Source organism: Dipodomys merriami, unplaced genomic scaffold, assembly GCF_024711535.1.
Source record: "Dipodomys merriami isolate MVZ:Mamm:240054 unplaced genomic scaffold, mDipMer1.0.p SCAF_16, whole genome shotgun sequence".
NCBI classification, from domain to species: domain Eukaryota; kingdom Metazoa; phylum Chordata; class Mammalia; order Rodentia; family Heteromyidae; genus Dipodomys; species Dipodomys merriami.
In genome coordinates this window covers 5810885-5882973 of record NW_027202937.1, presented here as the reverse complement: position 1 = coordinate 5882973, position 72089 = coordinate 5810885, and the positions used below count along the sequence as shown (strand labels likewise).

At 43.9% G+C, this 72089-nt stretch overlaps 1 protein-coding gene and 7 pseudogenes across 1 annotated transcript; all 8 read left to right on the top strand.

Moving 5' to 3' along the window:
• The first annotated feature begins 21138 nt into the window (after nt 1-21138).
• LOC138827752 (ubiquitin-like protein 5) lies at nt 21139-21360 on the top strand. Its single transcript, XM_070023361.1, has one exon. The coding sequence runs from the start codon at nt 21139-21141 to the stop codon at nt 21358-21360; it is 222 nt and encodes a 73-aa protein (XP_069879462.1).
• A 769-nt stretch (nt 21361-22129) lies between these two features.
• LOC138827915 (pre-mRNA-processing factor 17 pseudogene) lies at nt 22130-23773 on the top strand (annotated as a pseudogene).
• Nucleotides 23774-23857: 84 nt separating this feature from the next.
• LOC138827914 (zinc finger matrin-type protein 2 pseudogene) lies at nt 23858-26480 on the top strand (annotated as a pseudogene).
• A 13345-nt stretch (nt 26481-39825) lies between these two features.
• LOC138828092 (pre-mRNA-splicing factor SLU7 pseudogene) lies at nt 39826-41659 on the top strand (annotated as a pseudogene).
• LOC138827913 (WD40 repeat-containing protein SMU1 pseudogene) lies at nt 41595-42898 on the top strand (annotated as a pseudogene).
• Nucleotides 42899-43347: 449 nt separating this feature from the next.
• On the top strand, nt 43348-46200 carry LOC138827912 (zinc finger matrin-type protein 2 pseudogene; annotated as a pseudogene).
• Nucleotides 46201-47431: 1231 nt separating this feature from the next.
• Nucleotides 47432-49077, top strand: LOC138827751 (protein Red pseudogene; annotated as a pseudogene).
• Nucleotides 49078-52985: 3908 nt separating this feature from the next.
• Nucleotides 52986-54057, top strand: LOC138827911 (transcription initiation factor TFIID subunit 7-like; annotated as a pseudogene).
• Nucleotides 54058-72089: the final 18032 nt, after the last annotated feature.

Here is a 72089-nt window from a genome sequence, read left to right as displayed (position 1 = left end):
TCTGTCAAATGGGAGCTTTAGCTACATGGTATGAAGTGACTCCACACCTGGAATTTTCCACTACCTGCCAGAAGGTCAGTTAGACCCACGAGATCAAATTGGACCAAACCCAGACTCTATCATTCAGAGGTAAAAATAGTGAAATCAGAACTGAACCCAAGCAATACCAGAGGGCCCAAGATGCAGACCCATGGCTTTCCATTTCACCTACATTGCTTCTCTCAGGGTCCTTCCTTGAGATTTTATGGACTACTAGGGGTCCATTATAACCAGCTGGAAGAAAAAAATGCAAGTTGTATTGCCAGATGGAGTAGGCCATGTGAGCTGATCTGAGTGGAAACTCTTAAATACATTGAGGAGGGCTTTTAAATAGAGCGACATGGGAATTTTTTCCCAATGGAAGGCTCTTCATCCATATACCATGAAAGGAAGTAACCTGTAAGGGGCGGGGGGAGAGACTCCTGGGCAGCTCCAAGTGCCTGGCTGACTTGTCAGGTATTGGAAAGGCGAGAACTTAATTATAGGCAAACAAGTCCTGATAGATGCCTGACAGGGGACATACGGCTTGTGGATCTTCTCTGGCCCACCAAATCATTTGGTACACGATGGGACAGATATGTGTGCTTCTCATCAGCAGGTGATGGGCATCTGCCTAACTGGTCATTTTATATGTCCCCCTAATACTCAGATTGTCCTTGGCATAAAATGGTTCCTCATCTGATATAGTATTTGATATAATATTGTGCAATGTACAAAGACTTGTTAATGCCTCCTGGAATACATACAGATAAAGTAACTTGACCTTTTGGCATTGGCTTCATTACTAATCGTCCAAGAACTACTATGATAGTTAAACCCGGGTTTAACTGTCACAGCAGTAGAGACAATGGCTATGCAAAGCTACAGAAGCCTGGTCTCCATGTACAGGGAAATGGAGAAACTAATAAACTGGTGTTATATTGGCTGTTCACTGTCAGTTACTGATATGACCAGTTATTGGGCAGTTAACTCTACTAGACCCCTTCTTTCCTGTGGGGAACAACAATGAGTTCTTACAGAAAGATAACCACAGAACCTCAGCCAGTCCTGTCTCTAAGGGTCCAGAGAGACTGCCTTTTCTATAGCAATAGCACGGTCATACAGCCTGAGAAACTGATTAAGAGTACTGGGGTGACATTTAATAAGTCAGATTAGAGACTCTGGCCTGCAATTATGCAGAGCTTTACCTCTAAAAATTACACTGCACACATAAAATTAGACATCTCTAGCTTTGTGCATGAGGAAGAAGATCTCACAGGTCTGGGGCCTAAAAGTGGTCCCATATAACACCATTCCCACTAACTCATTATTTGTTAAGTTATCTCTGGAACCTGAACATTGGCCTAGTCATCTATTGCCGGAGCCTGCAGGCAATGAAAGGGAATCCTGAATTAGGGGGTGAGGACGAGAAAAATAAGACAAAGGATGGGGTCGGGAGGTCTGCAGCTCAAGACTGCAGCACCGTTTATTTTTAACTTTCCCTAATATATACTATTAGAAGTCAAGAGGTAACATAAGGTTACAATACTCCAGAAAAACAAGGAAAATTTCAGTAAAAACAGAGTGCAGTAAAAACAAGACAAGGTCAACTGGTAGAAAGTAAAACAAACTCTGCAGACATAGCAAAGCAATGCCGGGCACCTGGTGTTTAAGCAAGCCAGTTCCTTGTACGTGCCTTCAAGTGAGCACTGGGGTCAAGATGACCTTTAAACTTTATTGTCGGCTCCCAATAATCTATCATGTGAATGACAATGGAAAAAAAGTATTTTATCTTTATGATATTTGATACCTCTACCACACTAAGAACTCAGTAAAGACCAAGATATTCTTTACAGGATTTAAGTCTAGCAAGAGAGCCTCTTTCTAGGCAGAGAAGAACAAGATCAACAGCTATGTAGACAGCAGGTCTTTAAAATCTTATTTTTGCCAGTTACACTGCAGAGTAACTCCAGATGAACTCCAGAACCAATTTCCACCTCTTATTTGAACATAGAGATGATCCAACAATTGGCTGGTCAGCATTTACTGCTGACACCCCACCCACAGTCGACATCAACTTTGCTCCCTTTGGGGGCAGCAGGTTCCCGCCAACTTGAAATTCATCAGTAGTATATCCTACTTAGAATAAACTTAACTTCCATGGTTACTATGCCATAATCATCCTTAATGATCAAGTATGACAAGCCTGTAGAGGAGGGAATAACTCATGTGTGCATGCATTCTCATACAGAACGATATAGGGATGTTGTATACATCCAGAGACACAGACCATATTCCAGAAAACCCAACCAGTGGCTATATCTTCAGATCCTGGTACCAGAACCTGCGGGGAGCCAGGGCGAACGCAATTACAAGACGTCGCCCACTTCCTTGGAGCTTTGAGGTAAACAACTTCATATTAGGCAGTGCTTGGCGGGACGGTGGGTCCTGGGCTTTGCGCATGCGCGAGCCACATAGAGTCCCCAGCCAATCCCGTGGCACCTGGTGACGGTGAAAGGCAGACGACCAATGATAGAACGACCCGTGTTCCTATTTCCCTATATAAGCGGCCATGTTTTTGTGCACAGGGTCTCTCGCTCAAGCTCTCCTATCAACAAGAAGGCTCTCCAATAAAGTGTGATCTGAGAAGACTCCTGGTGTAGTGGTCGTTCTTCCTCACTGGCCGAGAAGGCGCTCGCCGCAAGAACCTCTCATCCAAGAGCTTGGTAAATTCCTAAGGTTGTACGTGGTTCTCAGTCAGGCTGATGGTCTCTCGTGTAACTGCTCAACGATACATAACCAGGATGAGAGACCTAAGCCTGACAGGCATCTTTTGAGCTTTAAGTCCAATGGACTTGAATACCAGTCACACCTGAAGTTCACAAGTTCACGCTAAGTTCACACTAAGAAAGCTTCTGGTGCTATCACTCAGGAATCTTGAATACCAGTCATACCTGAAGACAAATGAAGTTCACAAGTACTAAGAAAGTTTCCGGTGAGATCACCCCAGAATCTTGAGTGCCATTATCCCATCTAATCAGTTCTATCTTGCAATCATTGTTGCCATCCAGTTCATCCCATCCACTTCTTGCCACCAACTAACCTGTCTACTTTTGGTGAAATATACCAAGAGGACCGCCAAAGTTCTAGCACAAGTACACATTACCATCCTCTCGGGACCACACACAAGTTTGCCCTTCTTATTGCTAAGGAGGGGAAACCAAAGATCTACCAAGCTGTAACCTATGACTGGAGTTGACCTTGTACAATACTGCATCTGAAGATACATAGGTCCTTTTTATTAGCACATTCTAGCTGAAAAAAAGTTCTCCTGCTCTAAGTCTATCCTGGAGATGAGAGCTTTCTTCCAGGACATGAAGTAGTACCCGCTGCCCACTGGCCCCCACCACAAGAGAAGTTCAGGATCTAAATAGACTCCGAACCTCTGAACAAAGTATCTTGAGCCTGACAAGGTGAAAACATTCTCAAGTTGCCTTCCAAAAGTTAGTTAAGTTTGACTGCAAATTCGTGGGACAATCTTGCTTAAGGGCAAGATTTTTAGATACTTTGTGCTTTGGTATCTTTTGTTATGGTTGGTGTCAACCGATGCCTGAAGATGGAGAAATGAGTCAAATCTTTGACTTCACCTTCCATCTATTCTGGGAGTCTACTTATCTTTCAAGGCAGGCCACTGGCCAAGATAATAACTCCTAGTAAAACAGAATTATGGGAGCCCTTGGAGAAGGATTAAGGTTATGCTGGGTTCAAGTCCAATAGTGGGGGGCAGAGCCAGTTCTAGAAGTAATATAGGATCATGCAGGAGGGAAGATAAGAAAACAGCTTTCCTCTGATACACTATAACCCTAGATAAAGAGCCACTCAAGAGGGTTAAGAACTGAATGTAGCATCTGCAGCTACATTCTCTCTCCAGCTGTGTCTCTTAATTGCACAGAGCTCAAGAACTTAGGAGTCACCATGAACCAGACCCATCACGTTGGCTGAAGACAGTGACCATCTATAGTTCACTCAGGAAGGGTAACACATTGAGTCTTTAGACCCAAGAACTTCATGTACTTTCTTCTCAGAGGAACAACAGCAGATGGTTGCTAATGTCAGGTCTGAGAGGAGGCACAGTTTGGGTTCCCCATCGATGCCAACTTTGCCTGAGGTGGGCTGCTCAGCACTAGTTCCTAGCATCCTAGAATCCCATCCTCATTTTGGCCATCCCTTTTCTTGCTGCATCAGCACAAACAAACAACTCTCAACACAGGAGCCAGACCAGCTTAGAACCCAGAAGACCAGGCGTTCATTCCTGAATGGTGGCAGCAATAAGTGCTAAAGGACCATGCGGCATTCATTCAGTGCTGCATCACTTCCAAAGAAACCTGCTCTAGTTCAGTGGGAGCAGGTAGCCTCAAGAATTACTATGCTGGGGGTAGGGGAAGTATAGTTGGGAAGGGTTAAAGTAATTCCATTTTTGAGGCAGTGACCATTTGTTGCATGTTTATCTCAGCTAGCAGAGCACCACGAAGTGGTAATCCAAACACCTGATTGTATGCCTTTATAAGCCCTGCAAATCTTTAGCTCGGGGCTCTCCTCCTAGGCTCCTCTGTGTCAGAGTGTAGGACGAGGCCTGAGCTGCAGCCCCTCTAAATAAAACCTTAAAACAGCTGTAAAGTCTGACTCTCGGTGGTCTTCTTGGTGGGGGTCCTTCAACGTGGGCACTACAGTTGTGAAGGTGGGAAGGAAGGAATGGTAGGGGAAAAGCAAAGGAGGAGGTAACAATGCTTGATAAGAAATGTACTCTACCTCTCATGTAATTGTAATCCCTTTGTATTTTCACAATAAACAAAAAAATAATTACTATGTTTTCATAGTCTATGTTGTCAAGTCTGAAGCTATGTCAGAGGTAAGCCCGGCTTAAGTATGAAGAGTCAACTGTGTTATCTATGGGAGTGCAGCAAAGGTTTGACTAGCTTAGCCTCAATGCTGCTGTGTATTAAAATGTGTCACTGGTCATCTGGGAGCCAAATTTCTTATGGCTATTGACTAACCATGCATGGCATAAACACCAATTCAAATATATTCCTCAGGGGTATGGGACTCCTTCGATGATCTCTATGGTATGAGAACTTCCTTAGAATAGGATCCTCCTGGCCATTCATTGATCAGCCCTTCTGTCTCCATTGTAGTTCGAGATGGATGTAATGAAGTGGACAGCTCTTTTGAGTCTCCTTGTCTTCCTCTTCTTTCCCCTAATACTTGCTTTGCATGCTTGGTTTTCACTTCTTGCAGGACCTGGCCTATCACAGGTCCTAAGTTAAAAGAATTCCTTATATACCAGATGCTTCAGTGATCTTTTGTAAGATTTCAGAAAAGTTTTCCAAATCCATTTTGATGATGAAAGGAATATAACACCATTAGCTACACCTATAAGCGTAACAGTGCTCCAAATGCCTCATCAACCTAGATGTTCCAAGAAATCCATCAGCTACCAGCAAATCAAACCCAGCAAGGACACAAAATACCAGCATGCCTGTGTAGAATTTATTCCTGGGAACACCTGACAGATTAGACATAACCACCATAGATGAAAGATCAGCAAGATTAGGTTTAATATTTATACAGAAATTCAGCCCAAAGTGGGAATCCAAAAAAAACCATTGGCTGGTAGAACACTGTCACTCTTAGCTTCAAAATATGAATAGTGACATCTTTTCCCCCCAACATGACAGTGAGGCAGCAATGGATCTCCCCATTTCTACCCCTCACAGCACAGTCAGAGCCAGTGCCTCAGGTCATCAACTCAGTAAAGTTCCTGTTTACACGCACCAATGTATATTTGCCCTATGGATGTGGGCAGGGAAAGGGGAGGCAGCAGGGTTGAGGTGGGTTCTGGCACCCATGCCTCGGCCCAGGAGAAGAAAGAACACCAAGGCCCCACACATGCTTTCCACCTTAGAGCCTAGGCCCAAGGGGAAGGCTCCACTGTAGCCTTCTGAGAAGATCATGGCATCTCCATCATTAAACGGCTTTCAGATTGTTTATAGTAGGACTATAAAGGGCTAACACTTTATTAACACAGGGTGGCTAGAAAACAGCTTGAGCATGATAGCTAAAAACCATCAATATCCCAGTATTCGTTCTAGAAATGCGAGCTTGCACTGTTATTAGGAATGCTCTGCTTCCCTCCAAGTCATGAAGAGCATCATTGCTTCAGAAAAGCATGGGCAGAGGCTCACTAGGGTGCTTTCTCTAGAGCAATTCTACCCTGAGATCTCTACAACCCTGTTAGTGGATGCGGTGAGCAAGGATCGGAACGGGAGGATGGAGCTTGGAGGAAGTCCAGGCGTCTCCCCTAATTCCCTCCCATCCTTCCTCACCTTGCTGTCTGACTTTCAGTACCTTACAGAGGGAGGGGGGTGGTGAAAAAGAACATCATACCTCTTGATCACTTTCCATTTTACTACTCTCCAAGAGCAGTTAGAAGGCGCTTTGGACCTCAGAATCTTGGCCATTTCTACACCTTTGTAAGTTATAAGGCCTCTTTCTACTGTAAGCTTATGAATCACCAAGCTTAGCCATGAAGAATAAAATTTGAAGTCCAGAGAAGTCTGACTTCCCTTAGATAATTGGTCCTTGATTATGTCCACATTAAATTTGCTCTTGCTTATATTTAACACCTTTATTCAGCTGAAATGCCCTTCTCTGGTTTTCTTTGCTGCTGCTCCTTTTGTTAGGATAAATTCCATATACCTGCTGTGGTTTGGGGACTCTATAAGCTGCATTCGGGACTTCTGTTCTTTGGGACAAGAGACCACCACCAGCAGTCAACCAATTCTCCAATAAAGACTCACAATTGTCTTCTTAGCAGTGGCTTCTCTTTCTCTTTGTGGAGTTTCCCCACAGCAAAACCAACCAACCTCTTCATAGCTCACAGGCCAATGGCAAAGAAGGTTTTCTATACAATGGCCCTCTAGTAAGTCATTTCCACTCTTGGTGCAGACAGGATCAATTCCTTAGCTTCTACTAATTGGAAAATAGAGAATTGCTTCAGTTAAAGGGAGGTCAGGAACACATTGAAGATACTCCTCCAATTCTTCTCTCTAGTAAGGCTGCCTTAGATCACAATTTCCATGGGGTCTCTTAGGACTCCCCATACACCGAAACTGAAGTCCAGCTGCAAATAGCTCTGTCGAAATAGTTACAGCATTCAAAGAGCAAATTTCACATCTTCTTTAAATGAAGAAAGGCTTCATGGTCAATGTTGCCATAAGAAAGTTATGAAACAACAAGGAGGAGAAGACTTGGGAGGTGGCCTCTCTTAAAACTGAGGGTTTTAGTAAATCAGGTAGAGCAGATGCTTCTGATGTCTGGTCATGTGATCCCTTCCCCTGTTCACATTCACCTATCATTTCCTGCAAACTCAGGAACTGACCAGAGAAAGCATGATCTCAGAAAAAAGCACAGAGGCTAGATAGAGTACTTGACTCAGTGGGAGGAGTTCTCTACAGTATTCTACCTTCTACCCTGTTAGAGGGTGAGCAAGGCTCAGAATGGGTAGCCCAACTTCCAAAAGTTTTATGGGTCCCAATATATTTAAAAGTGATATATACAAAAATTGAGATTAATTTCTCCCTTAAAGAAAAATATCCTAGCTCGGCTTCCACTACTGAAAGGTGAGAGTATTGGAGGCAGTGACCATTGGTTGCTTGTTTCAGAGCAGAGCAACATGTGGTGCTAAATCACCTGGTTGTGTGCCCTTATAAGACCTGCAAATCCTTAGTTGGAGGCGCTCCTCCGAGGCTCCACTGTGTATGAGTGTAGGAAGAGGCCCGAACTACAGCCCATTTAAATAAAACAGCCGCAGAGTCTGACTCTCGGTGGTCTTCTTGCGGGGTTCCTGCGACCTTGGCATAACACTAGAATATCCTGTCTAGAATAGCTGTCAGGCAAAACAGCAATAGTCTTTAACAATAGACTATGAAAGTTATTAGATCAGTGTCCCTGCTTCCTGAGTTTCCAACTGTTTCCAGCTGAGCCTCCAACAGTCTTCAAGAGGACTTCAGTGGAATCCAGCTCCCATTGTCCTGTAGTAGAACCATACAACACCATGCTTGGGCAACTGAACTCCCTTACTTCCATTGCCGGTAGTGGAACTGTATAATGCTATCCTTGGGCAACCGAACTCCCTTACCTCTTGCTCTGTGGAAATTAATCCCCAAACAGAACACTTTGTACTGTCGTGCCATTTTTAAGATTCTGCTTTCAAGGACAAAAAGCAATGGCAACTCTGGAGCTAGGGGGAGTAGTGGCAGAAGTCATCAGTCTCCTTCCAGATCATGACAGGAATATCTCATGATGACTCCCAGGGACTGGTTAAAGTGTTTGGTGCTCCCCAAGAAGAAATATAGGTTAGTACATCAAGGCCAACCAAAAGTACTGTTTCACAACTAGATGAGTTGTTAAGATTACTTAGAGGTAACCCTACCACGCCAATGGAACACTAGTAGATGAAAGAAAAAAAATTCTGCTTTCAAGCAAGCAAAGGTTACAATTCTGAACATTCAGAATTAGCTCTCTAGACCTAAGGCAGTTGTATGGCATCAAACATCTCAATGCTGGAGGTTAAAGAGTGGCAAAATGTGGTAGCACCACAAAGACCCACCTTGGCATCTTTGGACAAGACTTCCACTGAAGAGGAAACACTTGGGCAATGGGCTATACAATCTCTCATATAATACATGAACAGCCATGTCCACTGGTAATTCCAAGTTTGGTGGAGTGGGAGGAGACTTGCTAACTACTTTGGAAGTCAGCAATGACCACAGGTTCTGAGTGGCCAATGCTCAGTGGACTCAAGGCTTAACCCATTCACCAGGAAGGTCTCCAAACTAACCTTAAGCTAGTCTTAAAGCTAAAAGGTTTTAGGTTCTGGACTTCAGTTGTGTTGGAACTACAACAAAAGGCAAAATAGACAATGCTAGCAGGTCTCCATGACACAAGTCAGGGAGCCAATAAAGGATTGAAACTCAGACATAAAGTCAGGGTTAGTCTATGCAGATGAATCCAAGAACATTGACTGAGAATTCACTCAAAGCACCCAGAAATGGCAAAACCAAGCCCCTCCACCTTCTACAAATGGAGAGCCATTGATTATGATCTGAGGACTTGCTAAGCCCTCTCTAGGGATAGAAAATGCAGAAGACTTTTTGTCATCAAGATCTTTGCTCTTCTTACTGAGGTTAAAGGTCTAGGATCCATTTCCTGTGCAGCTTGAAGAGGGAAATATGACACCAGCTTCACAAAGAAAATAACTTACTCGTGGAAAAGTTCGCATGGCCTATCCTCACCTGGGAAGTAGACCTTGATTTTGTAAAGGGGTTGACTGTGTCCAAGACTGGATCCCATGGTTAAGGATTTCATATTCTGGAAAGGACTCATGGAAATGGCCTTCCTACAGCTCAGGACTCTTCTCTGAAGCATCACATTTAGCAAACATAAGGGAGGAAGGAACACTAGTGAAGAGCCAGTTACAAGCTCAGCATTGGCTGTCCTCTGTAGGTCAAGAGTGACACTAGGAGACGATGCTATGGAATCAGGCTTCATGGTGTCCGTAGCGATGAGAGATCAGAGCTGGCTGGCACAACCTCCAGAGACTAGGCCAATGTAATTATAGCAGGCGGCAAGTCATGTAGTCACCCGCATGTCTTGGCCTACCAAGGGTCTCTGATGGCTCCTACGCCCATTATCTTCCTAGGGATGAGAAAGGGCTGCTAGCTGGGTAGGTTGACTTCTCAACCAGGGCATGGATGAGGTAGTGGGAAGGATGGAGGCAGCCACATTGATGAGAGCTTATCACCTCTTATCTTACTTCTAGATTTATACCAGATTTCAAAACCTCCAAGAGCCCATTGCTTCACGGATCTAAATCTTCTTGAAAGACAAATTCTTCAGGAGTTTGTCTACAGGTATACAATGAGCATTATCCCTAACCTTCCTGAGACTTCAGTAGTCATTTACTGTAATTGTACACTGAGAAAAACCAAAGAGGCTATGGAAACACATACCAAGAGACCCTATCATAGTCCCCCAGGACAAGGGCCAGAGAGTCACAGTTCAAAGCAGCCAGTTTGGTGGATCAAAAAGGCACAGAGTTGTGATAACACCCAAGAATTATCTTCTCAGCCCTGAGTTTTCAAATAATTTACTGAAGATCATAGTGAAGATCATATCCCCTTCCAAGTAGCAGCTCTAAACGGTAGCTGCTTTGATAGCTATCTTTACTACCAAATGCCACAGATGTGCTCCAAGAGTCAACATACATTCTTTACCACCCTCCTTGATAAAATACAAAAGTAGTTCATACATCGCTGCGAGAAACAAAGGAAAACCTTCCTGTTCTGTCACTGCTTAGACTACAAATTGCTTTCACACTCCCCAGAACACCAATCTAATCCTTTCTTTCTGGTGCTTCCATGTAAATTGGATCTGGTTGTTTAGGAAAAGGGGAAGGAGATAGCAAGTTCTCTGGCTGTTCTAGTAAAGTATCTACCTGCCAAAATGTAACAGGGACACCTACATATTCTCACAATTGCCTTTGCCCAGTAACTCAGTTTTATGGACCAAGCGTTGCTTTCAGTCACACCAATTTGTTGAGAGAATTTTTGGTTTTCTCTCCATTATCCGATCATCCTTCTCCATATTTCCCCACCTGTGGGAACTCTTTTACATCTCTCTTTACATCTTTTACATGAAAGGTCAACACCTTCTTTCAACCATGGGAATAAAGGAACATTTCAGGACAACAAGAACACAGTTCTGGACATGAATGCCAGTACCATCAGAAAATGAGCCCCAAGTCATGCCTCAATACCTCCATCTAGAAGCTTCTACAGCTGGGCTTGTGTTTACAAGTCTGTCCCCTTTCCCACCCTCTACTGAAGGATGTACTTCAAGATAGCAGTGTGCATTATGCCCCTCATTTTACACAGCAGGATAAGCCTTTATATTTTTTTTCTGAAAATCTTACTCTTGTTATGCATAAATTGAGTTCAGGAGACCAAAGTACCCACTATGAAGATGACAAGGGAAAAACTAAGCCATGTTCACCGATGAGGATTTCTGGATTGTAGTCACTCATGGCATTGGGGACATCTCCAAGGCAGAATGCTGCTGCATCTGGCCTCCCTCCTCCCCTGCTATGGGAAAAGGAATACAAAACTGGTGACCTTTTCATCCATTGTAGAGAAGACACACCACACTTGGAAACATTGCTCCAGCACACCTTGATTATGCTGAAGACCATTTGTCTACAGAATCTCCAATAAAAAAGGCCATAGGATACTCAGCTGTTTTTATCAGTGTATCTCTACAATCCAAGAAAACCAGTGAGCCATCTTTGGTATAAAGGAGACATTAACAAGTGACGAGCAAGTCATGCTCTTTGCATCATTTCTGAGCCCAACATCTGAGACACTAGGGGCTTCGCGTTGGATGGCCTGTGGTTATGACTAGAGCTGGCCACATCAGGTGAGGGACAGACTCATGAAAAGAGAATGGGTGACCCCAACTGTATCCTACAAGATGGATGCAGTTAATCCAGGATGGAGACTGAGGTAGTCCTGAGAGCACATGAACATGAGCAGGGAAGGGCAGATATCTCCTGCCTTCTGCCACGATCACCACAGAGAAACATTTTTCCATGTTTAACCCACATGGGAAAACAGCACAAAATCTAGTTGTCAGCTGGAAGAAGACTCACTCTTAGCTTCAAAATATTAATAGTGACATCTTTTTCCCCAACATGACAGTGAGGCAGCAATGGATCTCCCCATTTCTACCATCACAGCAGAGTCAGAGCCAGTGCCTCAGGTCATCAACTCAGTAAAGTTCCTGTTTACACGCACCAATGTATATTTGCCCTATGGATGTGGGCAGGGAAAGGGGAGGCAGCAGGGTTGACATTGGTTCTGGCACCCATGCCTCGGCCCAGGGGAAGAAAGGGCACCAAGGCCCCACACATGCTTTCCACCTTAGAGCCTAGGCCCAAGGGGAAGGCTCCACTGTAGCCTTCCAAAAAGATCATGGCCTCTCCATCATTAAACGGCTTTCAGATTGTTTATAGTAGGACTATAAAGGGCTCACACTTTATTAACACAGGGTGGCTAGAAAACAGCTTGAGCATGATAGCTAAAAACCATCAATATCCCAGTATTCGTTCTAGAAATGCGAGCTTGCACTCTTACTAGGAATGGTCTGCTTACCTCTGAGTCATGAAGAGCATCATTGCTTCAGAAAAGCATGGGCAGAGGCTCACTAGGGTGCTTTCTCTAGAGCAATTCTACCCTGAGAGCTCAACTACCCTGTTAGTGGATGCGGTGAGCAAGGATCGGAACGGGAGGATGGAGCTTGGAGGAAGTCCAGGCGTCTCCCCTAATTCCCTCCCATCTTTCCTCACCTTGCTGTCTGACTTTCAGTACCTTACAGAGGGAGGGGGGTGGTGAAAAAGAACATAACTCTTGATCACTTTCCATTTTACTACTCTCCAAGAGCAGTTAGAAGGCGCTTTGGACCTCAGAATCTTGGCCATTTCTTCACCTTTGTAAGTTATAAGGCCTCGTTCTACTGTAAGCTTATGAATCACCAAGCATAGCCATGAAGAATAAAATTTGAAGTCCAGAGAAGTCTGACTTCTCTTAGATAATTGGTCCTTGATTATGTCCACATTTGATTTGCTCTTGCTTATATTTAACACCTTTATTCAGCTGAAATGTCCTTATCTGGTTTTCTTTGCTGCTGCTCCTTTTGTTAGGATAAATTCCATATAGCTGCTGTGGTTTGGGGGCTCTATAAGCTGCATCCAGGGCTTCTGTTCTTTGGGACAAAAGACCACCACCAGCAGTCCACCAATTCTCCAATAAAGACTCACAATTGTCTTCTTAGCAGTGGCTTCTCTTTCTCTTTGTGGAGTTTCCCCACAGCAAAACCAACCAACCTCTTCATAGCTCACAGGCCAGTGGCAAAGAAGGTTTTCTATACAATGGCCCTCTAGTAAGTCATTTCCACTCTTGGTGCAGGCAGGATCAATTCCTTAGCTTCTACTAATTGGAAAATAGAGAATTGCTTCAGTTAAAGGGAGGTCAGGAACACATTGAAGATACTCCTTCAATTCTTCTCTCTAGTAAGGCTGCCTTAGATCACAATTTCCATGGGGTCTCTTAGGACTCCCCATACACCAAAACTGAAGTCCAGCTGCAAATAGCTCTGTGGAAATAGTTACAGCATTCAGAGAGCAAATTTCACATCTACTTTAAATGAAGAAAGGCTTCATGGTCAATGTTGCCATAAGAAAGTTATGAAACAACAAGGAGGAGAAGACTTGGGAGGTGGCCTCTCTTAAAACTGAGGGTTTTAGTAAACCAGGTAGAGCAGATGCTTCTGATGTCTGGTCATGTGATCCCTTCCCCTGTTCACATTCACCTATCATTTCCTGCAAACTCAGGAACTGACCAGAGAAAGCATGATCTCAGAAAAAAGCACAGAGGCTAGATAGAGTACTTGACTCAGTGGGAGGAGTTCTCTACAGTATTCTACCTTCTACCCTGTTAGAGGGTGAGCAAGGCTCAGAATGGGTGAGCCCAACTTCCAAAAGTTTTATGGGTCCCAATATATTTAAAAGTGATATATACAAAAATTGAGATTAATTTCTCCCTTAAAGAAAAATATCCTAGCTCGGCTTCCACTACTGAAAGGTGAGAGTATTGGAGGCAGTGACCATTGGTTGCTTGTTTCAGAGCAGAGCAACATGTGGTGCTAAATCACCTGGTTGTGTGCCCTTATAAGACCTGCAAATCCTTAGTTCGGGGCGCTCCGAGGCTCCACTGTGTATGAGTGTAGGAAGAGGCCCGAACTACAGCCCATTTAAATAAAACAGCCGTAGAGTCTGACTCTCGGTGGTCTTCTTGCGGGGTTCCTGCGACCTTGGCATAACACTAGAATATCCTGTCTAGAATAGCTGTCAGGCAAAACAGCAATAGTCTTTAACAATAGACTATGAAAGTTATTAGATCAGTGTCCCTGCTTCCTGAGTTTCCAGCTGTTTCCAGCTGAGCCTCCAACACTCTTCAAGCTAATCTCAGTGGAATCCAGCTCCCATTGTCCTGTAGTAGAACCATACAACACCATGCTTGGGCAACTGAACTCCCTTACTTCCATTGCCTGTAGTGGAACTGTATAATGCTATCCTTGGGCAACCGAACTCCCTTACCTCTTGCTCTGTGGAAATTAATCCCCAAACAGAACACTTTGTACTGTCGTGCCATTTTTAAGATTCTGCTTTCAAGGACAAAAAGCAATGGCAACTCTGGAGCTAGGGGGAGTAGTGGCAGAAGTCATCAGTCTCCTTCCAGATCATGACAGGAATATCTCATGATGACTCCCAGGGACTGGTTAAAGTGTTTGGTGCTCCCCAAGAAGAAATATAGGTTAGTACATCAAGGCCAACCAAAAGTACTGTTTCACAACTAGATGAGTTGTTAAGATTACTTAGAGGTAACCCTACCACGCCAATGGAACACTAGTAGATGAAAGAAAAAAAATTCTGCTTTCAAGCAAGCAAAGGTTACAATTCTGAACATTCAGAATTAGCTCTGTAGACCTAAGGCAGTTGTATGGCATCAAGCATCTCAATGCTGGAGGTTAAAGAGTGGCAAAATGTGGTAGCACCACAAAGACCCACCTTGGCATCTTTGGACAAGACTTCCACTGAAGAGGAAACACTTGGGCAATGGGCTATACAATCTCTCATATAATACATGAACAGCCATGTCCACTGGTAATTCCAAGTTTGGTGGAGTGGGAGGAGACTTGCTAACTACTTTGGAAGTCAGCAATGACCACAGGTTCTGAGTGGCCAATGCTCAGTGGACTCAAGGCTTAACCCATTCACCAGGAAGGTCTCCAAACTAACCTTAAGCTAGTCTTAAAGCTAAAAGGTTTTAGGTTCTGGACTTCAGTTGTGTTGGAACTACAACAAAAGGCAAAATAGACAATGCTAGCAGGTCTCCATGACACAAGTCAGGGAGCCAATAAAGGATTGAAACTCAGACATAAAGTCAGGGTTAGTCTATGCAGATGAATCCAAGAACATTGACTGAGAATTCACTCAAAGCACCCAGAAATGGCAAAACCAAGCCCCTCCACCCTCTACAAATGGAGAGCCATTGATTATGATCTGAGGACTTGCTAAGCCCTCTCTAGGGATAGAAAATGCAGAAGACTTTTTGTCATCAAGATCTTTGCTCTTCTTACTGAGGTTAAAGGTCTAGGATCCATTTCCTGTGCAGCTTGAAGAGGGAAATATGACACCAGCTTCAAGAAGAAAATACAATAATAAGTTCGCATGGCCTATCCTCACCTGGGAAGTAGACCTTGATGTTCTAAAGGGGTTGACTGTGTCCAAGACTGGATCCCATGGTTAAGGATTTCATATTCTGGAAAGGACTCATGGAAATGGCCTTCCTACAGCTCAGGACTCTTCTCTGAAGCATCACATTTAGCAAATATAAGGGAGGAAGGAACACTAGTGAAGAGCCAGTTACAAGCTCAGCATTGGCTGTCCTCTGTAGGTCAAGAGTGACACTAAGAAATGATGCTATGGAACCAGGCTTCCTGGTGTCCGTAGCGATGAGAGATCAGAGCTGGCTGGCACAACCTCCAGAGACTAGGCCAATGTAATTATAGCAGGCGGCAAGTCATGTAGTCACCCGCATGTCTTGACCTACCAAGGGTCTCTGATGGCTCCTACGCCCATTATCTTCCTAGGGATGAGAAAGGGCTGCTAGCTGGGTAGGTTGACTTCTCAACCAGGGCATGGATGAGGTAGTGGGAAGGATGGAGGCAGCCACATTGATGAGAGCTTATTACCTCTTATCTTACTTCTAGATTTATACCAGATTTCAAAACCTCCAAGAGCCCATTGCTTCACGGATCTAAATCTTATTAAAAGACAAATTCTTCAGGAGTTTGTCTACAGGTATACAATTAGTATTATACATAACCTTCCAGAGACTTCAGCAGTCATTTACTGTAATTGTACACTGAGAAAAACCAAAGAGGCTATGGAAACACCAAGAGACCCTATCATAGTCCCCCAGGACAAGGGCCAGAGAGTCACAGTTCAAAGCAGCCATTTTGGTGGATCAAAAAGGCACAGAGTTGTGATAACACCCAAGTATTATCTTCTCAGCCCTGAGTTTTCAAATAATTTACTGAAGATCATAGTGAAGATCATATCCCCTTCCAAGTAGCAGCTCTAAAAGGTAGCTGCTTTGATAGCTATCTTTACTACCAAATGCCACAGATGTGCTCCAAGAGTCAACATACATTCTTTACCACCCTCCTTGATAAAATACAAAAGTAGTTCATACATCGCTGCGAGAAACAAAGGAAAACGTTCCTGTTCTGTCACTGCTTAGACTACAAATTGCTTTCACACACCCTAGAACACCAATCTAATCCTTTCTTTCTGGTGCTTCCATGTAAATTGGATCTGGTTGTTTAGGAAAAGGGGAAGGAGATAGCAAGTTCTCTGGCTGTTCTAGTAAAGTATCTACCTGCCAAAATGTAACAGGGACACCTACATATTCTCACAATTGCCTTTGCCAAGTAACTCAGTTTTATGGACCAAGCGTTGCTTTCAGTCACACCAATTTGTTGAGAGAATTTTTGGTTTTCTCTCCATTATCCGATCATCCTTCTCCATATTTCCCCACCTGTGGGAACTCTTTTACATCTCTCTTTACATCTTTTACATGAAAGGTCAACACCTTCTTTCAACCATGGGAGTAAAGGCACATTTCAGGACAACAAGAAAACAGTTCTGGACATGAATGCCAGTACCATCAGAGAATGAGCCCCAAGTCATGCCTCAATACATCCATCTAGAAGCTTCTACAGCTGGGCTTGTGTTTACAAGTCTGTCCCCTTTCCCACCCTCTACTGAAGGATGTACTTCAAGATAGCAGTGTGCATTATGCCCCTCATTTTACACAGCAGGATAAGCCTTTATATTTTTTTTCTGAAAATCTTACTCTTGTTATGCATAAATTGAGTTCAGGAGACCAAAGTACCCACTATAAAGATGACAAGGGAAATACTAAGCCATGTTCACCGATGAGGATTTCTGGATTTTAGTCTCTCATAGCATTGGGGACATCTCCAAGGCAGAATGCTGCTGCATCTGGCCTCCCTCCTCCCCTGCTATGGGAAAAGGAATACAAAACTGGTGACCTTTTCATCCATTGTAGAGAAGACACACCACACTTGGAAACATTGCTCCAGCACACCTTGATTATGCTGAAGACCATTTGTCTACAGAATCTCCAATAAAAAAGGCCATAGGATACTCAGCTGTATTTATTAGTGTATCTCTACAATCCAAGAAAACCAGTGAGCCATCTTTGGTATAAAGGAGACATTAACAAGTGACGAGCAAGTCATGCTCTTTGCATCATTTCTGAGCCCAACATCTGAGACACTAGGGGCTTCGCGTTGGATGGCTAGTGGTTATGACTAGAGCTGGCCACATCAGGTGAGGGACAGACTCATGAAAAGAGAATGGGTGACCCCAACTGTATCCTACAAGATGGATGCAGTTAATCCAGGATGGAGACTGAGGTAGTCCTGAGAGCACATGAACATGAGCACGTAAGGGCAGATATCACCTGCCTTTTGCCACGATCACCACAGAGAAACATTTTTCCATGTTTAACCCACATGGGAAAACAGCACAAAATCTAGTTGTCAGCTGGAAGAAGACTCACTCTTAGCTTCAAAATATTAATAGTGACATCTTTTTCCCCAACATGACAGTGAGGCAGCAATGGATCTCCCCATTTCTACCATCACAGCAGAGTCAGAGCCAGTGCCTCAGGTCACCAACCCAGGTAAAGTTCCTGTTTACACGCACCAATGTATATTTGCCCTATGGATGTGGGCAGGGAAAGGGGAGGCAGCAGGGTTGAGGTGGGTCCTGGCACCCATGCCTCGGCCCAGGAAAAGAAAGAACACCAAGGCCCCACACATGCTTTCCACCTTAGAGCGTAGGCCCAAGGGGAAGGCTCCACTGTAGCCATCCGAGAAGATCATGGCATCTCCATCATTAAACGGCTTTCAGATTGTTTATAGTAGGACTATAAAGGGCTAACACTTTATTAACACAGGGTGGCTAGAAAACAGCTTGAGCATGATAGCTAAAAACCATCAATATCCCAGTATTCGTTCTAGAAATGCGAGCTTGCACTCTTACTAGGAATGGTCTGCTTCCCTCCGAGTCATGAAGAGCATCATTGCTTCAGAAAAGCATGGGCAGAGGCTCACTAGGGTGCTTTCTCTAGAGCAATTCTACCCTGAGATCTCAACTACCCTGTTAGTGGATGCGGTGAGCCAAGGATGGGAATGGGAGGGTGAAGGTTGCAGAAAATCCAAGAGTCTCTCCTAATTCCCTTCCATCTTTCTCTTCTACCCAGTCAGTACCTCGGTGGGGGGTGGGGTAGCTAATTTGCAAATGTGATTCAACTAAGTGTCATGTTTGCAAAATCATGGTTGAGACATAGTCACACAGGGAGCAGCAACTCAATGCTGCTAATGAAGTTAGGAAGATCTCTGTCCTCGAGTAGAGTCTAATTGATTCTGGAGAGATGATTCAAAAGTCATCTGAAAATTTGTAGGCAAATAGCTTTTATCTCGGTAGATGCCAGGGAGGAAGGAGATTGATGGTTAGATGCAAAGAGATCTCTCAAGAGACATGTGGGTGGAGCTATTTAAGGAGTCACAAAAAGTGATCTGTGTGTGAGAACTCATCCAAGAACAACAGACTCTTGTCCATCTACAGTCCAAATTTTCAGATACATAATGCTTGAAATGGCCCATTCATGGTGACTCAAACGCAGGCCACACAGACCCAGCAGCATGAACTTTCTCAGACCTGTCCATCTACTTGGCCTTGAAAGCAGCAAGACTTGTATTTCAATAATGAACTTTATGATCATTCTTCAAGAGAATTGACAAGCTGCCTGGTGATTGAAGGGTTAAAGTCTTGAGGCAGTGACCACTTGTTGCTTAAGATCAGCAAATTCTGTCTAGCAGAGCAATGCATGGTGGTAATCCAAATACCTGGTTGGTTGTGTGCCTTTATAAGCCCTGCAAATCTTTAGCTCGGTACTCTCCTACAAGCCCTGCAAATCTTTAGGTCTGGGCTCTCCTAGGCTCTGCTGTGTCGGAGTGTAGGATGAGGCCCGAGCTGCAGCCCATCTAAATAAAACCTTAAAACAGCTATAAAGTCTGACTCTCGGTGGTCTTCTTGGTGGGGGTCCTGCGACATGAGAACAGGGATAAGTTGAATAGCAGATCCCTTTTTCACCCTGGAAGAACTATTTACAATTAGAAATTATTTGTGCCGAGTCTTGCCTTACTACTCTTGCTGATAACCCAGAAGATACTCTTTAGTTGAAATTAACTGTCTCAGACTAAGAAATCCATTTGATTTGTGACTCATCAAATGGTATGTGATCAAGGGAGCTACTGGTCCTACCAGATTACCAGAAATAGGTCAACAAGCTGGCTAGATGTTATAGTTCTCTTTAAAACAGTACCAAGAACCCAACCCTGGAAACAGTCCTGTGATATTGGCACAGTCCTTCAGAAAAAGACACGTGGCCCCCAATAGTCTAAGAAGTGCAGAGTAGCAATGACCCGAGGTTCTAGTTCCTTGAAGGAGAGGAATGTCTCTACCAGGATCTGAACTCACAGTGGGAATCAGAGGCAAAGGAAGAAGAGAGTACATTGGCAGAAATCTCTTTGCTATTCAGGTTGCCACTATATCATGGGAATAGGTCAGAAAACACACAGGAAGCACTTGGTGATGGGTTCCTCATTTTGGACAACTGGGTAGATGATCCTCATTATCTGCTCAGTCAACTTTAGCACAGTCAGGAGCTCAATCCTGTGGCATATGCTATTAGGTTATCCCCACAGGCACCTAACCCAGACAGAACTTCAGGCAGAAGATAAAGGGAAAGGTAGCATCGGTTGAAAATGAGTATCAATTATCACAAGATAAAATTTCAACAGCAGATGTGGTCCATTCATCATAGTCAACTCTGGCAAATTTTTCATTTCCCTATTTCCATGTTCTAGACTAAAGAATTTGACAGGTCATTCCAATCTCAAACCAGAGTGATCTGGTGATGTCAAATTTCAACTCCATGGATCTTCATGGCCACTTTTCAAAAAAAAAATTAAATGTTAGCTTCCTTGGTCTGTTAGGGTACAAATTGTAATATTGCAATATGTAAGAATGAATTTTTTAAAAGTGAAGCACAGTTTTTGACTTGATGCTTAATCAAGTTTATATTCGAAGTGGAGACATTGAGCCCACCATAATGCTTTAGCAATGGCATTCTGATTGCTTTAGATTTTGTTTTGCTGTGTATGCATGGGGTGCTGCTAAAGGCATGCTTTATATACAACACTACTGATATTCCACCTTTTCATGAAGAGTTTTATTCTGCTCTCATCAATACAAATTTAATTAGAGATAAAACCATCACTAATCAAGACTTGACTTTGCGGTGTTTCCTGAAGGAGCATGGAAGACTGTCATATTATAAACCTAGTAGATTCAATGAACCAAGGAGTAGTGAGTAGTCAGTAACATTCTTGCATCTTTGAATCCTTATCCATTTTAGATCATTTTTAGGCACTCTAAAGCTGGAGTTTCTTCAGATATCAACTTCTGCCAAAGGCAGTTATTTTCCTTAGTATGAGGTTCTATCTAGGAACTAGGAATAAATTTGAGACTGAAACACTTTAGCCGAGTTGAAGCGAATATTCCCTTCTCTTAAAAAGACTGAGTCACCCTCAACTTCCACTTCCACACCGGAACCTTAAAGAACTGGCCAGGTGCAGGCAACCCGGACGCAAAGGAGACCGGGACTTCCGGTGTGTCACTTCCGCTTCCGGTTTCACCAGTATTTCCTTTGGTCGAGACCAAAGTGTTTCCAGTGAGGAGTTTGTGGCGTCGGAAGAAGGTTCGACGGGCTTCGAGATCCCGCCAGGATGATCGAGGTTGTTTGCAACGACCGTCTGGGGAAGAAAGTCCGCGTTAAGTGCAACACCGATGACACCATCGGGGACCTTAAGAAGTTAATCGCTGCCCAAACTGGCACCCGTTGGAACAAAATTGTCCTTAAAAAATGGTACACGATTTTCAAGGACCACGTGTCTCTGGGGGATTATGAAATCCATGATGGAATGAACCTGGAACTTTACTACCAGTAGCAAAGTCCTCCTCCTGTCCTCTCCTCATCCTCCAACCTCACCTCTCCCATTGCTATGGATGTTTGTTTAAAAATTCTCATTAATAAAGACTTAGATGCTTAAAAAAAAAAAAAAAAAAAGACTGAGTCAGCATCAAATAGTGTGCCAGAAAGTTCTGGTGGCCACACCAATGTTTACTCTTCCAGAATCAGTTTATCCTAGGATGTCACAGAAACGAGGGTGAAGTACTTTTCCTGGCCTCTCTAGTAAGTTGATTCTGTAAGTGGGAAAAGGCCCCTCCCAGACCTAAGCTAGGTCTTTGATGAGTTTACCTCTGGGGCAGGTGGGGCAGATGGGGCCCCTCCCACTTCCTCCCCAGCACTGAATAAATACGAGTCTTCTGGAGGACTGGAGCCATTCTCCTTTTCCCTTCGTGGGAAGGTGGCCTTGTCAGCTCCGCTGGAAATAAACCTCCTTCCGGGGATGCGGTCCGAGTGGTCTTCTGGGGTAAGTTCCTTCCGGCCATCCACACGAGACTCGGCACTTTATAAGACCAAAATTTGAGACACAGCCTTAAGTTATATGCTTTGGTTTCTCTTGGATTTGTAGGTTCTAATGACCTGGTACTGGAAGAGGGTCTAGACTTCCTTCTGTTGCTTTTAATTCATGGCTACAAGTTAGACTGAAAATTGCTCATGCTTGGAGCATTAGAACCAAGGAAATAAGGTTCTCTGTTGAGCTACTGCTTGTTGCCTTTGTTTGAAGCATCATCTTGGACTTCTGTGTGAAGATGGCATCCAGCAGTGGGACAAAAAACTTGGACTTTCCAGCCAAGCCCTGGCTGGCATTGGCGGTGGTCTTAGCTCCCAAGGTGGCAGTCAAGGAAGATTTGGAGACTGGAGTTTACCTTGACCCTGCTGTGAAAGAAGTTCGGTACAATCCTACCTATGAGACTATGTTTGCTCCCGAATTTGGACCAGAGAATCCCTTTAGAACACAGCAAATGGCTGCCCCTAGAAATATGCTATCTGGATATGCTGAGCCAGCTCACATCAATCATTTCATGTTCGAACAGCAAAGAAGAACTTTTGCTACATATGGTTATGCATTAGACCCTTCACTGGCTAATCACCAAGTGTCTGCTAAGTATATTGGCTCTGTAGAGAAGGCTGAAAAAAATCAAGGTTTAACCGTCTTTGAAACTGGCCAGAAGAAAACAGCAAAGAGGAAAAGGTTCAAAGAAAATGATGCATCTAATATTGATGGTTTCTCGGGACCATGGGCAAAATACGTGGATGAAAAAGATGTAGCTAAACCTTCAGACGAACAGCAACAAGAATTGGATGAAATCACAGCAAAGAGGCAGAAAAAAGGCAAGCAGGAAGAGGAGAAACCTGGGGAAGAGAAAACAATCCTCCATGTTAAAAATATGTACGACTATCAAGGGAGGTCCTACCTTCACATACCTCAAGATGTTGGTGTTAATCTGAGGTCATCTGTACTGCCTGAAAAGTGTTACCTTCCCAAAAAACAAATTCATGTGTGGTCTGGACACACAAAGGGAGTCAGTGCAGTCAGATTGTTTCCTCTCTCTGGCCATTTATTGCTGTCTTGTTCCATGGACTGTAAAATTAAGCTCTGGGAAGTTTATGGAGACCGGCGTTGTCTGCGAACAGCTATTGGTCACAGCAAAGCTGTGAGAGACATCTGCTTCAACACTGCAGGAACACAGTTTCTTAGTGCAGCCTATGACAGATATCTTAAACTCTGGGACACGGAGACAGGACAATGTCTATCAAGGTTTACAAACCAGAAAGTGCCCTACTGTGTCAAATTCAATCCCGATGAAGATAAGCAAAATCTCTTCGTGGCTGGGATGTCTGATAAAAAGATTGTACAGTGGGACATTCGAAGTGGACAAATTGTCCAAGAATATGACCGGCACTTGGGAGCCGTCAATGCCATTGTCTTTGTGGATGAGAGTAGGAGATTTGTGAGCACATCTGATGATAAGAGCCTTAGGGTTTGGGAGTGGGGTATCCCTATAGATTTCAAGTACATAGCAGAGCCCAGCATGCATTCCATGCCTGCAGTAACTTTGTCTCCAAATGGAAAATGGTTAGCATGCCAGTCAATGGACAACCAAATCTTAATTTTTGGAGCACAGAACAGATTCAGGTTAAATAAGAAAAAAGTTTTTAAGGGCCACATGGTTGCAGGCTATGCTTGTCAGATAGACTTTTCACCAGACATGAGCTATGTAATTTCAGGAGATGGAAATGGAAAGTTAAACATCTGGGACTGGAAGACTACAAAACTGTACAGTTGGTTTAAAGCCCATGATGAGGTGTGCATCGGTGCAGTGTGGCTTCCTCATGAAACTTCCAAAGTTATCACATGCGGGTGGGATGGTCTCATCAAATTGTGGGATTAATGGGAATAGCCCTTCAATTACCTAGGATCGTTGTTGATACAAAGTCATGTTTAACTATATTATTAAATGTTAGATGACAACTTGATGTATCATGTATCCCTTGTATGGCCTTATGTAATAGAACCATTGTTCAAATAAAGTTTGTAAATTTGCTCATAGCATTTCATTGTAACTTCATTTTGTTCTTTATAGGTGTTATTTAAACAAAGAATGACCATTGACATTCTTGTTGCTGGGCAGTTTGTATTTATCCCCATATGACATTATTGAAGTGATCTCTTTGGTGTCAGGAAAGAATCTCTTACTGGTTTGGAACCCAGAGAAAACAATGTAATGAACGACTATATACAATATACTATGATATCATATACTTGCCAGTTCAACTAAAAGGGTGACAAAGAACAGAGATACTGTGATTTAATGTATACTCATGTAACCGCTTGCGTGGAAACCCCCTGAACTTGTGAACTTGTTTGTTTGATACTATAAAGCTGTGCTAATTTTGTGCTCGGGGCCTCTTAGTGTCACCAGTTACTGAGTGCGTGGAGGACCAAGCTCGAGCTTGCAATAAACGACTCTTTGCTGCTTACATTGATCGTGGTCTCTGGTGGTCTGTGTGAGGACATCCAAAAACTGGGCACTTCAAAGAATAAAATGTCTCCCAATTACTGTTCCCAGTATATTCAGAGGAACTAATTCTAATCTTTGGCTTCATGATTTCCACTTTTTTTAACATGTTCTATATTTTTAGTTGTAAGTCAGTAAACTTGATTGTAACATCCTTGTAATTACTAAAGAATGTAAAATAAAAGTCCAAACATCTTCTCCTTGACATACTTCCTCATCAGTGTAGACAGGAAGCAAAAGAATTACATTATTTCTGAAGCTGGAATCACAAGAATGAGCCATGAGTCTGAATTGGTGTTCACACGAAGGACCTGGCCACACCCTCAGAAATCACTGTTGATGTTTCATACGTACACAGTTGTTACTACTGAAATCTCCTCTCAGAAGTCAGGGCATAAAAGTGTCTTTAAAAGCACACCGATTTTGCTTGTGGATCCAAAAAACAACTTAGGATTATAAAAAAAATGAAACCTTTTTCCAAGTATTTGGGGGGAAAGGAAGATACCTAGAGTTCCCCAGTCTGAGAAGCAGTGACTGTATTAAAATATTAGTAATGACAATATAGTTTAAAAAGTGTTCGATTATGAAATCTCAACAGCCTCTGGAGTATAGTCGCTAATAGCACTTTAGTCTGATAAGCTATTTCTCCTGCTTTATAAATCTATGTTGTTTAAATGGCTTGAAGTATTTCAGAAGGACACTATGACAAAAATTGGCAGATAGCTATTCCTAGTGCTGTCTTAAGAGAGCAACATCCTGTTGAGTGTTGGTAACTTAGGATCATCACCTCTGAGGCTTGTGCTGCTATCCTGGTAGCACAGGCTCCTTGCCCTTAGAGAACTTCTGTTTTTAAATTGAAGGCAGCTGGCAGCCAGGCGCTGGTAGCTCAGGCCCTGTGATCCTAGCTTCTCAGGAGGCTGAGATCTGAGGATTGTGGTTCAAAGCCAGCCCAGGCAGGAAAGTCCTTCAGACCCTTGTCTGCAATAAACCACTCAGAACACCGGAAGTGGCATTGTGGCTCCAGTAGTAGAGCACTGGCCTGGAGCTGAAGAGATGAGACACAGCCCCCAGGCCCAGAGTTCAAGCCCCACAACTGACCAAAGGAAAAAAGGAAAAAAAGAAACCCGGCAAATAGGACCAGGCTTGCTGTCACATAGGAATGAATTTCAAAGAAAATAGGAAAAGAATAAAAGTGCAGATGTATTTTTTGAATCATAGGCACACAATTATACTGCCTAGCTGCTGCCATTTCTGCATCTTCTGGGAAGGGCAGAATATAAGAGAAAGGAATTCAGACATTTTAGTCCAAAGCACTGGTTTTATTATTCAAATGTAGAATGCTTTTAATCCCATCACATTTCAACAGTTGCTCAGTACCAGTATTGTATATATTACAAATCATAATTTCTAAGTCTGGATTTTTTGTGTGTTTGACTGTTTCTAAGCTAGATTACCTGTCTATAAAAATTCTGTTTTTGAAAAGATCCTATTTTTAAAGCAATATATATATGTATATATATGTATGTATATATATATATATCTTGTATTTTCTCGGAAAGTGGGACAAAGAGGAATACAAGAAACTGAGACTCACAGGAGAGAGTGAAAAGGATGGAAAACCAGGGCAGCCAGTCAAGAGGGAGTTTCAGTAACACAGAGACTATAAAGTGGGCTCATCTTCCCAAGATTGGATTCCAAATGTCATGACCAAGACAACCCCACCATCTGAGATGGGAGGATATTACTGCAATGTCTGACTGTGGTGAGAGACTCCATCAACTTCCTGGATCATATGAATGGAAAGAATCAACGGAACCTGGGCATGCCTATGCATGTGGAACGTTCTATCCTGGATCAGGTGAAGAAAGGCTTTGAGGTTGGTCAATAAGATGGAAGACCAGCTGAAGGATTATGATTTTGAGCAAAGGATGAAGAAACTCAGGAAGAAAAGGCTAAAGCATACAAGAAAGAAACAAAAGGAGAAGAACAGGAGAGTGGAGGAGGACTTGACATTTGAGGAGGAGGAGATGGCGGCTGTGATGGGCTTCTTGGCTGTGATTCCACCAAGAAGAGTTACTGAGCCTTTCTGTGATGGGCCTAATTTTGGCCTATGTTGGCCTTACTTTGTGGGTGTGCGTATTTGTTAGGGGGGTGGAGTCATTCCTCTCGGATACTGGAGAAAGACCTTCAGAGTGTTAATGGCCAGACAGGAGGGTGGGCATTTGTGGCTCAGAGGATGTTCAGATTCATATGACATTACCTACTCATATTCCACCTTTTCATGCCTTTGGATCATGAGTTTTACTGTTCTCATCAGTACAAATCCAATTAGAGACAAAACCATCAGTAGGCAAGACTTGACTTTCCAATGTTTTCTACAAAGTTTTCTGTTTATAATATGAACAAGAGTCATATTATTTCTGTTTATGACTCTTGGTCATATTATAAACCTAGAAGATTAAATGAACCAAGGACAAACTCATCGTTGTGAGTCAGTAACATTCTTGTATCTTTGCATCCTTATCAATTTTAAGATCATTTTTAGAAACTCTAAAGCCCGAGTTTCATCAGAAGTCAGTCTCTACCTTTGGATATCAACTTCTGTCAATACCAGTTATTTTCCTCTGTATCAGTCTCAAATTGATTCCTAGTTCTAGATAGTCCCTCATACTTATTAGCTGAGTTGAAGTGAGTATTCTCTTCTCTAAAAAGGACTCCGATTTAGTGTCAAATAATGTGCCAGGAAGTTCTGGTGGCTGCATCAATGTTTACTGTTCCAGAATCAGTTTATCCTAGGATGGCACGGAAAGTGTTAAGGACTTCTCTGGGCCTCTCTTCTAAGTAGCTATTGTAAGTCAGCAAAAGGCTGATGACAGTACCTGTGAGGCATGTGAAGCACCTCCTACTTCATTGTGTAACAGTCCCCTTGAAAGAGACTGGGAACATTTTCCTTTTCTCTTTGTGGCAACTTGGCCTTGTCATCTTTGAGTAGAGAGGTTTATTGCCAGCAATCTACATGACTTTGCTCATGTGGTCTTCTGGGGTAATTCACTTTCAATAGCTAATGAGTGTCACACTATTTAAAAGACACATTACCCATCAGGGTCAAGCTTTCAAGTCTGGCTTCCCTTTGAATTATGGTCCATTGGTTAGACAACCTAACAAGTATTTTGAAATTGCCTGTCCATGACGGCCATTTTGGCTTTATTAAGGCACATGAACTCCATAGTAAGACTGGTATTATAACGGAGATATGCCATTTCCTTCCCAGGGCTGCTCCCAGCAGGGCCTTGGCCTTGTAACCTTTTCTCATAGCATGTTCTACATGCAATATCTGAGGATATAACTGTTGGCCACTAAGATACAAGATATTGTAGCAGGTTATTGGTAGCCATGGCTCCATCTTCCGTCTCCTCGCTTTCCTGCTCATCCTCTTGCCCATTTTTAGGAATGCAAAGTGTAGGCCATAGTGTATTGTTTTTCTAAGACATTTCAGGAGCCAAATGTTGACCACAAGAGCTAAACTGAGCATACTCCCACAAGTATATGCCAGCATGAGTTAAACAGGTGCTCAATTCAGCTCCTGGGATATGCCAATAGCTGCACCTCAACCTTCATAGGAAGACATGCGACATGCTTTAGCTTTCCCCAAAAGGAGGACCTCTAGACATTAGTCCCCTCAAAAAGCCTACTTTCCCCATACACTCATCTCTCACATACACTGTCCATACAGCAGGACTTCTAGACGTGAGTCTAGCAACAAGGTGATTAACAAAACACATCTTCAGGAGGTCAATGAGAAAATGTGAACAAGCCTGGAGAAGTTTATTAAGTCATTGTGTGGGCCTTATTCTCATTGCAAAGCAATGAGCAAAAGCCTATATGCCCGTAATGGACTTGAGGACGTGACCCCAGGCTAGGAGGATGGGTAGGCCCTGCAGGATGGCTGGTCCATATCTGCATCACTGAGATGGTATTTCTGTGTAGATTCTCATCAGGTGGCTCCCTCCAGTATAAATACCTGAAAAGCAATGTAGAATATCCCTGGCCTTGGGTGGATAAAGGGATCCATTATTCATGGCTTCTAACTCCCTCAATCCATCAAGTTTGTCCCTAGATGCTAACTGCCCCCCTATTTCCCATTCATTTGGCACAAAAGCCCCGTGGATTGTCCAGAGTATTGTAGGTCTCCAGAAAATCCCTAATGTTGGGTGATAATGGATACAACCAACACGGAGATGAGAGGCCACAGCAGCTCTAGGTATGAAGCACCAGCAACACAGAGCGAAAGAAGCACAGCCCAGAAAGAAGCCCAGATTCATAATATGGTACACAAATTGTACACCAAGTCAGCTTTCAGGTATTACAATGGCCATTTCCTATAGAGGCCAGCAGGTTTTAAGAGGAATCCAACGTGACCAATAGTGACTCAGTGACAAAGGAGAAATGGAAATGGGATTCCTATCTTCAAAATGTACCTGGGTAAGCCCATAAGCTTTTAGCTAGACAATGAATGGCACAGTGACTTGGGTGGGGGAATAAAACTATCATAGATGAGGTCAAATCTACGTTAAAAGGTATAAAATGGAAGTGTTAAAACTTCAGAGACAAGCTATAAAACATCTGAAAGATTCGCTAGTTTTATATGCACAGAACTTCACGCTTTATAAGGTGATGTCATTACTAGCATGGAATACCAGTGTGGCTTGTGAGCCTTAGCATGTTCCTCTAGTCAGCACCACATGGCCTCCGGGGGAAAAGTTGATGACATTCGTTTTATTCTCTTCTGCAGAAATTTTTTTGCCAGGGCTAAGAGCCAAACCCTTCTCACTGGACGCTACCTCCTTGCCAATGTTGGCTCTGTTTTGTGTGGTCCATCTTGCTTTGAATTAGATTAGTTTGACCCAGTGCTAGTCAGCCTTGATGATTCTACTCCTGTTCACAATATGGCCACTAGATTGATCTCGGATGCCTTTTCAAGTTCAGTTAATCTTGACATCATATGACTTCCTGTTTGAGAAACCACTTAGCTCTGGTTCATTAGGGTTTCTAACTCTTCACTCAAGAAATTGTACCATGTGACTTTGTTTCTTTTGTATGTTCTTCCCCCTAAGGTATATCCCCTGTTGTCCCTGTACTTGATTTCAGTACCCTACACCTTGTATGTACATTCATCTAGTTTGGGGGAGAGGGAGGGGAATAATAAAATGCTGAAATAAGGACAGGATGGCCCATGGCAACAATGATACTCACAGGACACTGTGTTGGAAATGAGGAGGAGCAATGGAGATGGGGGAGGGAAGAAATTAGAAAAAAAAAGGCAGGGGTAACAATGCTTGACAAGAAATGTACTCATTACTCGTGTAACTAATCTCTCTGTACAGCATCTTTACAATAAAATTTAATAAAAATTGATGCTTCCATAAATCAGTGTTTCCAAGTTACCCAAGAAGGTTCTTAAGAATAGTGGGCTTAGCATTATTTTAGATGCAGCAAAATAAGTGTCCAGAGGGGATATATTTCCCCAAACCAGATTCTCTATAAAAATGGCAATGTTAGGCTATAAAAAGATGGACTGTACAAAGAGTATCCATGCAGGAAATGGCATTGAGATCATTGACCTCTCCCTATAATTCCTGGAAGACTTGGATCAACTTTGTCTCATCTTAGACCTCCAAGAGCTGGAGTTGACGCAGGCTGAAACACACAATACTGCAGTCCAATAGGGGAACCTATGAACAGATCCATGAATACTTTTTAATAGGATTAGAAAGGTGACAGGATGATGTTCTCAGGACTTAACTCATTTCTGAATCTTAAGTCCCATTTTCATAGTGAAAAGTTGAATGTTTTATTCTTCTCTTCCTTCTGACCTAACTTCTTAGGCATAGTTCTTCCAAGAAACACTGACCCATTAGGGCATTACCTTCAAATGTTTGGAAAAACCAAATCTAACCATTGTTATAGGGCCCCATATTCAGATTTGATAAAAAGGGAGTTTAATAAAGTAATTTTAGTTACTAGGTTTCTACATGTGAAGACTAAAGACAGGTACCCAGTAAGACACTGATTGGTAGAGTTTGCATCATTCCTTCAGAATGATTTGACCTCAATTCTGATTTTTAAGCCCTTCAGTTTAACATTCACCTCAGCTTCAAACTAGCTAGGCTTCATTTAGAGTTTCCAGGAATGGAGGAAAATGTTCTAGAATATTCAGACTAGGATGAGTTAAAGGTTCATGGGCCTCCCCTATTTGAAGGAGTAGTAGTATTCCATCCATGTCTTCTCAGACCCCTGTCATTTCAACATGACTTTAATAAAAGATTTCAATATACATCACCATGTTCCCTTATCCTGAAAATCAGTGCAAAACCAACCCATGAAAACTTCCAACTAAGTTTCAGTAAAGTTCTTTGTCCACATAGCTACCCGTTTCTCTTAACTTTCTCTGGCCTCTCAAAAAAATGTTTCCCCATGTGGTTGTATTCTTTAATTTTCTTCTGTGGAATTAGTTTAAGCTTTTATCTTAGCTCATATATAGAAAAATTCAGTCCAGGCAGTATAGTTAGCTAAGTGTCCAGAGATGCCTAGATACCAATCTAAGGAAGCAACTATGTTTATTCAAGGGACTCCCAAGTCCATTGGGAACTAACATCAGCCCTACATATGAACCAGTACATGAAGTCCTGGATAGGAAGAAACCAGCTCAAATCACTTAACTATTAAGCTATGGATATCAAAGGAGAATTCTAGGTGGTATGGTCAACATTTGTCCATCTGAGCTATGTGTCTGCTCACTAATAGCTCAGTTCAGCCTGGGCCATAGAATCAATCAAGTTAGCATTCTGCCTTCGGGAGAAATGTCTTATTTATAGGTGCCTAAAGAGCAATAGTGAAGTTGCCTTGTTCCCAGGCATGCTGGGACACTTGCTCCTCCTTTCTGGCTGACCTCATGAATGACAAACTCATGATGTCATTCTTCCATCCACCCAACCCAATCCCGGGAGTAGTAACATTCATAAAGCCCCTGTGGGAATCAGATTAATATATTTTAATATAAATGCTACTTTCAAGTGAGCTCGGGCCAAAGAAATCAGCAACAGCCAAATCTTTTCCTGGGAATTCTACTTACAGGATTTCCATGCTGGGCTATTACTCTAAGTTCACATAAAATGACCAAGCCATAAAGAACTTAAGTACAAACCTACATACATAGAATTTACAAGCTGAGTATCTGGAGAAGTTAAACTGTTTAAGACTGACTCAGGACATCTGACCTAAAGATTTTCAGGCCTTAATTGATATGGGAGTAGAGCATGGAGAGCCACAACTCATAGAAAGGAATAAGCCACCAATAGATAACATGGAGGGCTAAACAAAGCTACACAATGAAGGATGTGGCTGAAGCCTAGAGAGACACAGGCACAGGAGCTGACAAAGATTACCTGATACCTTGTGGTATCTTAGCCTGGTAATGGAGTCTATCTGCTACCCAACAGCAAGCATAAGCTTTCTCGAGCAGACCCCAGACCTGTGAAAGTATTCTACCCCAATCACCCTTGCTCATTCTGAGAGCCATTCCATTCCCAAGACAGCATCGCAGCCAGACATCGCGTTTTTTAAATGGGTTTAGTAATCCCAATTCTAGCGTAATAGGCATATTGATGTCATCTTGTTGCTATCAAGGGCATGCACATCCCCAGCACCACCTAAAAACATTCTTCTGTGCTGTAAGTCTAATAGATGATGGCATGGGTTTGCCAGTAAAGCTAGTCTTGCATCAAAATACACACTTCATAGACTTGCCTTCATTTTCAACCCCATTTCCATCTGAGAGAGGCTAAAAATGAACCATAGCAGGGTCTTATGCACCACATCCTCAACAAGCAATTACATAATTTATACCATTGAAGCTCAAAAGGGCATGTCAAGTTCCAAGTCAGATGACCTTTATATACCCTTTCTTTAAGCATAGCTTGGTAGTACCTCTTTTCTTTTTTTTGGGGGGGGGGTCCGGTCGTGGGGCCTGAACTGTGGGCCTGGGTGCTGTCCCTCAGCTCTTCAGCTCAAGGCTAGTGCTCTACCACTTGAGCCACAGCGCCACTTCCGGCTTTTCTGCTTATATGGTGTGGAGGAATTGAACCCAGGGCCTCATGCATGCAAGGAAAGCACTCTACCACTGATCCACCTTCCCAGCCCCGGTAGTACCTCTTATTTTGCATAAACTAGCCTTTACCCACAGAACTTGTTCCTTGCAGCCACACTAGTGAGAGGCTGGTCATTGCTCTTGACCACATGCCGAGGAGATTATGCCTATCCATTGATAGGCCATGAGATTATTCCTATCCATCTTTAGGTCATTTTGATCAATTCTGAAAAGTTGTTCAGGGGACACTGCCATTGTTTGTGTGCCTAGAATGAGTGTTGACACTCTTCAAACAAACTCTTCTATCAAACAAATTCCAAGATTTTAAGACCCTCTTTAAACTTTAGAAGATTCCCGAACAACTTGATTGGTTGCTACCCAGTAATAGCCACAATTCTTTACTTGATAATGCTGCTCTTGCAGTAGTCTATATAGAAAAAAGGTGGCATTTTCTTCATCAGAATCCTGCAATCTGCTGTGTATCTTACTCTCCAAGGCAGCCTCAGGGCAGCTCCCATATGTTTCTGGAAAGGGATGAGGGAGGAGGGAAGGCTTCTTCACAATTTTCTGACCTTATGTGTACAAGTTATAAGCTCTTCCAGTTCCCATGACTGTTAGCTTGTTCATGTATTTGTTAATCTCTTGGGGGGAACTACATGCTATGAAAGAATTACCTACCAGGACTCCCAAATCTCCATTTGGCTAAAGAGGACTGGGGTGATTCCTCATTGTTTGGCCACCATCTGGGTTCTTCCTTGAATAATTTGATCGCTTATTAGCCTTGTACAATCATACAATGAGTATAAAATTTACATACAAAGCAAGGATTCATCCTCACAGTCACATATTTCCTTCCTTTGTAAATAGTGATTGATACTCCATTGAGTGTAGGTACTACATCTTGTTTATATGTTCATCCACTAACAGCATCTTTACATTTTTAAGAGTTTGTTTGGAGGTTCTAACAGGGGAGCACAGCTACTCGTATCCCTTCACCAAAGACCAGTCCTCTTATCAGGGATGGTCACCCTCCTTGCCAGAGCATGCAGCTTCGGAAAGGACACACAAGGGAGGGTGAGGTAGGAAGGGACACCACCTAGCCAGCCAGACCAGCTGAGTCAACTCTGGCAACCAATGGGGTGACAGCTGTCACAGCCAGACCGCCCTCACATCTGCATCTTTCTATCTCTAAAGGCTGTCAAGTTAACCTATAGAAAATAACCCTTCAAATCTTCAAATCTGTCTCTGCTTTAGTTTCCTATTTTTTTCCTAATACTTTTTTTTTGTGGGGGGTGGGGATGTTTCACCTAGTCTGAGAGAATTTCTCAAAGAAAGGGGTACTTTCTGGACTTATTTTAGATCAATAGGATAAGTATACAAGTAGACACAGACGTAGTTTGTGACTCTAAGTAGCAATGGGTCAAATTCACAAATGTTAACTTGGCTATAATAATTTTTAGACTATGTGCACCAGCTTTTGAGTTTATGTATATTCTAAGACACCCTAGAACTCCACAAACCCACAAGACCTGCTTGCCATGACATGGGTAGGCCTTACTAGCCACCTACAACAGGCTATGGTACTATTCATTATCCATGTAAATTCATGGACAGCAGTAATTATGCTCCATGCTTGTCGAAGATGCCTGGAGTCCTGAGTTACCACACCTCAATCTCTTTGAGGACATGAGATTTAACAACAAAGTGTTGTGGGGGTAGATTCCTCTGAATCCATCTATGATAAGTTTGCTGAGATAACAGTAACTTGTGAACTACTAATATCAATTATAATGACTAGTATACAAAAAGTTTTGCCAAGACAGGCTTCACAGTAAGAAACAGATCTCCAATTCCTCTAAGATTCTGTTCTAGGGCTCTCTGAGGTAAGAAAAATAAAATCAAATAGAAAAGATGAGTCACAAATTATTTAAGTAAACATTTAGATTCACACTTAAAACCAGTCTGCATTCATCAAGTTAAGCCCAAGTTTTATTGCAACAAACACGTCACAAGTACTGGCAAGAGACTACTAGAACTCATCCATAGCACTGAATACAGCAATCGTTTATCAATGACTGGTTTGCACAATGATGCCTGTATGTGTAAGGCATGGAAAATGCAGGAAGAGTTCAAAGTTAAATCAAGTCATCTTCACGCTGGTCCAGTAAGGATAACAAGACTGCTGCTCCTATTCTGGTGGCAGCTAATCATTGATAACATCCATTCCAGATTGACATTCTTATTTTCCCCTAGTTAATGCTGCATGCAACCACAACATCTATTCTCTCCTTGCATATGTACAAACCTAGTCCAGATTTCCTGCAGTAATCCCAAACCAGGAAACTGATATCTGGCAGACATTTGACCCACTGACCAAGCATACTGGGTAGTAGACCAGAAACTTCACATGGAGAAGCTTATATAGGTTCACACAATTACATGTGATTTCAAACTTGTTTCACCAGTGTTGACATACATACATAGCTTAGCCCATTCCAATAATTATATAATTTCTTATCTGTAAGGCTTCTCTGGTTGATATCTCCTAGACTGATGAATTAAAACAGATGCATGAAAGGATCTGTCATGTCCAACGATATTCCCACACCCTCAGACAGGGAACTATGCCCATTTCCTTGGCTGACCAGAAAAATACAAGGAAAACAGATCTGTAGAATCTGAACTACCACCATTGTCAAGAGGATCTCAAGCTAGTAATCCCCTTGATAGAATGAGAGGGACAAGAAGGTGCGTAGCAAGAAACAAGGGCCCTTCTAGCAGCTCTAACATTTATCTAGAAGAACTCTGTGGTCATTTACTAGTCCCCAAGTACCTAATCAGGATGAATGTATACCCTGAGAACTTAAAGGGCAGCCCTGACCCAATGAACAGAAGTGATCAGGATAGGGATACCAAGAGGAATCCCCTTAGCATTTTTTCTTCCCAGAGCCAAGAATAAGACCAATGATATTCACATCAAAAGAAAATGGCATGGTGCCCATCCTCTGAATTACTAGAATGCCTCCTTCAAAAGTGAGATGAAATCTCTTCACCATATTGTACTAGCACAAACTTAAGCCAACTGAAATTCATAGCTTCTGGGCCAGCTATGATGTCTTTACTCACCATCTGAATTGGGTATTTTGAATCTATTGCCTAGGAGAATACACTCCTCAGTCCTTATCAGGGAGATTGTAATCCTTTAACCTTGGAGTCGTTTCACCACCTTCAAGTTCTACAAGATTATGATGGCAGAGCCGGTAAAGCTAAGAAGACTTATGGCCTTAGGATTTGAACAACTATCACTGAAGGAAGAAGACTGAGTCTAAGCAATATGCCTTGATAAAGGACATTCTTACATCCTTTGGTTTACAAATGTGTCAAGTTCTAGAAAACTTACTTCCTTAGATAATTGGTCTTCGATTTCCCTTGTGGCCACATGGGATTTGCTTTTGCTTATATTTGACACCTGTATTAGGTATAAGTTTCCTTTGTTGGTTTTCTTTCCTGTTGCTACTTTTGTTAGGATAAATTCTATACAACTGCTGTGCTTTGGAGGCTCTATAAGCTTTGTGTTAGCTGCATTCAGAACTGCTGGTCTTTGAGACAAGAGTCCACCAGCAGTCCACCTACTCTCCAATAAAGACTTGCAATTTGGTCTTTTAAGTGCTAGCTTCTGTTTCTCACGATCGAGTTCCTGTACAGCAATGGCCTACCCCATTATCAATGGCAAAAATATTCAACCTGCTGGTGGCTTCAAAACCACAGGCATGTGAACAAGTGGTAACCTTTTATTGAAGTTGGCCACATTGCATTTATTGCAGCCATAGATTTGTGGCATGGAAAGGACTCTGACTAGTTCTTACACCTGGCACTTACACCTTGTACCTCCTATGCTTTGGCAAGTCTCTGGATTAGAGCAGGAGGTAATATACTTGCAAATGCTACTCCCCAGTTAAGTAGCAGAGCTTTCTAGTTTTGCACAAAGCCTAGTACACACGTGTTCTACGGCAGATCCAAGATCAGTATAACCCCTCTCCTATCAACAAAGGCCCGAAAACTCCCACATCCCAGTGACAAAGGTGCCTATGGTAGACCCAAGCCATAGCATTCTATAGAGAACAGAATGGCTCTGGCAGCATAGAACCAGGAAGTCAGTTAAAGTAGCAGCTCACACAGGCATCCAAGATGCCCAGAAATCTATTTCAAGAGGATCCCATTTCTCTCAGGTACGGAAGAGAAAAATATGTTAAAATGTTTAAAAAAAAATGCTGCTTAATCTAAGAACTTTCTCCATATACTGGTCAGTTCCAGGAGAATGCTGGATTGAAAGTGGTTTGAATTATTTTATATAGGGAAAGGATTTGTAGAATGCAAGTAGTGAAGAAAAGGAGGATGCATCAGAGACTATAATGGTCAGCAGCTACAGAACCAAAAGAATCAACTAACAGTCCAGTGAGCTGCACTTGTAGGAGGAATGTAATGTCTGAGTTGCTGAGTTGCTATTCAGTGGCATCAAGTTAGAAAAACCCCAGACAAAGGCTGCCAGTGGTCAGCCTTTGTCCCTTCTCCATCCTTGCCAAAAAGCAAAAGATCATCTCTCCCTCAGTCAAGTTCACCAAGCTGGCAGCCTTGCAGAAGGCTGCGGATAACCTTGAGGCTTTTTACCAGCTGCACTGAGTTGCTGCATTAGTCAGGAGCTTATGATAAATAAAAGCTCTGTAATAGTGTCAATAGCATTGACAGTTATTAATCATACTGACCAAGATTATGTTTTGCCTATGATCCTGTGACTCAAGGCTATGTTTTGCTTCTGTTAACCTTGCTTACCTCAGTAACAGGGCCTTAAGACCACCAATTAAAGACCACCACAGAGTGGTCCCACAGTGGGCAGCCTATTGCCAATTATGACGTATGATATTTACCATAAAGAACAAATGAATTTAAAGGTCAGATAACTACAACCAAGTAAAATGTGCCAAACCTGCCTTGCCTGGCTTGTCTATGAAACTATGCAACTTACCCCTTAAAAGCCCCAGCTTGAGGATTGCTTGGGGGTCACAGTCACAGCTCCCGAGTTTGTGCTGCATGCCTGGCAGGTCAGCTAGCCACTTGCCCAATAAATTCATCTTTTTACATGAGGCTGTCTCTGCGTGGTGGAGTCCAGTGGGATGTAATATCCCCACCGGGAGAAATGTGGAATCCCCTCCCCCTGACCCCATAACAGGAAGATGCCCCTGGACGGATAAGCAGGCCTGAAGAGACACTGATACCCATCCCATCCAGGTGCAAGATGCCACGTCAAGTTCAAGTACCCAAATAGCTTCCAACATTGCACTTTCCTAGCCAGACCCACTGCACAGTAGCTTTCAAGGGAGCCAGCAATGTAGCCCACAGGCTCTGCCCCTGTTGTAGCACAGAGCAGTGTGAAGACTGAACACAGGAAGGTCAGGATGGCCAGCTTTCTTGGAATACCCGACTTCTGACTAACGGGGACCTTTAGACAGGGAAAATAAACCTGCAGAGGATAGCTGCCCCAACTAGGGATCCAGCTGGCATGAAAGAAATTCACCAAGCACAGGATCTGTATCCAGCTTCAGCCTGTGCCCCGCTGTAGCAGCCACAGCTCTGGACTGAGCCTGAACTGGACCCATTAACCCTTCTGCTCTAATGAGGTCAAACAAGTTCCATGGATATTCATGGTCACTTTTCCAAAAATACTTCTTTAATGTCACAGTCAGCTTCCTAGGTCTGTTAGGTTACAAATTGTAATACTGTGGTATGTAAGAATGTAAAAAAGGAAAGCATGGTTGATCTGATGCTTAATCAGGTTTATGTTCAAAGTGGAGACATAGTAGGCCCCACCCTAATGCTTTAGCTTTGGCATTCTGATTGATTTAAATTCTATTTTTCTCTGTATGCATGGGGTACTGCTCAAGGCATACAATACTTTCTCCTGTTGGCTTTTCCTTCAGATTGGTCTGAGTTACTGTTAATAGTTGGCTCAGAGGATGTACAGATTCACAGCACATCACTTATTGATATTCCACCTTTTTGTGCCTTTGGATCATGAAGAGTTTTACTCTGCTTTCATCAATATATATCTAATTAGAATCAAAACCATCACTAGGCAAGACTTGACTTTCCAGTGTTTCCTGCAGGAGCACTGAAGACTTTGAATCTACTAGGTTTATAATATGACAATGAGCCAAGGATAAACTCACCTTTGTGAGCACAGTCAGTAACATTCTTGTGTCTTTGCATTCTTATCATTTTTAGAAACTAGTCTAAAGTCTGAGTTTCATCAGCAGTCTCTACCTTTGGAGGTCAACTTCTGTCAATACCAGTTATTTAAGTGTATCAGTCTCAAATTGATACCTAGTTCTAGTTAGATTTTCATACTCAACATAATTGAAGAGAATATTCCCTTCTCTAAGAAGAACTCTGGCTTAGTGTCAAATTGTGTGCCCGAAAGTTCTGGTAGCTGCACCAATGTTTACTCTTCCAGAATCAGTTTATCCTAGGATGGGACAGAAAGTGTGAATAACTTCTCCTGGCCTCTCTTGCAAGAAGTTTTCTAAGTCAGCAAAAGGCCCCTCCCAGACCTAAGCTGGGCCCTTGATGACTTTATCTCTGGGGCAGGTGGGGCAGGTGGGGCAGGTGGGGCAGGTGGGGCAGGTCCCACCTCCTGCCCAGCACAGTATAAATAGGAGTCAAAGGCAAACTGGAGCCATTCTCCTTTTCCCTTCGTGGACTTGTGGCCTTGTCAGCTCTGCTGGAGATAAACCTCTCTCCAGGGACACTGTCTGCGTGGTCTTCTGGGGGTAAGTTCCTTCTGGCCATCAACACAAGACTGGGCACTTTCTAAGAGGACAATCGGTGACTTGCACTCGGCAGCAGCTAAGAAGGAAGCCAGGCCTGTTTGGGAAGGATACCTCGATGTCCATGGAAATAGAGTCTTCTGATGTGATCTGTCTGATCCTGCAGTACCTGAAGGAGAACGGTTTACATTGGGCCTTGGCTACCTTATAAGAGGCGGCTGCCGTCTCTCTGAGTACAGTGGACAGCATCGAGAGTTTTGTGGCTGACATTCATAGTGGCCATTGGGTTTACTGGTCTGTCGACGAGCGGTTGCGTGGGGAGCTCCCGACTGGAGTCTAAGTCAAGCAGGCCTCAAACTCAAACTCCCCATTCTCCTGCTCCAGCCTCCTGAGGACCAGGATTGTGTGTACCACCTACCTGACACATTCTATTGTGTTAATACAGAAGGCAGTTCACCATGTTGTCGGCAGCTGTGGATACAGTTAATGCCACGCCTCTGTCGGGGTCCAAAGAACTGAGTTTAGAGGAACCAAAGAAGATGACCCGAGAGGACTGGAGGAAGAAGAAGGAGCTAGAAGAACAGCGGAAGCTGGGTAATGCTCCTGCAGAAGTGGATGAAGAAGGAAAAGCTATCAATCCACACATCCCTCAGTATATTTCTTCAGTACCATGGTACATCGATCCATCGAAAAGACCCACCTTAAGGCACCAGAGACCACAACCTGAGAAACAGAAGCAGTTCAGTTCATCTGGAGAATGGTACAAGAGGGGTGTAAAAGAGAATTCCATAACCACCAAGTACCGCAAAGGCGCCTGCGAGAACTGCGGGGCCATGACGCACAAGAAGGACTGCTTTGAGAGACCCAGACGAGTTGGCGCCAAGTTTACTGGGACTAACATAGCGCCAGATGAGCACGTCCAGCCTCAGCTCACGTTTGACTACGACGGGAAGAGAGATCGCTGGAATGGCTACAATCCAGAGGAGCACATGAAAATCGTGGAAGAGTATGCCAAAGTTGACCTGGCAAAACGAACGCTGAAAGCCCAGAAATTACAAGAATTAGCCTCAGGAAAATTAGTGGAACAGGCTATTTCTCCAAAACATCAGTGGGGAGAAGAGGAACCAAATTCTCAGACGGAAAAAGATCACAACAGTGAAGATGAGGATGAAGATAAATATGCAGATGATATTGACCTGCCTGGACAGAATTTTGACTCTAAGAGGCGAATTACAGTCCGGAACCTAAGGATTCGAGAAGATATTGCAAAATATTTGAGAAATTTAGATCCAAATTCTGCCTACTATGATCCCAAAACTAGAGCGATGAGAGAAAATCCCTACGCCAATGCAGGGAAGAATCCAGATGAAGTGAGTTATGCAGGCGATAACTTCGTCAGATACACAGGAGATACCATTTCCATGGCTCAGACACAGTTGTTTGCCTGGGAGGCGTATGACAAGGGCTCGGAGGTGCACCTGCAGGCAGATCCCACGAAGCTGGAGCTGTTGTATAAATCCTTCAAAGTCAAGAAGGAAGACTTCAAAGAACAGCAGAAAGAAAGCATCCTGGAAAAGTATGGCGGCCAAGAACATCTGGATGCTCCTCCAGCTGAGTTGCTCTTAGCCCAGACGGAAGACTATGTGGAGTACTCACGGCATGGGGCGGTCATAAAGGGGCAGGAGCGGGCCGTGGCCTGCTCCAAGTATGAAGAGGACGTGAAGATCCACAACCACATGCACATCTGGGGATCTTACTGGAAAGAAGGCCGATGGGGATACAAATGCTGTCACTCGTTCTTCAAGTATTCCTACTGCACTGGAGAAGCTGGGAAGGAGACTGCTAATGCCCAGGGGTGTGTGATAAATGATGAGACTGGCGAAGAGTCGGTGAAGAAACCACAGACGCTCGTGAAGATGCACCACGAAAAACTAAAGAAAAAGAAGAAGCACCGGAAGAGCAGCTCTGACAGTGATGAGGAAGAGAAGAAACAGGAGAAACTGAAGAAGGCACTGAACGCCGAGGAGGCCCGCCTGCTCCATGTCAAGGAGATCTTACAAAATGACGAGAGAAAGCGGCCATACAACAGTGTATATGAAACTCGAGAGCCCACGGAGGAGGAAATGGAGGCCTACAGAGTGAAACGTCAGAGGCCAGATGACCCCATGGCCTCTTTCCTGGGCCAGCTGTAACTAGCCGGGGGAGGTAGTCCAGGGTTCAGTCCAGCATGCACCGCAACCTCATAGATAGAAAAACTGTGACCTGTCCCTTGGGGCCTGACTTCAATAAAGCTTTCAGAAGTCTCAAAAAAAAAAAAAGACCCAGCCCAAGCGGTACATTCATCTGGAGAACCTCTTGGCCAGGTCTTACTTTGATCCTGGTGAGACATACCCAGAAGGAAGCAGCAAAGAGAAAAGAAGAGCAGCCATTGCCCAAGCCTTAGCTGGCGAAGTCAGTGTGGAGCCTCCATCTTCGTCTCTTGGCATTGCTGGGCCAAGCTCTGAAGTGGCAGCAGCACCAAGGGTTGCTCCCGCCTGGTCCCACCATAGATCTGTTTCGAGGTAAAGCAGCTGTCAAAGATGTGGAGGAAGAAAAGTTTCCTACACAGCTGAGCAGGCATATTAAGTTTGGTCAGAAGTCACACGTGGAATGTGCTAGATTTTCTCCAGATGGTCAGTATCTGGTCACTGGGTCTGTTGATGGATTTATTGAAGTATGGAACTTTATGACTGGAAGAATTAGGAAGGATCTTAAGTACCAGGCACAGGATAACTTCATGATGATGGACCATGCTGTCCTCTGCATGTGTTTTAGCAGAGATACAGAAATGTTAGCAACTGGGGCCCAAGATGGAAAGATCAAGTTGTGGAAGATTCAGAGTGGACAGTGTTTAAGGAGGTTTGAAAGGGCACATAGTAAAGGTGTCACCTGTCTGAGCTTTTCCAAAGACAGCAGTCAGATCCTTAGTGTCTCTTTGGACCAGACAATCAGAATTCATGGCTTAAAATCTGGGAAAACCCTAAAGGAATTTCGTGGTCATTCCTCCTTCGTTAATGAAGCAACATTTACACAAGATGGACATTATATTATCAGTGCTTCCTCTGATGGCACTGTAAAGATCTGGAATATGAAGACAACAGAATGCTCAAATACCTTGAAATGCTTGGGCAGCACTTCGGGGACAGACATTACTGTCAACAGTGTGATCCTGCTTCTTAAAAACCCAGAACACTTTGTGGTGTGCAACCGATCAAACACTGTGGTCATCATGAACATGCAAGGCCAGATTGTCAGAAGCTTCAGCTCTGGTAAGAGAAGGTGGTGACTTTGTTTGCTGTGCTCTCTCCTCGTGGTGAATGGATCTATTGTATGGGGGAAGACTTTGTGCTCTACTGCTTTAACACAGTCACTGGCAAACTGGAGAGAACTTTGACAGTGCACGAGAAGGATGTGATTGGGATTGCACATCATCCTCAGAATTTGATTGTTACCTACAGTGAAGATGGACTTCTAAAGCTCTGGAAATCCTAATTCACATTTTAAAAATCTAGTTTGAAGCATGTACTTAAATGAAGACATACTCATGTGTTTGTTTTTTCAGATCAGCTTTCTAAGGAAAAAAATTATCCCATTTCCCCAAGGATAATTATAGTCTTAAAAAGTTTCTCTTTTAAAAATGTATTTTTAAGATTTTAGTTTTTCTGCTTATAACCATGGTAGACATATTACTGACATTTCTAGAAAAAAGATGTTCTTTGATTATCTGAAATCCTTATTGCAGTTTACTTCCCATCATAAAACTTGTAAATAACCCTGTATTCAGTAGCTGTTTTTTTAAAGATGTTAATACACTACACATTTCTGGATGCTTTGTAAATAAATGTTCACCCCGCCCCCCCCCCAAAAAAAGATGAAAATTTGAGACACGAACCTTCAAGCTATATGCTTCGATTTCTCTCTTGGAAGATTTGTAGGTACTGATGACCCAGTACTTGGAAAAGGTCTAGACTTCTGTTGCTTTTCGTTCAGGGTTACAAGTCAAACTAAAAATTGCTCATGCTTGGAATATTAGAACCAAGGAAATAAGGTTCCCTGTTGAGATACTACATATTGCCTGTGTTTAAAGCATCATCTTGGACTTCTGTGTGAAGATGGTGTCCGGCAGTGGATAAAAAACTTGGACTTTCTGACCAGGCCCTGGTTGGCAGTGGACTTAGCTCTGGAGGTGGCAGTTAAAGATTTGGAGACTGGAGTTCACCTTGGGAGAGGTCATCACTTGCACTTGGAATGGTCTCAAATTGTGGGATTAATGGGAATAGCCTTTCAGTTACCTAGGATCGTGGTTGATATGAAGTCATGTTTAACTGTATTTACTAAATGTTAGTTGACAACTTGATGTACCATGTTTCCCTTGTATGGCCTTATGTAATCAAATCATTGTTCAAATAAAGTTTGTAAGTTTGCCTCATAGCATTTCGTTGGTAACTTCATTTTGTTCTTTATAGGTGTTAAAGAATGATCATTGACTTTCTACTTGACATTATTGTTGCTGGGCAGTTTATATTTATCCCCATATGACATTATTGAAACTGGGCAGTTTGTATTTATCCCCATATGACATTATTGAAACGATCTCTTTGGTGTCAAGAAAGAATTTCTTACTGGGTTTGGAGCCCAGAGAAAACAATGTAATGAATAAGAAAGATACCATATACTTGCCAGTTAAACTAAAAGGGTGACAAAGAACAAGGATACTGTGATTTAATGTATACTCAAAGAATAAAATGTCTCCCAATTACTGTGCCCAGCACTTTCAGAGGAATGCATTCTAATCTTTGCTTCATGAATTCTACTTTTTTTAATGTTCTATATTTTTAGTTGTAAGCAGTAAACTTGATTGTAACATCCTTGTAATTACTAAACAATGTAAAATAAAAGTCCAAACATCTTATCCTTGACCTACTTCCTCATCAGTATAGACAGAAAAGAATTACAAAAGAATTACATTATTTCTGAAGCTGGAATCAAGAATGAGCCATGGGTCTGAATTGATGTTCACACGAAGGACCTGGCCACACCCGCAGAAATCACTGTTGATGTTTCATACATACAGATATTACTACTGAAATCTCCTTAGAAGTCAGGGCATAAAAGTGTCTTTAAAAGCACACCGATTTTGCTTGTGGATCCAAAAAAACACAACTTAGGATTATAAAAAAAAAAATGAAACCTTTCCAAATATTTAGGGGGAAAAATGGACACTACAGGAAGATACCTAGAGTTCCCCAGTCTGAGAAGCAGTGACTGTATTAAAATATTAGTAATGACAATATAGTTTAAAAAGTGTTAGATTATGAAATCTCAACAGCCTCTGGAGTATAGTCGCTAATAGCACTTATTCTGATAAGCTATTTCTCCTGCTTTATAAATCTATGTTAGTTGTTTAAATGGCTTGAAGTATTTCAGAAGGACACTATGACAAATATTGGCGGATAGCTATTCCTAGTGCTGTCTTAAGAGAGCAACATCCTGTTGAGTGTTGGTAACTTAGGATCATCACCTCTGAGGCTTGTGCTGCTATCCTGGTAGCACAGGCTCCTTGCCCTTAGAGAACTTCTGTTTTTACATTGAAGGCAGCTGGCAGCCAGGCGCTGGTGGCTCAGGCCCTGTGATCCTAGCTCCTCAGGAGGCTGAGATCTGAGGATTGTGGTTCAAAGCCAGCCCAGGCAGGAAAGTCCTTCAGACCCTTGTCTGCAATAAACCACTCAGAACACCGGAAGTGGCATTGTGGCTCAAGTAGTAGAGCACTGGCCTGGAGCTGAAGAGATGAGACACAGCCCCCAGGCCCAGAGTTCAAGCCCCACAACTGACCAAAGGGAAAAAAAGATACCCAAGCAAATAGGACCAGGCTTGCTGTCACATAAGAATCAATTTCAAAGAATAGGAAAAGAATAAAAGTGCAGATATATTTTTTGAATCATAGGCACACAATTATACTGCCTAGCTGCTGCCATTTCTGCATCTTCTGGGAAGGGCAGAATATAAGAGAAAGGAATTCAGACATTTTAGTCCAAAGAACTGGTTTTAATAATTATTTAAATGTGATGGGATTAAAAGCATTCTACATTTAAACTATTGCTCAGCACCAGTATTGTATATATTACAAATCATAATTTCTAAGTCTGGATTTTTTGTGTGTTTGACTGTTTCTAAGCTAAATTACCTGTCTGAAATTTTTCTGTTCTTGAAAAGATCCTATTTTTAAATAAAGCATTTTTCTATATTAAAAAATGTGTACTTTCTTTGAAAGTGGGACAAAGAGGAATACAAGAAACTAAGACTCACAGGAGAGAGTGAAAAGGATGGAAAACCAGGGCAGCCAGTCAAGAGGGAGTTTCAGTAACATAGAGACTATAAAGTGGGCTCGTCTTCCCAAGATTGGATTCCAAATGTCATGACCAAGACAACCCCACCATCTGAGATGGGAGGATATTACTGCAATGTCTGTGACTGTGTGAGAGACTCCATCAACTTCCTGGATCATATGAATGGAAAGAATCAACAGAACCTGGGCATGCCTATGCATGTGGAACGTTCTATCCTGGATCAGGTGAAGAAAGGCTTTGAGGTCAGTCAATAAGACGTAAACCAGCCGAAGGATTAAGATTTTGAGCAGAGGATGAAGAAACTCAGAGGAAGAAAAGGCTAAAGCATACAAGAAAGAAACAAAAGGAGAAGAACAGGAGAGTGGAGGAGGACTTGACATTTGAGGAGGAGGAGATGGTGGCTGTGATGGGCTTCTTGGCTGTGGTTCCACCAAGAAGAGTTACTGAGCCTTTCTGTGATGGGCCTAATTTTGGCCTATGTTGGCCTTACTTTGTGGTGTGCGTATTTGTTAGGGGGGTGGAGTCATTCCTCTTGGATACTGGAGAAAGACCTTCAGAGTGTTAATGGCCAGACTAGAGGGTGGGCATTTGTGGCTCAGAGGATGTTCAGATTCATATGACATTACCTACTCATATTCCACCTTTTCATGCCTTTGGATCATGAGTTTTACTGTTATCAGTACAAATCCAATTAGAGACAAAACCATCACTAGGCAAGATTTGACTTTCCAGTATTTCCTGCAGCAGCATTGAAGACTTTTCACATTATAAAGCTAGTAGATTCAATGAGCCAAGGATAAACTCACCTTTGAGCAGAGTCAATAACCTTCTTGCATCTTTGCATTCTTATCATTTTTAGAAACTAGTCTAAAGTCTGAGTTTTATCAGCAGCCTCTACGTTTGGATGTCAACTTCTGTCAATACCAGTTACTTAAGTGTATCAGTCTCAAATTGATACCTAGTTCTAGTTAGATTCTCATACTCAACATAATTGAAGCGAATATTCCCTTCTCTAAAAAGGACTCTGGCTTAATGTTCAATTGTGTGCCTGAAAGTTCTGGTGGCTGTATCAGTGTTTACTCTTCCAGAATCAGTTTATCCTAGGATGGGACAGAAAGAGTGTGAAGGACTTCTCCTGGCCTCTCTTGCAAGTAGCTTTCTAAGTCAACAAAAGGCCCCTCCCAGACCTAAACTGGGCCCTTGATGACTTTATGTCTGGGGCAGGTGGGGCAGGTGGGCCCCTCCCACTTCCTGCCCCATCACTATATAAATAAGAGTCTTCAAAGACACACCAAGGCATTTTCCTTTTCCCTTGGAGTGGAAAGGTCTATTACCAGCAGAGCTGACAAGGCCAAGTTCCCACAATCTACGTGACTTTGTCTGCGTGGCCCTTTGAGGTAAGTTCCTTTCAGCTATAAACCCAAGACTAGGCACTTTAAAGATGACCAATGATACATGGAAATTTGAGATACTACCATAAGCTATGTTCTTTGGTTTCTTGTAACCATTAACTGAAAGCAGTAGAAGTCTAGACCTTCGCAAAGTATTGGTTCATTAGTACCGAAAAAGCTTCCAAGTCAGATTGAAAATTGCTCATACTTGGACCATTAGAACAAAGGAAAAAAGTTCCCTGACAAGCTCTTAATTGTCTTTTATTTCAAAGCATCATCTTGGAGATTTGGTGCTTGCTTCTGTGGAAAGACTGCGGACAAAATGCCGGAGTGGGACAGTGAACCGTTCTCCAACCCTTTGGCTCCAGATGGCCATGATGTGGATGATCCTTTCCAATCAAAACTCACCAATGAAGATTTCAGGAAACTTTTCATGACCCCAAGGGCTGCACCTACCTCTGCACTACCTTCTAAGTCATGTCACTATGAGATGTCAAGAGAGTGCAATGAGGATGAAGATCCAGCTGCCCGAAGGAGAAAAAAGAAAAGTTATTATGCTAAGTTACGCCAACAAGAAATTGAGAGAGAGAGCGAGCTAGCAGAGAAGTACCGGGACCGTGCCAAGGAACGAAGAGATGGTGTGAACAAAGATTATGAGGAAACCAAGCTGATTAGCACCGCAGCCAACTATAGGGCTGTGGGCCCCACAGCAGAGGTGGACAAATCAGCTGCAGAGAAGAGAAGACAGTTGATCCAGGAGTCCAAATTTTTGGGTGGTGACATGGAGCACACCCACTTGGTGAAAGGCTTGGATTTTGCTTTTCTTCAAAAGGTATGAGCTGAGATTGCCAGCAAAGAGGAAGAGGAATTGATGGAGAAACCTCAAAAGGAAACCAAGAAAGATGAGGATCCTGAGAACAAAATTGAATTTAAAACTCGTCTTGGCCGCAATGTTTATCGTACGCTTTTTAAGAGCAAAGCCGATGAGCGGAATGAGCTGTTCTTGCCAGGGCGCATGGCCTATCTGGTGGACCTGGAGGATGAGTATGGGGACACAGATATTCCCACCACACTTATCCGTAGCAAGGCTGATTGCCCAACCATGGAGGCCCAGACCACGCTGACAACAAATGACACCGTCATCAGCAAACTCACTCAGATCCTTTCATACCTGAGGCTGGGTACCCGCAACAAGAAGCTCAAGGAGAAGGATAAAGGGAAGATGGAAGAGAAGAAGCCTCCTGAGGCTGACATGAACATTTTTGAGGACATTGGGGACTATGTTTTCTCCACAACCAAGACACCTCGGGACAAGAAGCAAGAGAGATATGGTGAACGAGAGCCAGACAGAGACCTGGACCAGGATTGGGAGAGAGAACGAGATCAGGAGAGAGAGCAAGAAGAGGCACAGCTATTTTGAGAAGCCAAAAGCGGATGTTGAGCCCATGGAAGTTGACAAAGGACCTGGGTCTGCCCAAGACTTGATCAAGTCAATGAAAAGTTTGCAGGGTCTGCCAGTTGGGAAGGCATTGAGTCATTGAAGAAGCCAGAAGACAAAAAGCAGCTGGGTGATTTCTTTGGCATGTCTAACAGTTATGCAGAGTGCTATCCTGCCACGATGGATGACGTGGCCGTGGATAGTGACGAGGAGGTGGATTATAGCAAAATGGACCGGGGTAACAAGAAGGGCCCCTTAGGCCGCTGGGACTTTGATACCCAGGAGGAATACAGCGCGTATATGAGCAATAAGGAAGCTTTGCCCAAGGCTGCATTCCAGTATGGTATCAAGATGTCTGAAGGACGGAAAACCAGGCGACTTAAAGAAACCAATGGCAAAGCAGAGCTTGATCGGCAGTGGAAGAAGATCAGTGTAATTATTAAGAGGAAGAAGATGGAGGCTGAAGGGGTTCAAGCAAAAAGACCAAAATACTAATCTTTACTTCCAACTGAAAAAAATCTCCACATGGGTATCCTCTCTACTTTCTATAATTCCTAGAAAGGTTATAAAGTGGTATTTGTTGTTTTGTTTGCAAATGTGTATAAAGTTTTATTGCGTAAACACCTGATTGCATTAAAATTGGTAACCAGTTTTTTAAAAAAACATCATCTTGGAGTTTTGTGTGAAGATGGCATCTAGTAGCGGGGCAACAAACTTCGACTTTCACCGAAAGTGGGAAAAAGATGAATACGAGAAACTTGCTGAAAAGAGACTCCCTGGAGAGAGAAAAGGGTGGAAAACCAGTGCAGCCAGTCAAGCCAGAGCTTCATTTGTTAAGGAAATAATTGACAAGTACCCAGCTGTTGTAAAGATGGACTCTGGAGATGAGTGAAACTTGACCAGACTCATTTAGAGACTAATTCCCACACCAGGAAAAAGAATTCTAGTTTTAAATGGCGGCTACAAAGGCAATGACCCCACTCTGGAATCCATCAATGAAAAGACTTTCTTAGCTACTGTGACCATCGAAACGGGGCCTGGAAAAGGACAGAGTTGAAGGAATTCAATATGAAGACACATCTAAACTTGCCTGGTTGAAAATGTGTCACCAGTACATTAAAATAACTCTAAAGCATCCAATTGCTGTTTGTCAAAGCATTGTAAGACTCTACTGTATTAGGGTATTTCTTTTGTGTAAAACAAATGATTTTATTTAAATATTGTATAATTGTGTAAATGTTTAGAATATGTCTCCTCAAGTACCAAAACTGTGTGCTTTAAGATCTGTGCATAAGAGGGTATGTGTGTTGTGCACCTGTGTGTATATATATGTAAACATGTTGGAGATTAAAAAACTGTCAGCATGATATAAAAAATGGATGAGTTTAAGTTTAAACTCTAAGGAAGGTCAACAAGTTAGGGTGTGTTACCAAACTCTGAAAGGATTATTGTTTTAGAGAGGACCTTTAGTTAAAAGGTTTTCCAAGTCAGGCCTGTGGCTCAGGTCTGTAATCCTAGCTACTCAGGTGGCTGAGATATGAGGAGCTCAGTTCAAAGCCAGCCCGGGCAGGAAACTCCGTGAGATTCTTATCTCCAATAAAACATCAGAAAGCTGGAAGTGGCACTGTGGCTTAAGTGGTAGAGCACTCGCCTTGAGCTGAAGAGCTGAGGGACAGTGCCCAAGTGAAAAACCTAAGCAATTCCATTTTACTTAAGACCCCATCTCGGTTCTGTGACTTAACTCATGGCCCACTTTAGCCCTAATGCTAGGGGTTTATGACAAAGCCATGCACAGTTCTTGGAGCCATAGATGGTGTTTGCTTAAGGCAGATGTTAGCCCCCAAGTGGTGTTGCCCCCCAGTGACCTAGGGCTAAGAGTTTCAGTTCCAAGGAAAGCCACATAATTTTCTGACCAACTGGTTCTTCAGAGCCCAGAGCGAGACATGCCATACATTCTGTTGGTCCAGGTGTGAATCATAACCGTTTTTGGTCAAGCTATGGACCAAGGATATTTTTCTGTAAAGGTCAACCAATCATATTTGCCCAGCTTAGCTTGCTTTAAATGTTAACCAATCATGTAATTTCTTATGTAAAAGTTCCTTAAAATTGTTTGTTCAATACTATAAAAAACTGTGCTGATTCTATGCTCAGGGCCTCTTAGCGTCACCGGTTGTCGAGTGTGCGGAGGACCAAGCTCGAGCTTGCAATAAACCACTCTTTGCTGTTTGCATTGATCGTGGTCTCTGGTGGTCTATGAGGGGGCATCGGAAAACAGGGTACTTCACAAGCTCAGAGTTCAAGCCCTAAGACCTACAAAAAAAGGTTTTCTACGGGTTCTTGACTTTTGCAAAGTTAATGCTTAAGGCTATTGGCACTGTAATCAAGTTATCTGGCTTAGCAGATACTTTTCCTGCACTGCTAAAACTGGGGCCTAAGTGTCAAATTTAAGTGTGAAGGTTTGTTGAGCACTGCCAAAGAAATGGCCCATTCTGGCTGTCCCAAGTGCTTGGTTTCTCAGAGATCAAAAAAGGACAGGACAAACTTAGAATGGTCTAACTTTGGGAGTGAGGGGTGTTCTGGCAAAAGGTGAGCTGAGCGAGTCCATGCATGGTGACAGGCCCTGGGGTGAGTCCATGCATGGTGGAAGAGGGTAAACTGGTACAAAGGCAGTTCATCTAACCTTAAGGTGTCCAATATATATGCCCATCTTCATCCTGTGTCTGTTCCTTGCAGATGGACGCTGGAAACCTTCATGTTAAAGTGGGTGATTGGTATTTCTAAACCTGCCCCTTGGAATGTACTTAACCCCCCTTTTAAAACTTTTCCAATTTAAGGAGGTTTATCTGCGATGTAATTTGGTTTCGATGCTGTTTTACAATTGGATGCATTTTTTAAAAGGCATAAAGATGCTAAGCTTGGATTCTTGGTAGAGTGCTAGTGCTTGCGTTAGAAAACCTTTAAACTCATGACAATTTTTTAAGAGGAAAAACTCAGACTGCCAACCAATTGGTTAGTTTTAAACTGGGAAAAGGTAATGGGAGTTACCCAGTGTTTCAGGGTCATTTAAATGCAAATTAAAGTGGCTTTGGGGGGAAGGATTAAAAACAGCAACCCCTGTATAAAAATTTGTGAAGTGGTTGGCTTCCTAGACAAAGTAAAATTGTCCTTAAATGTTTCAAAAGGAGGAAAAATTAGGACTACCAAAATAGTTGTGTAATTGCTGTTTCAGTTTGCCCTTTCAAGGTTTTTTGCAACTGGTGGTATTGTCCCCCTGGTCCCTCAGCTCCACCCAGACCCGAGCTCCTCCCTGCCCTAGGATTCCCGCCAAACAGCTGGCCACTCCCTCTCTACACCCAGACCCACTTGGGCACACACCTACCTCAGTACCTGCCTGGAGACCCACCTGCCACTTGGATAGGGATGAATACCCAGTGCTCCCTCTCCCAGGAAATATGGTCCCTTTAATACAGCCTTATGATCTTTCTGTTCCTGCTTGCCTCCACATGGTCCCTGGGATGGTTGTGAACGATTATCACTAACGTTTCCAGCAGGCCCACAGAGAAGGAGAGGATTCTTATAAGTTTGTCAGATGTAACTTTGGTCCTCAATAAATTCCAGGTTAAGACCATGCTTGGGAGACAATTTTTCTAACTACCCCCTTGTTGCTTTTAATTGGAGTATAGTGGCCTTTTGTAAAGACTCATTGATCTAAGACTTGGAATTCATTAAAAATTAAGACAAACTGGATGCTTAGCCGCTATTCTACTTTGCTCCTGTTCTACTTGGAGTTCTTTGTAATTGAAGGTAACAGTTCATAGCATATTAGTCTTTTTAACTGTTGCAATCGCTGCAACTTTTTGCGCAATAAAGGTTAGAGTCACAGAAGATGAGTAAAATCAAAGATGATGCTCCTCATGAATGAGAAAGCCAGTTTATTTTACGCTTACCTCCAGAATATGCTGCTAATGTGAGGAGGACAGTACTATCTGGCCATGTCCACCTGAAGGACAGATTGAGTGTTGAGTTATATCCTGATGGGTGTCATGGACTCAGAGTGAACCGGGTCCCTTTGACAGCAAAACTGGCTAGATCTGCCTTGTGGTATGGAAAGGTTGAAGACCATTGACAAACCTTTTGTAAGATACCTGCTATCTGTCAGATGCTTATATGCACACTTGATGGTGATCTATGGAGTTTTCAGTTGCTACTGCCAACTCCAAAGCAGGCAAGAAAAAAAAAGTTTGTCTGGAACCATGGAATTTCTGCCTATAAAAATGTTAGAAAAGAGAAGGTTCTGGAATGTAAGGTATATTCAATAGGTTTAATTAGGTAACCCATAAAGATCACACTATGTGCTAGTCAGGCAAGGAAAGTTTATTTACCGAATTGCTGCCCTGCCGAGAATGGTCCAGAAGCAGGTGGAAGAAGGGGAGACGCACCCCCAGGTCAGGACAGGAAGGCAGAGGTGTGGCCACACTGGATCTGGGCCTGGGACCTTCCCCAGGTCTGGTGGGAGGCGTGACAGGGAGTGGCCAAGGATGTGACCTTGGAGGAGGGAGCAAGGGACTGCTTCCAGGTGAGCCAGTTATCTAGGTAACTATACTGGGTGTAAACTTAGCCTAGAGGTAGGGAGGCATCTAGCACAGGTGTCTGCATGGCCCAGGGCAGACCTTACATGGAAGACAGCAAGAAAATGTATTGGCTTCTTTTTCCACATCTGGAGATTCAAGCGATTGCTTCATGTATGTTGGGGAAAATAGAGAACAGAAAAGGAATAGGCCAGACTCAATGGCCAACAAGGCAAGGACTGTTTATTAAGGAGCAGTAAGGGGCATAGACCGTTCCGTGGGTTTGGAGGTTTGAGGAGTGAATTTGGGGATCAGGCTTGTGAGACAGGGTCTTGCTGGCCACTTTACCAGCAATAAACCTTTGTTCTTTGCACCTGGATGTCTATGTGGTTTTCTGGAAAAGTCGAACATACTCTAACAAAAGCCGATTCCCATCAGTACAGATGCAGAAGCTGTCAGTACTTGGTGGAAAATCATTGAAGATCAAACAAGACACAGAAAATCAAGGCCTTGGGATCTCCTCTCCAGAAATGTCTGGCCACTGGCAGGGCCTTCACTCAGAATATGATGAGCTTTTCGAGATATTCTATGACCTTAGCCACAGCAGTGAAGATGCAGACAAGACACAGCATCAAGATGAAGATATAAACATCATGGACACAGGAAGACCTAGAGAGACAGCTACAGGATCAGCTAAATGAATCAGATGAAATGAAGGAACCAATCAACTGGTTATTGGAATTCAGAAATATGAAAGGCAAGCTCCAAGAGACTCAGGACAGCAAAACAAGAGGATCTCACCAAAGTGAGATCCTGAACAAGTTTCAGGCTGTACCGGATAAACTTAAAAGATGGAGAAAAGGAATAGTTCAGCTCTTTGCAACAAGAGCTAGAATCACTTCTATAGAAGTGAGAATGTTGCTACTTAATTTCAGGCTGGTTACCATTAAAACACTAAGTTTCCTCACTTGGACTTAGTATTAAGACATTGCAATAGTTCTCTAATGCTCAAAGTTTTGTTGAACCATCAATTTCAGAACCACATACTGGGTTATACATTCATTAGGCCTGTCAGAGTGCATAGGGAGAGTAATGCTTGTTTTAGTTGGAACGTCCCTGGCCATGCAGGCTCTGGCCTCCCTACCCCCTGTGTAAGTCTCCACCCAGTACCTAAATTACCTAGGTAACTGGCATACTTGGAGACTACCTTCCTAGCCCCTCCTCCAAGGTCACAAGCTGGGCTGTCCCCAGTCAGGCCTCCCATCTGAACTAGGGAGGGTCCTGGGCCCTGAGGTCATCCGCTTCCGGTGGTGCCACACCTGGCCCCCTTCTCTACTTAAACACAGGCAGAACCTCAGCTTGCCACTTCAGCCCATGTAAACCCTTCCTGCCTGGATACTGTGTGGTGCTTTCTTCGCTGCTGAATTTACCCAACAAGTATCATAGAAAATTAGTGAAAGCAAAGTGACAAGGTGAGTCAAATTATAAGATTGGTGAAAGTTATAAGATGAGTGAAATAAACAGCTCAGCCTTCATCAGAGCCTCATTAAAAAAACTTTGCTGTTTCTCTGCTTTCCAGAAGCTTCTATTTTAAGGAAAAAAGTTTTTGGAGACAATACAGCTAGTTTTAAATTGTCTTTTGTCATAAATGCTATTTGCAATTCAAAGCTAATTCTCCTATATAGAGATGTGAATAATTTTTAATAAAAGCAAATATTTTCACTTTAAAAAAAGCAGTTGGAGATGAAGTGAGGAAGTCAATTGATTTGACTTATGTAAACAGCAGTGGAGAAGGTAGTGGGGAAAACTGAGTCACAGCCATCCCAGTGCCTGACCAGGTGCTGGGGGGGGGTGCGGGGAGGGAGAAAGGGCTGTTGTTTCCCAGACATCCTGAAGCCTAGTCAGGAGGTGGGGGATTAATCCACCCCGCTCCAAGGTTTAAAGGTGAGATAGGTCATCCTCAGTCCTGGCTCTACCCAGGGGAATATGTGGATACAGTGTGTTTAGCTCCAGGGTAGTTGTTCCTTGTGCTGTGTTTATGTAGAATGCTTTGCTGAGGCTTGGTCTCCACCCAACAGGTGAGCTTTGTCTCCAGCTCCTGTGGTGTGTGGGAACATGGAGGACCCACCTCACAGCTCCAAGACGCGGTGAACGTGCTTGCAGATCATTTTTGTAATGCCATTGGCGTGTTGCAACAGTGTAGTCCACCTGCTTCATTTAATATCCAATCCACAATGAACAAGGACCAACCAGCTAACCCCACAGAAGAATATGCTCAGCTTTTTGCTACACTGATTACCCAGACAGCAAAAGACATTGATGTTTTGATAGATTCCTTACCCAGTGAAGAGTCCACAGCTGCATTACAGGATGGTATCTTATGTAAGCTAGAGGAAGAGAACAAAGAAGCTGCTACCTGTCTGGAAGGTGTTGTTTATCGAGGTGACTTGCTTCTACAAAGGATCCAGAGTGCACTGGATGACACCAATCAGTCCGAGCTGAAGAGAAAAATTGAGGCTCACATACAGTCTTTCCCTCCCAACTACTAGGCTCCGTCACACCCTGGACTGAGAAAAGGACTGGTCCCTGCGATTAGCATTCTGCAGCAGACATACCAACACAGCACCAACTTCTCCCGTGTACTGCCGTTGAGCTATGTGTGATTCTCTTCATTGTTGATAAAGCTTATAAAAGCCATCTTCACGTCATTGTTTTTTTCTCCCCCTCTTGAAGATATCAAGGCAGATGTGTATTTGTGTTCATAACAGAATTAAAGTTTTTTTTTTTTTTTAAAGCTTGGTGTGAGTTCTGTTCGGGGCTGCAGATCTGTGTAACTGACCACTTGCATTCTGCTAGCACTCCAAGACTTAAAAATTTGACCTGGGCTGGGAAAGTGGCTCAGGGATAGAGTGCTTGTCTTGCACGCATGAGGCCCTGGGTTTGATTCCTCAGCACCACATAAGAAAAAAAAGCTGAAGTGGTGCTGTGGCTCAAGTGGTAGAACACTAGCCTTGAGCTGAAGAGCTGAGGGACAGTGCCCAGGCCCAGAGTTCAGGCCCCACAACCAGACCCCCCCCCAAAAAAAAATTTTTGACCTCTCATAGTGTGGTCTCTTCTTGTGGCTGTTTTTATATCTAATTGAAGGTATAATTTACTGAACAAGTAGTAAGTGACTACCTAGTATTTTCAACTTGCTTCTAAAGTAGGATTTGTGGGTCTTAGTGTAAGAATTGTGCCCACCTTTGGTCCTTAGCTCCACCCAGAATTGAGCTCTCTGCTTTGAGTTCTCATCACACAGCTGCCCCTCCCTCTTTGCCCAGACCCACCTGAACTCCCATCTACCTCAGTTCCTATCCCCCAGACCCTGCTGCTACCTAGATATTGGAGGCTGTCATGCGCTCTCTCCAGGGCAAATATGGCTCTAATAAGCCTTGTAATAATCTTTCTCCTGTGCCTGCCCCTGAAGGATCCTTTCATTGATCCTTTCACTTAGACTAACCCCTAGGATGGGTGCTCTCTTCAGACAAACATCAGGCTGAACTAGAGAATCCCCCAGCTGGTGTTCCATGGAGAAAATGATCTGCACACCCCCTAGTGACAGAATTACACTGAGGACAGCCACTTTTCCAGTAGCTCACTCCCAAATGCCAACCACTGTCTCTTATTCCAACACGGAAGTCTCTTCTACATTCTCCCCATTTGTATTCTGGCTCAATTCCCCAGCAGCTGTCTGGGGATGTGAAGAAATTCATTTTGGTTTGGAGATAGAACTTGCCGTATTTTACTCATCCTCCCTTCCCCCCAAATATAAGTCCATCTCTGCCACTGATGGGGCGAGCAGAGGTGAAGACCTAGCCCCCTGTGGGGCTCACCAGTGTTGAGCTGACTACGAACACTCTTCAGGGCATCCTTCCAGTCCAGTCCCCTTATTTCCTTCCCAGAACCAGGCTAACCTCATTTAGTGTTATATTAGTATTCTGCAGCCTTTTATCAGCAGACAAGCATTTGGTCATCTTTCACCATCAGACACAGCATACCTGCAAACTTTCCTTTTACATTAGAGTAGGCATCCATACTTTCCGTAGCCCCAAGTTTCCCTATTCTATGCAATTCGAACCTTTAAACACAGGTAGGAATCAATCTTGACACCCGCCCTCCCCCCGACCACATCCCAACCAGGTTCTATCATTGACCTTGAAAACAATCTCACTGAAGTTTATAGGGCACATCAGTCATCTACTATCTTGAACCTGTAGGATCACGATACTTAATACACACAAAAGGTGTGTCTCTTGTGGTAGAGCACGGGGCACCCCCTTTGTGAGTTCAGAATTCCTGAGAAGGGATCTCAAGGGTTGGTACTATGGGTTGAGTGTATCCTCTTCAAGTTTGAGCTGAAAATGCAATCACCAATGCAACAAGAGGTGCATGCAGCCCTAACAGCTCTTCAAACAGACCAATGCATTCGTCACATTAGCACACTCCTGATGAGTGGATGTATTTCCACGTCTCACCTTTTGCCTAGGAATGCACGGGCCTCAGCACAGGCCAGTGCTCTGGTACTTGCCTTTTGTTCTTTGAGTTATGCAGCATATATATTATTGTAGTAGCACAAAATGGACAAAGAGTTGGCTTTTCAAGCTGAGCCACCTTAAGTATGTCCAAGTCTAGGGCAGATTCAATTTGAGGGAGTTTGTAGGAAAGCCATCCGAAGCATGCCCAGATACAATCAAAGGATTTATTCCTCACGAAGAATCTCGCCAGCCATGTTTAAATGATATAGCTAGTTGCTGTTACTTTCTAGTTCTGACAGCCACTTTTCTATTCTTGCAGGTTGAAATAGTTTTCCCTTTGTCAGACCAACTAGTAGAGAGAAATTGTTGGCTAGATAGAAAATTCTGAATAAAAGCTAAAATAAGGCTCATACCATCAAGGACAGATGTCTGGCCAGTAATGGAGTATAGCAATGCTCATATGGGGATAGGGAACAGGAGCTGGAGCCATTCTCTATCCAAACCCAGCTCTCTGAGCATCTTAGATCTAGAGAAGTTCAAAGAGGATTCCCAAATTTCTTTGAAAGAGGACTCCAAACCTTTCTACTAAAATGCATCTTACTGATCTAAAATTCTCCCACTAGGGAACTTCCCTCACTTGTACTAGGAGATCCATTTATCACCCTACAAACAAAGCTAATGTTCCAACTGGAGAGCCACAGAGCCTTGTATAGTTATAGTTGAAGACTTTTCCCCAGACTTTCAGCCCCCTTCCCATCTGTCCACTTCTGATCTGCTTTTGCATTGATAGAATTTTGTCTTGCATCTGCTTCAGAGGTAGCATCTCTTCATAGGGAAATGATTGCCTTGGCTAAGCAAGTTCATGTTGTCCCTTTAATCCCCTGTACTCAGATGGCTATATTGCCTGATGCTTTTCCACTGGTGCTCAAGAATTTTAATAGCAGTTGGAGCTGGATTCTTGCGATGATACTGATCTCCATTTTGTGAGCTTAGCATCTTCCTTCATTGGTCTTACAACTCCACTAACACTTGCAGTGTCCATTAACTCATGTCCATTAGTCCTTTGATAAAGTCCAGGCAGATTCTACCCACATTGACCTTTGAGGAGGAATTCTGGCACCATTTCCAAGGGGGCTGCCTGAGCTCACGTATACATGCAAACACTGCTAGTGAGCTCATGTTTACATGTAAATATGACAAATCTGCCCACTTAGGCAATTACTGAAACTTGTGTGTTTGTCCTTTACACCATCTGATGGGAGAATTTATTCCACCTTTAATGAAGGTCATTTTCGTATTTTCATTTCTAGATGGTTATGTGAACAAGGTATAGACAAGATGGATGGAATGCAGCCAATCTTTCCAATTATCAAAGCAATACAGAACAGGAAAATTCCCAGCCTTGACTTGGAGGAGGGACAAGACATCAAAGTCATTGTCAGTAGTCACAAAATGTTTTGTGTGCTCTTCAGATCAGTTTAGCACCAGATAATGAGGCCTAACGGGAGTAGAACTTCCTCTTATGCAGGTATATAAGGAGTCTCAGGTGATGGAAATGATTGAGGCTAAAGCCCACAACCAAAGTGAGGTGTTTCCATAAGGTTACCACTTCCTGAGAAAGTTCATGCTACAATCAACTTCAATACAGAAGTGTTCCCCATGCAAGATCCTAGGGAGGTGGGTTTATAGACTATATGCATAAGCAAGTTGAAACATGGGCCTATAGTGTCTCCACCTCAATTTCTTCACACAAAAGCTTACGTGAAATGTTGAACTACACATACTCTTTGGTAGTAACTTGAGTTCATAAGCAAAAGAAAATCAAGGACCTGAAGACATGCATCATTTCTCCAACATTTTAAACCCGGAATGTGACCCAAAGCGAGCCTCAAGAGACCAGCTTACCTATGGAGGGCAAAAATCATCCCTTGAGTTTTAAAGGTTTTAGAAGCTGAGAAATACCAGAGCCTGGGTGGGTGGTACCCTCTGCCATGACTCTACACAGAACCCGTTCTGTTTGGTTTGGCTACTGGCTTAGGCGGCCTTGACACAGTATCCCTATAAATGGGAGTTTTCCATTGTTAGCAGTAAGCACAAGTTGTCCTTATCACCGTCTGAGACTTTTAGTCTCAAGTCTTCCTATTGCCTTATTTCTAAGCCACAAGAAAAGCGCGTGGCATTTCAGTGAGGATGTCTTTTGAGCAGCTGTTGGCCTGGCTTTTTTTTTTGGCTCTTGGGCGAGTTTTCAGGTAGCTCACTCTCCAAATTCTAGAGTAATGGTGAAAAGGCATTTTTTGTCAGAAGAGGAAAGGGGTTCCCCCTCACCCCCGTGAGAAACCCTTCTGAGCACTGAGGTGGAAACCCACGACCAAGAGTCATCTGCTCAAGAGTCAAATGCTTGCTCACAAGCCAGTTTCTATCCACTCCTGAATTTGACAGGTTGGGGAAATCTTAAGATCCTCCCAGCATCTTCCTTCTCTCCCTGCCTCAAAAAAAAAATCCTGTATTCTCAGGTTGAGTTGAAGACAGGAGTCAGGCCACACTTCATTCTCTTTAAAAACACAGTAATAACAGCACAAAAGTTTACCTATAAAGAAGCGATGTCATCTCCCCAGAGGACTGAGGGCTACATGCGACCAGGTCAAGGAAATATGCAACTTCCTGCAGACTTGAAGCATTTTGAACTCAGCCAGGAAAGGAGCATTTATTCCTGAAAACTTCCTAGTCACTGAAGAGGCATGCCCTCCTTAGCCAGTCTAACCCGATTTCTCGTAAAACTGGGGGAAAAAAAGCACTTGAGATTAGGCTAACAATACAAGGCAACAGCGGCTCTCAGGAGAAAAACAATCTCTGCTTTCTACATGCAACAAAGGCAGAAGTGTGGAAGATCAACAGACACCAGTTATAGTACTGATAGTTCAGGCAAAAGGGAGAAAGGCTCAGTCCTACAAAAGTCTTTAGAAAATCCTAAAGGGCTCTGCAAATCCCAGGCCAGCTGTGAGCAATGGCCACAGACAAATTAAAGCCAAGTGGATACAATGCATCCTCAAGCTGGCTGGCTACCTACCCCTAGGGCAATGTTTGGCGGCGTTTTCTAGGTTTATCTAGGAGGCTGGTAGATATTGGTCTTGCCAATTCTCATGGTGATCCTGTGTCTTTCCTCTACCCAATACACACATTTATAGCTTATGTATGGGGGGGGGGTGTCTAAAACTAGCTCCGAGTTTTTCAAATGTAAATCACTAGAGGCTGTGTGTAGCTTTATCAATTGCTCTTGAAGCATTCCTACTAGTCACCGATCCTACTCATTGCCTGTAGTGCTGGGAAGCTGTGGTCCTGTGGTTCATTTGGTATTGCCGGCTTTTATCACTAGGTTATCTTCACTTCCCGGAGATTTGACCTTTGTTTCCAGGGTGGGTAGGGGATCAACACCCCGTTTTGAGGATCTAAGCCAGTAAGTTTGTTAGCTTTCCTGCTTTATGGACAGCACCTTAGTGCTGGGAAGAACTTTAAGCTCTGTTCTATGCCAAGAGCAGGAAGCAAGAGTCTAGTTTCACTTGATTCCAACAGATCAACAGAAGTCTGCTCCCTGGCCGCCCTCAGCCAACAGCTTTGGACATGCCCCTCTGCCATATTTCTATCTGGCTATAGGAAACGCCAGCACTGGAGCTAGCTGATCCTGGGTTGAAGGAAGCCTCCCTCTGAACGTGCCAGTGTTAACAGGGCAATCAGGCACTACCCAGTCATCCCAGAACTAAATTTCAACTCATATCCTTTAGTGATTAGAACTCCCAATAACTCATTTCAGAGGAGTCATCCCAACACGGGAGCACAGAATAAAAGACTCCAGGACTTCAGCATCACCACACAGCAAAGGATTTGAAAGACAGTGACAGAAATCTCAAACTTTGAGCTCATGCTCAACTGAGCAGCTGTAGACCCTTTTTAGGACCTTAACAACTGATACTGTAAACTTCAGACTTCACATGGCATAGAACCCAGTGGCACCTGGTTCCACACATGTAGGTCCCAGGGAGGGGGGTGGGGAGAAGGGGGGAGCTTTCCCATGCAGCTAATAAACAGTGTCAGCTGACCCGCTTCTCCTCAGACACGAGAGGTTCATCTGAGTTCTGGAGTGAATGTTTGGATTTCACGGGCGCCTTCCTGCCCTGCATTATTGGACTGACAGCCTCATGTAGGAGCTGAGCTCAAGGCTGCAGCGAATTTGCACCTGTGGACATAGCTACCATCACTCTTCGACTGACAAGTCCTTGGAGGCAGCTGGAGCCCCTTTCGGCATGATGGGCTCAGATTCTAACCCTGAAGATTTCTTTACATTACTTTTTGGGGCCCTAAAAAGAATATCTTCTCATCCGTTGTTTTAGAATATTCAAAGTAACCGCTCAGGACACAGGCTTCTGCAATTCAGATGTGAACTCTACCTGAACAGGTAAGCTAGGAAGATACACAAGTGCGGAACCACCTGTGATTTACAAAGGCGGGCACACTACATGGAGGTAAAACACACTTCCCACGATCTACTTGTCACCACTAGAAGCTAGGTGCTCAAGTGATGAATATGACAGAACCTGAGTTCAGAAGAGACTCAACAGCCAGCCACTCGGGTTCACTGAACACTTCAGTGATTAGCAGTGCTGTATAGCCAGCCTAAGGCTAAACCCTGTGTCCAAGCATCATTAGCTCACAGACGCTCTGTGTTTGTGACAGAGGCCAACCCCAGCTGAGCTCAAGCCCATACCCCCAGCCACCACTTTCTACCAGATGGTTGGTGTTTGGTGTCACAAGGCACGCCCACCTCCCTTTAGGCAGAAATCTCTAGAGAATCCTTTCATGAAGGTTAAAGAGATCTCCTCACTAGGCTGAGAACTGCTTCATCTGGGCACACCTTTATTATCTGTCCCCAAAGCTCAGCTTCTTGCTCCTGAGGGGTTAACTCCATTTTGGGGGCAGTGACCATTTGTTGCTTGTTTAACCTATTCAAAGGTTAAAGTAAACCTCAGAAGCAAATCCTGGGAGCAAACCTAGACCACCAATTAGCACAGCAACACGCGGTGGTGGTAATCCAAACATCTGGTTGTTTGCCTTTATAAGCCCTGCAAATCTTTAGCTCTGGGCTCTCCTCCTAGGCTCCACTGTGTCGGAGTGTAGGATGAGGCCCGAGCTGCAGCCTTGCTGTTGCATTTCGGGACGTCTGACTCGGTGGTCTTCTTGGTGAGGGTCCTGAGACTTGGGTACTACACTCTTCCCAGTTTAGGTGGAGCCACCCACAGGCTTCCTCTCAGGCCAACCACTCCACGTGGGTTGTCCATGTAAGGAGAAAATCAACCCTTTATTAAAAACAAAGAGGCCATAAAGGAGACCTTAAAATGTATTTCACATGGACGGACTTCGGCCCTAGCTCATACCCTGCCTAATTAGAATGGCGCCTGCCATGTGATATGCATCCCACCCTGTGATCGGTTGCCTCCTGCTTCAAGGGTGTAGACCTCAGTGTGTACATTGCGTATCCTCCTGTAGCCGTCTCTAACAACCCCCAGCTTCAAGGATGCAGGGACATATGACATGTTTCTGGAACGTACAAGCCCCACCAGTAATATCCGCCTGCTTTGTGTGGGGACCTGCCAAATTCGCGCACCAATTCAAACCAAAATAAGTCAGTTCAAACAGTTACTAGGAGACTGTACCATTTGTGTGCTGCAATCCCATTGGTCACTTGTGTGTGGCCAGGCTGGACCACATGATTTTGGCCCTTCAAAACCCCAGCTTGAGGACTGTTCAGGGTTGCAGTTTCAGCTCGAGTCTGTGCTGTGTCCCTGGCCGGTCAGCTAGCCACGTCCCCAGTAAATTCATCTTTTCACACGAGGCTGTCTCTCGAGGGTGGACTCTTCTCTGAGGGTGGACTCTTCTCTGAAACAGTCAACCCTAGTGCACCTTGATCTGGGCATACTAAACCTTCATTTACTTTTCTAGAGCACTCTGCAGTCTGTTTGAATCTAGGCTCTTCCAGACTAGTCAGCTTTTGATCCCCTTCTGTAGTACCTGGGTTTGTCTCTACCTGCACTTCAAGGGGAGCTTCTAGACATTTCTAGAGAACCCCTCCTCTTCCAGCTTGAGAAAAGCTCAATAACCACAGGTGAGGCTTAATCACAATACTGAAAATGCATTAGTTGAAGCTGTGCAACGGTATGAACTCCTAGGCTCCTCTCTCTTGTGTAGGAAAACAGAGCAAAGAGCTTCCCAAAGCTATCTAGCCTCTATTCTAAGTTCCAGAGAGTCCAGTCTTTGAGGATTTGAGTAACACGCACAGGAGAAGAGTGCATAGAGGCTAAGTACCATCTGCTGCTCCAATTCTACACAGCAACTTATTCTCTTCCGCAGGAGAGACAAACACGTAGGTTGCTACCATTTCCTTTTCAGAGACTTTGCCAGATTGAGTTCACATTCCTGATTAGCTTTTGCAATAGCACACCTGCTCCCTTTTTTTTGGCAGGGGGAGGGGGCAGTTTATTCCTGGAGACAAGTGAGACAAGAGGCTTAGGAGACCTAGAGATAAAGCAAGAAGCACCACCATTACGAGGAGCTAGTCTTAGAACACAGAAGCGCTGTTCTCAACACAGGCAGTGACCAGCGAGAGAGCAGGTCTGCATAGGAAGTTTATTTGTGAAGACTCAAGAACTTTCAGCCTACCAGTAGTAGCTAGAAGACAAGTTGTCAGACCCATGAGCCAATTCTGGTTCATTTGTAAGCCTTCCTCAGACAGAAGTCATTCCTGGAGTTTTTTTTCCCCGAAAGACTAAAGCTTTGCCTCTACTATGAAGAGAGTGGTAGTCACTTTTTGTAAGAAAAACCAATGCCAAGATACTTTTTGAGTAACCAAGCAAGCAGAAAAAGAGGACAGGACTCCAACAGGTGATGGTAAAGGCCCCTGCCTTTTGAGAGTCAGTGAGACGTACTAGCCACACATATTAGGCAAGCAGAAGAATGTGCTTCTCAGCATGTAGATTCTCAAGGAAGTTTACAGAAAAAAGGAGCGCTAGCTTTTAACCGCTACTCCCCCCTTTCCCTTCCCATTCTTTTCTCCCTCTACCACATTTTGTAGAACCTTTGCACCCACCACCCTTGCCAGCTTCACCCATTCCTCCTCCCTCCTTTCCCAAGGCCACAAACCCCCCTCCCTCCCTTCCCATTCTTTTCTCTCTCTTCCCCATTTTGTAGAACCTTTGCACCCACCACCCTCCCAGCTTCACCCATTCCTCCTCCCTCCTTCCCCAAGGCCACAAACAGCCTCCAGACTTCAAACAGTAAAGTGCTCCTTGCCTCACCACCCAGGTTTTATAGACTGGAGGTTAGGACCCGCCCTCCTGCCCCAAAGCACCCTGGGTGACTTCTCATTGGCTCTCTCCCTCTCCTAATCAAGCGCTAACTCCTGTCCTCCCTAGGCTTATTTCCTGGTCTGTCAACCAAGGGCAAAAGGAGTGAAGCTATTTAATCCCAGGTGTTTCTAGCTTGCCCCTCTCTTCCACAGCCAAAAAAACAACCCCCAAACATGGCTTCTCACTGCTCACAGTGGCATAATTGTTAAACAAGGGTCAGCCTCTTTATGGAAAGACTTTATCTCTGCGTTCACTTGTTTTTCTTGTAGTTAGGAATCACCGGAGGTGCATGTAACCCCTCTTTCCAGTCAACCAGCTTCTTCCCTGGAAATGATGACTAAAATCTTCAGGGAGGACCCGAGTCTGTTGTTTCAGTAAATATCTTTGACACTTGTGGCTTTGGGGAGGTTGATGTAATGCGAACGTGTTGAGTTTCAAAAGTTTTCATCTATAAAATTGCTTTAGTTGGGCTGGGAAAGTGGCTCAAGGGTAGAGTGCTTGCCTTTGCATGCATGAGGTTCTGGGTTCGATTCCTCAGCACCACATAAGCAGAAAAAGCCAGAAGTAGTGCTGTGGCTCAAGTGGAAGAGCACTAGCCTTGAGTTGAAGAGCTGAGGAGCAGTGCCCAGGCCCAGAATTCAGGCCTCACAATCAATGAGAAGTCATCCTGGGTGCTTTGGGGCAGGAGGATGGGTCCTAACCTCCAGTCTATAAAACCTGGGTGGTGAGGCAAGAAGCACTTTACTGTTTGAAGTCTGGAGGCTGTTTGTGGCTTTGGGGAAGGAGGGAGGAGGAATGGGTGAAGCTGGGAGGGTGGTGGGTGCAAAGGTTGTACAAAATGTGGTAGAAAGAGGGAGAAAAGATGGGAAGGAAGAGGGGGGTAGTGGTTAAAAGCTAGCACTCCTTTTCTCTGTAAACTGCCTTGAAAACCTACACTCTGAGAAGCATATGCCTTCTGCTTGTCTAGTGTATGTGTAGCTAGTACGTCTCAGCTGGCCAGTTGGCTGGCTCTCAAAAGGCAGGGGCCTTTACCATCACCTGTTGGAGTCCTGTCCTCCTCTCCTTTTTCTGCTTGCTTGGTTACTCAAAAAAAGTATCTCTGTGGCTGACTTCTTGTCTTCACTCCCCATGTCTCCCCAAGCAAAAATGCCATAGGAGAAATAACTGACCATGATTTGAGACTCGGTCTCTGTAGAAACCTCTGATTTCTCAGTGTGGTTGCTCTTGCTCAACCAACAGGTGTGAAGCATGTTCTAAACAGCAATGATTGGCCACGGGACTGTCTGTCAACACCCTGAGAAATTGTTGTCAGCTTTGCTTCGCGAACCTTCTTTTGACATCTATTTGCCTGGCAAATAGTTGCTGCTACATTTGTCCACGACCCTATCTTGTAAGTTCCCAGAAGAATGGAAGGTTAACTTCATCTGGAGTTCAGAATGTGGTAATGTGTTATAAGTTTATTGAATTCATGGATGCTTTGGTGAGAGGAGGAAGACAAAGAGGAGGAGGAGATAGCGTCTTCTTTAGGGCTTTATCTTTATCAGTTGGGTCTGTTGTGGATATGGGAGTCAATTCTGGAATTCCTTGGGCCCTAAAAATGCTTCCAACTCCATAAATCTGGCCTGCAAGATTGGGAAGAGCAAAGATTACCCAAGTGATCAGGAAAAAGAGGTTTGGGGCAAGAACCATGGCCTCTTCTTGCCTGAATGTGTGAGTGGAGTCCTATCTGGCACTGTTACTTTTGAACTCGAGTCTTTGGGAAGCTGGAATAGTACGGTGTCTAAACATGAAGTTTCTTTGTTCACTCCAGGTCTTGTGGCCGCATGACCTTATGTGACCTTGTTGTATGAGTAATGCAGTCTCTCTAGGTTTCAGCTGCTCTACAGGTCAGTGGGGGATAATTAGTGATGAAAAATGACCTTGCCTACCACAATTATTACTATACACTTTAGATGGGTTAACATGTAGAAAATGGAACCGTGACTGGCACATAGTATTATCTTATTGTTGACTTATATAGCTTAATAAGGTTTTAGTTAACTGTGAGTGGAAAAGTAAATCAAACACAGATGTAAACCAGGGCCTTGGGCGGGGGGGGGGGGGGAAATTGCTGGAAATTAACAGGGAACTGCTAACGGCTGTTTACTTTTTAAAGCCCCCACCCCCTGTCCCCCCCACCCCCCACCTGGCCATTTCTAGCCAACATTAGATCAGGTTCCTATTAGGGGGAGAACACTGAAGACAAGAGGGCCTTGTGTGGCTCAGGATGTAGAAGGTGACTGATGTTTGTTTTCTTGTGGCTGGAAAAGATGACTTCTCATTCCTTTGCCAAAGAAGAAATAACACAGCTTATGAAATGATTAATTTTGACTGTGATGCATAATGACTTTTCATTAAGGCTGCCACGGCATGATAACAGTAAGACAAAACTATCTTCCTGGTCTCTCACTAGGATAAGGTTTCTCGAAGCCGGGAGGGTAGTAAAGGCTGCCCACTCCTTCCCCAAGGAGAAGGGGAGTGAGCTAGGGGAAACACATGAGAATCCATGGAGGACAGAAGTGATAACTATCAGCCTCAGGCCAGCAGGCGGGGTCTGCTCCCCTAGCACAATTCCCTAGGAAACATTTCTCACCATGTTGGGGCTTTGATAGTGGAGGCTAACTAGGCCCTCATGGTGTGGGGTAGGGATGGGCATGAGGAGGGACAGTGGCAGCCGAGGCAGAGCCAGGGGAGACTATTGTGAAGACACTGCGCTCTGGCAGCTGGGAGGCACAGGTTCTTCTCCACCTGTCCCCAGTTCCATGTTTACGTGGGGTCGTTAGTGTTCCTCCACACCCGAGCTGTGACTTAACCTGAGAATGTCAGACACTGGACAGACTTGTGGATCTGGTGGGTTCTGAGACTTTGCATGCCTAGTGGGTTTCCAGGGTAGGGCCTGTGCTGCTGTTCTGGAGAACACACTTTGAAAAACCAAAGTGTCAATTCTCCTCAGGTGGAGAATCCTCGCAGAGAACTTTGCTAAGAAATGCAAATTCTTAGACTCAGAGCACCTGAGTCTGAGAATCGGAGACCTGGCTTTCATCTGCCCTTTTAGATGATGGTAGAGTTTGTTGAGACAGGGTCTTGGTATGTAGCCCAGACTTCCTTCCAACCCGCCATCCTCCTGCCTTAGCGTCTAGAGTGCTAGGCTGATGAGCATGTATCAGCACCCCATGTTGCAGGCTTGATTTTTTGCAAACCTCTGAAATAATACACTCCACACGAGCTCAAGTAGCACGGACCCATTCACAAGCTTCCTGAAGTTGCCCTCCCAGTGGTCTCTGGGAAAAGCCTTTAACTCAGAGGCTGCTGCTCGGGCCTCTGTCAAGGGTTCAGCATCAAGTGAGCCGCTGGCCACCCATGCTGATGGCCCTGCTCTCTTTATGGATGGGAAAAATGTGAGGTTGGTGGGTAGAAAGTTGAGGCAGAGAAAGGGCATTTTCTGGCTTTGCCAGGAGCTCGGTTTAATCTTGGCAAACAGTCACAACCCATGCTGCTCACCAGAGCTGACCCTGCTCTGAGGCTGAGAATCAAGCCAAAGCTTACAAGGCCTGATTGGGGAGGGGGGAGGGCAGGTGAGGGAGGGGCGCTCTGAGGCTGAGTCAAGCCAAAGCTTACAAGGCCTGATGGGGGGGAGGTGAGGGAGGGGCGTGACTTGTGCCTAGAGGACAGAGAGCAAGGACAAGGGAGCCCTTCTCGTAGAATTCACCAGCTCTCTCCTCATCCAGTTAATTAACTAGGAAAAGGAAATTAGACCCTAAAGCCTTACTCATTTCGGAGAGGACCTTTGATGTCTCTGAGCTGATGCCAGGGAGGTGGGCAGTGCCATCTCCCGTGGATGGCCGAGCAACATTCCACTAATCGTGGCTATTAAGCTGCTTTCTTGGGAGTTGTTTTTGATTCCTGCGGAATAGATTAAGAGTCTGTGTTGAATCCTCCCCTCCCCCTCACCCTGGGTCTCCTGCGGAGCATAATTATAGATGCATTGGAATAGGAATTCAGGTCAACAATTACTTTAATGAGATGTCTGAAGAGCATGGCCCAGCACGAGCAGAGATGAGTGAGGGGGATGGAGGTGGGGGGAGCCACAGAATCAGGCAAAGACAGGATTAGAGGGCAGAGGGAGGGTTTTTGTGAAGGAGGGAGGTGAATGAAAGAGGGAGAGCCCGGCGGCCTCGGGGGTAGGGAGGTGTGGGGGGGGGGGGAGGAAGGGAGTGTGAAAGGAATGGAGAGCATGGAGAGCAAAAGACAGAAGTGGAAAGATAGAAGCGAGCTCTAGGCACGGGGTTCCCCCAAGTGACAAGCGCATTTCCAAGATAAGCAGAGAACCGGTCCATAAATAAGGAGAACAGTGTTGGATGTTCATGGGAAAGTCCAGAGTCCTGGACGCTGGTGTTCCTGTTGCAAGTTTGCTGACTAAGGAGAGTTGAAGAGAATGGGCTTTCCCATCCAACAGACCAGGAGTCCATGTTGATCCGTCATCCAACCTTTTGAGCCCTGTGACTTGTAGTCCAAGTCACTTCCCCTCTGTGAGTGTTTCTTCCTATGCCAAATGATGGTGAATGGCACAAAGGCTTACACAACTGCTAAGAATGGAGGATTGTTGGTACCTGGTAGGTAGGTGCTCAGTAAATCATTCTTTAATGAGGACTGTGAGTGTAAGACAGGTCCACTTTGCCTAAAGTCTCCGGGCCAGCCAGTAGCAGAACTTTATAGCCAGGTTTGTCTGAAGGCCACTGTCACTAAGGCCCATGTACCTAATGGAGCCTTGGGCAAGAGATGAGGGAAGATGGGGTTCCTGGTGGCATTCCTTTATAAGTTGGCGCTGGTTGAGGAAGGGCCAAACCCCTTCCACCAGCTGTGGCGGGACGGTCAGGTCCTGATGCACAGATCCGGAGGATCCTGCTCTTCTGATGTCCCATAGAGGTGCAGACCAGACTGTGGTACTGTACAATTCGCAACAGAAAACACAGACACTGTTTCTCAGGGTCATCTGACATGTACCTCCTCATACAAAGTCATCCAAATCGGGCATCCATGCTTTTTTTTTTTTTTCTGAGTGTAGAGCAGCAGTTCTTTTCTAGTTTACATCTCCTCCATGAGCATGAATAAGAAGAGCTGGTGATGATCTATGCACACAGTTATCAGCTGATGTTCTAAATCCTATGATCCTATGGAAATTACAGAAACACCTCGAGACCAGGCCTCTGCATAGGGACTCTCAGAGAGCCTATCGGGTACAGGATTGAACCCAATTTTTGTCATTTCCCCAGAACCCCTTCAGTGGAGACAGCTTTGCCTCTGCACCGGAGCTTACAGGGAAATACCCGCTGTCCTCTATCCTGACTTGCTGTGGCTGGCTTCTCAGTTGCAGATAAAGCAGGTGCTTGCAGTTTTGCTGAGAGCAAAGCTGAGAAAACTATCTGCTCATCCCCTGCCTAGGTCTACAAGTCATGCGCCACCCCCAGGGCCCTGTCCACTGCCCACTGCCCCTTCATAAGGTGCTGCTTCCAGAGAAGTTCCCCATGCTTGGAATTCCTTCATCCTACTCTGTAATGCAGCATCTTTGTTTTTTTTTTTTAAGTGAACATTCCCAGTAGTTACAGCCAAAGCTTTGACCCTTCTTTCAACAATGAAAAACTTCAGGCTAAACCCTGTGTCTTCATTCACCAAGCCCAAGGCCTAGTTCTTGATAGCTAATTAATAGACTTTGTTTTATATTTAGTGGTTGTTTTTGTTTTAGCAGTGTAGAGGATTGAACCCAGGGTCTCATGCATGCTAGCCAACTGCCCTACCACTGACCTCTGCCCCCAGCCTTGCTTCATAAACTTTGATAGATGAACAACTGAAAAAGGAAAGGGAGGCAGAAAGGCTACAGAAAAAGGTCAGTTCTCCTGGGGGACTCACATTGAAAATTTTAAAGATTATAGCAGTGTCTCCTGCATTTACCCCCAAATCCTTTATTCCCTTTGTAGATACAATGTATGATGGGACATGACTACCAAAATATAATATCCAGCCCCTGTGTGCCTTATGACTGAGCGCTTACTTGCATTATGTGAGCTGAAGTGGTATGCGTGAGTTGCTACTCATATCCTAAAAAGACATGGCTCTGCATTTTCCTGGAAGGACAGGAGCCAGCTCCTGTGGGTAAAGTTACCCACCCAGCACCATATCACTGAGAATTCTGGGTGAGAAAAAAACAAATGTCTGTCTTGTCTGAGCCATGATTATTTACCCTCTCAGTTGAAAGAGCCAAACTTGTACCTTAATCCAAACCTGTAAGTCTGGTAGTGGAAGGAAAACAGAAGACCTCTGGATATACCAGGCCAAGGATTCCTCCTCCTATACCAGGCTGAAGACTCCTGAAAGGTACAGAGGGGCAGCTGGGAGTGGGGGTGAGTGGGCTGCATTGACTCGGAGCAATGTATGTGTGCATGTACTTGCATGTGTGTGTGTGTGCATGAGTGCATTGTGTGCTCCTGTTGATACACTGGTGTGGTTCTAGTTGTCTCTTCATTCAGCTCTCTCTGCCTGGTTTTAAATGGTGGCCAATGGAAGAGCTGAAGTGAAAGGACAGGGCCTGGGGTAGGAGGGAGAGGGCAGTTATACAAGCAGAGAAAAATCAGTGTGGAGCTGCGAGTTCCTGGCCTGAGACTTCAGGTACCTAGGCCACAGAGGCCAGCACGTGGCAGTAAATCCAAGACATAACTGAGGTAACACCTGGTGTGGCACAGCTGGGTAAGCAGGATCTGGGTTGAGCTCACTAGTCAGCACGGCTGTGTTACGTGGCACACGGCAGTGCACAGCGCTCTGTAGTGGACTCGCTGTATAAAGGAATGCTGAGAGGCTGTTGCACTCCCAGTGCTTTGGGAAGAAGGCCTCCCTGGTGCCAGTTGTGGCTGAATCAGATGCCAGCTCCTCTAAGCTTCCCCTCTCTCAGGTAGTAATGATCAATCCTTGACAGCACACTATGTGACTGAATCTAGTGG

Coding starts and splice junctions, on each gene's coding strand:
- LOC138827752 (XM_070023361.1), top strand. CDS start 21,139: ATGATCGAGGTTGTTTGCAACGACCGTCTGGGGAAGAAAGTCCGCGTT.